Genomic DNA, 64,222 nt, shown 5'->3' with positions numbered 1-64,222 from the left:
CGCTTAATCACAGTATTTAGTGGTTGCTCAGCACCGCTAAATCCTAATAACAACATAACAACATAGCTACCTTCTAAGGATAACAACATACCTTCTAAGGAAATCCTAACAACATACCTTCTAATAAGGAAAAACTTTTCTTTAAGCTTCATAGACAAAGTCACATGCAATGATATGAAATGTTAACAGCAGAGGAGAGTTTGCTATCGGAATAACTTAATTCCTTCGTGGCTCACTGCGTCTACAAAAAAAAAAACATGCTCCAGTCTACTGTGAAGTGATATAGCATTCATGAAGGCATCAGTAACAATGAAATAGCTGATTCTATATGTAATGCAAATCATGAGTACTTACAGGTTTATATCAGCTGAGAATGGTGCAATTAGAACTGGAGCAGTAAAATGCAAGCATTTGATCAATGAGTTCTTACATTTACTAACAATGTCCTATATCACAGTTGATGCATGGGAGGTTCAATACAACTTGTAGAAGACAAGTGATGGGAAATGAGATAGCAAAGAGTTGTGATCATCAAATCCATCAGGCTTTGGAAAAACCTGTACATGACTACCGTTCTCAAAATGTAAAGTTTTCTGGTACAACTTCAAAAGATTTTGCTCGTAGCAAGATCATAATCTATTGCAAGATGTGTGTCACTCAGCATCTCTCAGTATCTCTGTGTGTGGTTCATTACTTACATTCTCACCCTTTGTAGATTCTGACAATAGTATGTATTAGACTTCTCAGGCAATTTTTGCTTCAAAATAAATTCAACCTTGTGAGGTTAGGACAAATAATAGCAAGTTGTTCAAGGTGAGTGTTTCACAGTTTGACAGATCAAAGTCAGTTACAAAGATAAGTCTGCTTCAGCAGAAATGTTATCATAGTTACATATATGGTGCAATGAATGCTACCAAGTATAAACTATGCATGCAGTATACTGAAGGTGTCAAAACCACTCATACTCTTTTTTAAAGCAGGTATCCAAAACCATGTGCCTTTTTAAAATCAGCAGAGTATTCAATGCCATTCATTCCCATTTCTTGTATTCTTGTCACTGCCTGCTTTAATTTTTGGAGCTTGCAATACTAAGTGACAATAATAGTGCTAACAACAAACTCTAATATTGATAAAACAATTATAGTAAAACGTTCTTCCCAAAATGGGGGATTCCATGAAACCCGTGATACCCTCTGGATCCACCACACTCTGTAATAGGCAATTTCCTCAATGATGTGAACAATATCTGATTGACAAACACTTGGTTCAACATACACACAATCATTAATTTCTTCTAATAGTAATTCATGTTAGTGTAAAGAAATGTACACAACAACAAATTTATCTGTATAGATACAATTGTGCCTTTAACTGTCATTTATAGAAGAATAATCTTCTGATAAAGTGTTGTGATTGTCATCATACAAAACTTGTGTCCAGGGGCTGATCCAGACTTATGGAAAGGGAGGGGGGAGTCAAAATGAACTCTGAGACATTGCTACATTGTCTGGTTTGGCAAGACCAAAAAAAAAAATGTCACAGCCAGCTGACAATAGCTGCCCACCGCACTAACTACATATTTATCGCTGATAAAGTACATAAAAATCCTTACATAGCTCGCTACACACTGCTCTAATACTACTGTGACTACTTTATTAGAGCATCTCGATCTTAGTAAACAAAACTTTTTGTAGGGGGGTCAAGAACCCCATTTGACGCTCCCTCCAAGTATCCGCCCCTGCTTGTGTCGACTCTCATCTTCCAGAATTTTTTCTTCCTGATGGTGACACTCAACACGAATAAAACAACAACAGCTTGCACAATCCCTACAATGGCTGCTGGTAATATCAAGTGTGCTTCCTAGTTTATCAGAGAACTCGTACGTAACAAGCAGAACAACAACAATGAAAATCGGTAGCAGCACTGATGTTATAAAGTTGAACAATGAACATATCTCGCTTATAAGAATTTCTAGACATCACTACTCTATGAGAGCTAATTCTCCGCAGTGATACGACTCCCAACATGACACTTGTTCCTGATATTGTCAAGGCCACAAATGTGAGCCCATGAAATTTAAATATTTAGAAGCATGGTTACCAAGGGATGCGAGCCCTAAGATGAACTGTTGTGTGATAATGTCTTGGCAGAAGATGTAGACTCAAATCTTCTAAATTTAGATTCATCATATTATTATTCTTATATTTGTTACTGTGCAGAAATCAAAAAGATTGTTGTACACAGGTGTGATCATAATGAATGTTATCATAATGAATGTTCAGGTTAGTACAAAACTCATCTAAGGTAGGGGAGTGAATTATAAAGGGGGGGAGTGTGTTCCAGAGTCTGATTGTAGAAGGATTTATAAGAATCAATCATATAGTGTCAAGCTGTTTATAATATCATCAAATGACTACAAGGGAGTGATAACAGGTGTCTACGTCTCTTGGGTGTTTGGTTTATTAGCTGCCCTGTGGTTTCCTAAGCACATCAGGTTTCCAATTCCTGTGTTTACAGAGTTATTTGACATGCTACAACTGATAAACACTGGAGTGTTTGCCGTGCTAACATTTATCATTTAAACATTTTGTATATGACTAATGTGTGCACACTATATAATAATTAAGTTCTTTTTGGTGGCTGTACTGGCTAAACTTCTTGTTGTAATGGCGTCAGCGGCTTATATGTGTAAACATCATACAAGTGTTAGCTATCACCTATTATAGGTTTGATGGTAGCCTATATCACGCTTCATAGCAGAGCTTGGTTAAAACTCAATCCTATAACAGTGCCCCCTTGATTATTCAAACCTCTTAATTCAAACACTCGGTTATCTAAACAGTAGTAAAGACTGTTCTATTAGAGTATTTTGTCTAAGATGTATGTTCTAATAGAGTATATTTGTATAAAACAATGGGCTTAACTTTTTGATTATCTGAACATGTCTTGGTCTCATTAAGATGGGCGTTATCATTAAAATGTTGCAGATTGCACCGGACACTAAAGGCACTTTTGGGCTTAACCAATACTGCAAGGAACTGTATGACTGGTTTTGGGTGATAATTGCTTTCACCAGAAAAGCTCAAATCTTCATGATCACTTACATATATATCTCAATAATCATATGACAATGATAATCAGTTGAATACAACAATGAACACTCTGAGAAATTGGTGTAGCTATTTAGAGCAAAAGCAAATAATATCCTGTTCAGTGTGTTGGAAGTGCATACATGTCTATGTACAATCTCTACATTGTGTACTTATAATATGATCTATCCCCTGCATACCGTATATGCCCACTCAGGTCATGATACACCCACAAAGATGATGTGACATCTGATGTGACATCTGTAATGACTGCTACCGCTTCAAATTTAGTAGTCGGTAAGAATTGTTGAGCACTGAATCCCCCACAATTGAACAACCTTCTGTTGGAAAACATTTTCTTCAAATCAACTTCGGTTAAAACTTCAGTGACAAAGTTATGCACGATGACACGAAATGTCAAAAGCAGAGGAGAGTTTGCTATCAGAGCAGCCATTCCTTCATAACTCATTGAGTTCACAAGCAAAATAACATGCTCCAGTCTACCGTGAAGTGATATGGCATTCATGAAGGCTTCAGTAACAACAAAACTAACTGATTCTATGTATAATTGCTGCAAATTATACATACTTAGGTTTACATCTGGTGCAGTTAGAATTGGAGCAGTAAAATGCAAGCATTTTAGTTCCTGACAATTATTTACAATGTCCCGTATCACAGTCGATGCATGCAGGGATTTTCGATACAACCTGCAGTAGGTAAGTGATGGGAAATATGATAGCAACAGTGTGGGGTGATCATCAAATCCGTCAGAGTCAGAATAAGCTAGCATATCACTATCAATCTCACTTGGTTCTAAATGTAATGCTTTCAAATGCACAAATTTCTGGTACAATTTCAAAAGATTTTGCTTGTTAACATCATTATCCTCAAATGGCATTAGATTGCATAAATCTATTGCAAGATGTGTCAACTTCAAGCCGCTCAGTATCTCCCATAATTGCATGTGGTTCTCCACCATTGTTACTTGTATTCCCAATAAGTTCACTCCTTGCAGATTGTGACAACAACTGGCAATAGCGCGTAAACCTTTTAAACTTCTCAGACAATCTTTGCAATGAAATAAATTCAACCTTATCAGGTTAGGACAAAGAATAGCAAGTTGTTCAAGGTGAACACTATGTGTGTCACGATATGACAGATCAAATTCAGTTACAAAGGTGAGTATGCTAGTGTTGCTATCCTTGTGATCAACAGAAATGATATCACAATCATAAATACTGGAAATGTACATGTGGTCAGTCACACTTAAATTTGGATTACACAATCCCATCAAACCAAACTTTTTAACATCTGCACATGAAAGAGGAGATGCTTGACCAAAGTGAAACTGAAACAGAGGAGAAGCAAGGAATAAACCCAAAGGAATGTTTAGTCTATCATAAACTCTGATACAACCAGTGCAGCCAGCTGACAAAGTCTTGTTCCAACTCTGCCATGCTATGCTAAGTAGGCGTGCCTCTCCGCTATCAAGACCAACAATACTCAGATATTGTGGTAGACAGCCCTTACTGGCCCACATAAACAAAAACAAATTCAGTGAAATCCTAAAAGCACGAAAATTTTCAATGACCTCCCCTGCAGGGCATCTGATAGTCACTTCTCTCAGCTCATTTTTAATGACCAATAATCGTATCAAGCCTAAACTCCACTGAACATCCAATTTCTGCAGGTGTTGCATCTGACCCATAACTTTTCCTACCTGCACACGATCCAACTTCGTTGTTGGTAGGATTAGTTCTACCACATCGTTGCAGTATCGTAGCAAATGGTGTAACGTCGGAGGGACGTGATTAGGGAAAGATAACGTTTTGATGAAACTTCCACACGACTTCAACAAATTGCAAACACAATATTCCTCGCGATCTTCATAGTAAGACCATACAAACTCTTTCCACAGTGATGGCACCTCTGTCACATTTCTTATCCTCTGTGAAACGTATCGCAAGGTGGCCTTGCCACGCGTGGTCGGTATCAAGTGAAATATGTAAACCAATAACTCCGTAGGAAGAGCTTCTAGAACACTCTTGTTGTCAAAATCCTTCCGCTCCATAATAGCTAAAATTTGGTATGCTGGGTTGTAGAGCGAGGTTGTAGAGGCATATGAAATAGCGGGAATAGCTCACGTTGACACCATGCATGCGTTTATAGTTCGAGGGCGCGCGCGTAGTACTTGCAGAAGAGAGAAAAATGTACAGGGTCAAGGATCTTGACAGGGTACAACATAAGTACAGGGGTCTAGGCTCATGCACTGAGTGGACAGTACATAAGCCCTGACAAGAGTTTAGGCAAACTGATAGATCTCAGTCCGGGGAGGCTCTCAAGTAGAATTACTGAAAAACCCTGTATGAGCAGGAGATAGTGTTCAGTGCTCAAACAGTGATCTTCTTTGCCACTTTGCAAGCATTGGCTACCTGGGCAATTGTGTCTGACAAAGATGGCCTAAACAACCAATCTCGATGGAAATAAGATTAACAGATAAGCCAGAAAGCTTAAGCTGGATACTGCATCAAAAGTAAGGCACATCAAGTAGAGAAGTGCTGTCAAAGTAAGTGTTAAATGAAGTAGCCAATAAACGCTTGCTAGCTCAGACTGTTTGAAGTGCCCAGACATGATTTAAAGTCTGGGCACTTCAAACAGTCTGAGCTAGCAGGCGTTTAGCTATTGGTTCATTTAATACTTACTTTGATAGCACTACAGGATGGCTTCTCGACTCATCCATTATTTACTCTTGGTAGGGATCATGAAGAACTGCATGAGCTTCCAACAATATCACCCTAAAACCAGCCTCAATTTCTTTTCATGACAGCTTGGCAGCCTGATTGGTTAGGCACAGCCAAGCCCATGCAGTGTCATTGCTTCAGACCATCCCCAAACCCCTCCAAACTGAAGTTTCTAGCTACCCCGAGTTTCTAAGGAATTTTTAAAATTTCTATTTAGCTAGCAGAATTTTTATGCTGATTGACTAACTAACTGATGCACCTCCAGCCAATCATAATTCGACAATGGTTGTCTTTGACATCTCGAAATGTGTCTTTTTACATGCCAACCGCAGTACATACAATACTGACACAAATTATGGCCTCTACCTTTAATTGTCAGTCCTCCTTTGTGTTTCTATATAAATGCAACATGTTGATTCATGATAGTGCATGATACAGCTTCCCTACATGCTGCTGTGTAATTGGCTATGTATGGCTATATTATGCTATTTATGGGTTAAATTTTTTTTGGTGAAGGTTTTCACATAATTAGAACACACAATAGTGCAGTACAGTACCTGAGTACACCAGCAGCGGTATGGAAAGGGTAGAGTGTGGTGGGGAAGAGTGTGGTGGGGAGGAGTGTGGCGGGGAGGAGTGTGGTACGGATAGTTGCACTTGAATTTTGATGCATAAATTATATGCATTGTTAGAATGAGGAAACAATAGCATCCATTTCAACTCTGCTTGTTACTGAAAGTAGTTAGGAAACCAGTAAGTGTTGAGCAGGAAAAGGCTGAAAATTGTAAGAAATAGACTAGTACACTATCAGTGCATGCTGCTTCAGCAGCACTGTAAAGTTTTTAAATAATATAAATTATTTTTATGACACATTCCTGGCATCATTGTGTATTGTAATGCGGTATGTGCTGGTGGGGTACATATAAAAGTGTTGAAACAAGGAAGGTTGCCTATACCTGCATGCAGATATAATTCATGATCATTCATATGATAATTATGTATAGACTGGCTTGAAATTTAATGTCCACTATATACCTGCAGGTATAGGCAACCTTCCCCCAGTATTCCCTACTTCTTTAATTTTTCTTTGATCCCTAATCCAACTGAAAATTCCTCAGTTTTCCTTCTACTTCTAAGCATTTTATAAGCTATTTGAAATGTTAATGTCAACTTTGAGTGGCTTTTATGGTTGATGGTCACCCATGCCAGTCCCTTTTCTCCTGTGTATCAATAATAAATGGTAATAATAAGGGGTAGAGTTTTCTGTCCCACGTTTATTGGTTTCAAAAGATCAAGATATTATAACAGAGCAGTCAATTACTCAAATGGAACAGTCACTGTTATATCTTGGGTCAAAAGCCCCAATTCCATGACCACCCTTTCTAAAGATTCCCCCCACCCCCAGGTCCCTCCCAAAAATGCCAGCAGTTTTTGGCAGGGGGTAGAATTTAAAATGGCCAACAGCAAAATAACTTTTGACTTATGATAGCTAAAATCTTAAATAAAGACACTTTTCTGAACATGTCAACCATCAGGATTATGATTCTGTCATCATTTTGGTGCTATGGTATCATTGAATTAAGCCTTAAAATTCAAGATATGGCTACCATCTAATCATGCCGCAAAAGTAAATTTCCATGTCAAGAATCTTTTGCCTTGAATTACATCATTAAGTTTCATCATCTTGGATATATAGTATTCACTGGTAAATAGTTGTGAGCTGACCGATTAGAAACATGTGTCTGATTGCATGCAAACCCACAATACAACTTTTCCAGCTGGAAAGTACATGGTTGGGACATGTGGATTGAGTGCACAATGAACAAGGGCAGAAAAATGAAGTCTGGCTGGCTCTAGATCTGTATACTCAGAAACGAAAAGTAGCTCTTGGTATGCTGCAGAAATGTGAAACAAGTGGCCTGGATTAGACTGAGCTGCTCACAATGCCCTGGTAAACTGAATGAAATACAAGCAGAATTTAGTTCAAGATGGATGCAAGAAAATTAACAGTGTGTCCAAGACCTCATGCATACTTGCTTGCCTGGGTTGGAATCTTTTCCTTTTGACCCATCCTCACAGTACCTCTGATATATCAAACTCAATGCAGACTTCATCTCAGCTTATGCTGCAGGAGAGGAGAAGTTGACCAATTTGTTTTTTCAAGATTAAATTTTCACTAAAAAAAATTCTCTCCCTGAACGTGTCCCTTTGAGCAAATGCTTGACATTTGACAATGAGCCATGGGATCTCAAAGTGAGAACTTCTGAGATGGAGCACATAGGGAAGTTATTAATTTGGTAGAAGTCAGTCATCTTGTGAATCTCCCAGATAGTTGAGTACTGATGAGTATCTAGCCTTATTTAACTCTAATGGTACGTATAGAAAGACCCAGAAGAGCAAACTCATTAAAAAAACTATCTCTTCAGCCAATAACTCTACATAAACATGGGCATGACCTAGAGAATGGCCACTCCACCACCTGAAGATCGGCAAATGCAAGATAGCATTCCTAACAAGTGGTCAGACTATGTCCACAATGTGACATCTATCATTTTTGCTTGTCATAATAATGCCCATCGTATTATTTGTATGAATGACCCTTATACAGAAATCTCAACCAAAGATGATGAGCAAAGCTTGTGGGTACAAGGTAAAGTACATATCCCCAATATTTACATGAGACTAGATGATTCGTTTCCTTCTGTCAAAGCATTTAAGACAATGCTTTGTGGCATCAGCAACAAAAAGCGATTGCAAATTGATAGGCAGCTACCTGGCTAACCTTGCAAGGAATAAGGATATTGAGGTTATCCACTCTGTTGGAACATGCTGTACAGCTTCATTGTATTACAGGTTGTGATGCTAACTCTAGTTTCTATGGCAGGGGCAAGTCTTCATTGTAGGACAAAGTGCATGGCAAAGAGTGTTGCTGCACAAAAGCTACTTTCAATGTGTGGAGACAGTCTTGATTTTGAGGAGCTTCCACTTATCAACTTGAGCCTCAGCCATAGAGCTACTTTGCTATCCCCATAAATCACATTTTGTAAGAGCTCATCTATGATACCAGGCAATGAAAAAGTCATCCTTTGTCTTTCTCCAAATACAAATTGTCACCAGCACTCAAATTACTTAGCATATCTAGTACTTCGCCCATCATTATAGCATCACCTTCACCAATTTGACATGTCTGGGAACTGGTAAATGCCGCCCTACTCTTCCAACACATTTACCAAGAAGAGATGAGGAAGACAAATGTAAAGAGAGCGATGAAGATGCATTAGATGAGAGGGGACAAGATTCATCTGACTCAGAAACAGAGTGTTCTGATTCTGAATAAATGACATGTTGTAATAATTATTATATGTGACCGGATTTGCGAAAAGGTACCTTTTTCACACACAAAATTTGACCCATTTTCTGAACTTTGAAGCTTCATAACTTTTTGATCATTTCATATAATTGGCTGAAATTTTCCAGGAGTGTAGCTACAGTACCTGACTGCATAGTGATATTAACAGCAAGTTAATCAGTTGAAGGAGTCAAGTGTTATATCATTTTGTTTGCTGGTATGTAAAATGTGTGGAAAAGGTACCTTTTCGCAAATCCGGTCACATATACTAATTACTTACTGTATCTAATACTGCTGGATGGCATCAAATTAATTTGAATTTTAGAGTTTTAGTGATACCATAGCACCAAAATGATGACAGAATCACATGACGTGTCCAGAAAAGTGTCCTTGTTTAAGATTTTAGCAATCATATATCAAAGGTGTTTTGCTGGCAGCCATTTTAAGTTCTACCCCTGGAAAAAAATGCCAGCATTTTGGGAGGGACCTGCAGAGTTGGGATAGTTAATTCAGAAAAGTAACTAGTTACTAGTTACTTTTATCCTAGTTACAGTTACTTCTTAAAAGGTAACTAAGTACTCTAGTTACTATTTACTTTCATAGTATAAATTATGACTTGTTTTTAGCTTTTTTAACATGAATTTTGCTCAGATATGCATCATTAAGGGATGCAATATATATGTGCACTTAAGATTACAATTCTGTGGCTATATTTCAGGTCAGTTTTAATTATTGCTACGTCTGTTACTCAAGCTGAATCATAGAGAACAGTACACAGAATCTGTCTACTTAATGTGGCTGTAGCATATGACACAAAAATTGAAGTGCTCTTGCTTTAAAAGCATTAGTTATAATTACAATGTAACTATTGTAACTTAGTTACTTTTCAGACAATTACTCCTAGTTACAAGTTACTAGTTACAAAGCAAGTAACTAGTTATATTACTAGTTAGTAATCAGTTACGTAACTTAGTTACAAAAGTAACTAATTACCCCCAACTCTGGGGACCTGGGGGCTAAATCTTTTAGAAAAGGACTCCAGAACTCAATTCCATTGTCAAAACATGTTAGCCAGAGGGTGGTCACGGAATCAGCATTTTTGACCCTACTATGAATGTAAAGCACCCAACTATTCTGTTGTAAAGTGTACATGCAATTGATTGATTGATATTTAGGTATCAAAACCACTTGTGTCCTTTGGCATCCAATACCACACACCTTTTTAAAAATAATAAGCAGAACTCCATTCCATGTCACCACCTGCATTAATTTTAAGCAGACTGAATTTGCAATACTAATTAGTTTACTGAAGTGACCAATTATATAGCAAACAAACTCTAATATCTTGATAGAACAATAAAGTATGAAGGCTCTTCCTAAAATGGGGAATTCCATGAAACCCGTAGTACTCTCTGGATCTGCCACGTTCCATAGTAGGCAATTTATAATGGTAACTATCTGATTGACCAACATTTAGTTTAACATACACACAATACACATGATGCAATAATGTAACAATGTTATTCTAATAGTAGCTAGTGTGAAAACTGAAATGTACACAACAACTAATTTATCTGTAAATATTAAATTTCAACTGTCATTTGTAGAAGAATAATCTTCTGATAAAGTGTTGTGATTGTCATCATACAAAAACTTGTGTCGACTCTCATCCTCAACTTCATCAAAAATCTGCCGGGATTTTTTCTTCCTGATGGTGACACTCAACACGAATAAAACAACAGCTTGAACAATCCCTACAATGGCTGCTGGTACCCCAGTAATATCAAGTGTGCTTCCTAGTTTATCAGAGAATTCGAACTCGTACGTAACAAGCAGAACAACAACAATGAAAATCGGTAGCAGCAATGATGTTATAAAGTTGAACATATCTTGCTTATAAGAATTTCTAGACAATACTACTCTACGAGGGCTAATTCTCCACAGTGATATGACTTCTAACATGACACTTGTTCCTGATATTGTCAAGGCCACAAATGTGAGCATATAAGCCACTGACACCATTACAACAACAGGTTTAGCCAGTACAGTGACCAAAAAGAACTTGGTGTGCACAGTCAATAGTTGTATCATTAGCCAAATACAAAGTGTTTGAATGATAAATGTGAGCACAGCAAAAATTCCACTGTTTAGTATGTCAAATAACTCTGTTAACACTGGAACTGGAAACCTGATGTGCTTAGGAAACCACATGGCAGCCAACAAACCAAACACGTAGACATCTGTTATCACTTCCTTGTAGTCGTTTGATGATGATGAATCTAAATTTAGAAGATTTGAGTCTATATCTTCTACCAATAGTATGAATATCACCACACCAGTAAAGAACACAGCCCAGACATAAGAGAAGGCTTCTTTTTGGTAATTATAGATTGTAGCGTAAATTGGAACTAGCAGTTTGAATAGTAGGAAGAACCTGAGGATAAGGGACAGCCATAACACCATCTTGATGGAGGTGATAACATCATCAACCTTCTTGTATAGGGGGTCATTAGGGTTGTATCGTTCAATAAAACTGGTAGCATCATCTCGTTCAGGCTTAGTATATAGTTTTGCATAACGCTGCAACTGTAACATATAAAATTTTAATATATAACATGCTAAAAATGTGCACAGACACAGAAAAACACACAGAAATACATAGACACAGACACACCCACAAAGTAAAGCTTTCAGCTATTGTGCTGGCATGATCACAACTACCCAGTGAACCAGCACTGGTACACCCATGTGCTTTTCAGGTGCTAGGTGTCAAATTCTCTTATTAGAGTACTTCAATTGGTCATGAAAATAGGTTGTAGTCACCTAGGGAGTGGACCTGTTAGGCATGGAATGGCCTCCCAATAGAACAATCAATAGCTCCAATAGTACAGTCTTTGTAATGGGTGTCACTAAAAGGAAAAATGGGAAATTAGGAAACTGGAAATGGGGAAACAGAGTATTATGGGCGGTATTGCTAGCAAGTGAGGACGTAAGTGATGTTGCAAGCTGGACATAAAGCCAAGTGCATGGTCGAAACTTAATATTTCAATCCACTATTCAGCGTTCCACAGTCTTAGAGTGACAATGAGCAAGACTGATTGAAAGCACTAAGTAGCTCTTCAAGTGTTCTCAGTATTGTGCAAACTCGGCCTCGGAATGTGATATCATATTTGTGTACCTCCTACTGTGACGACTACTAGTTGTGATTACCCAGTGTCACAAGTTCTCCTATCACTGCTGCTGACACTAGTATACTATACATATGATGTTGTAGTTATCAAATGATAGCTCATGACATTGTGACATACTTAATGTAGTCTCAGGTGTAGTGGTCGGTGAAGTACTAGTAGAAAAGAGGGAATCTCTTGTACTCTATCATGATCACATGCTTATAACATGTACTATAGCTACTACAAACATTGCAAGGTGTATTACTATAAGTTACCGTAGCCCACTACACAGTCATGATAGCACAGAGCTGAACATATACCTGGTAGTGCATTGGTGGCTTGACATCACCATATCTTTAATAAATAAAACTGAATCAGTTTTCTTGAAACACATTATTTTCTTTTTGAAGGAACTGAGTACCCGGCCAGTAGTTGGCTACTGAGAACTCTACCCACGCTACTACCAGGGTATGCTAATTGCACATGTGTCATATTCATGTAGCTACATAATATCATATTACATATGTGTCCTTACTGACAACTTCTGATGCCTCCACTTGCTAGCAATACTGCCAATATGACAAAAATGCACTATAGAGAAATGCTCCATTTCCCATTTCCAGTTTCCTAATTTCCCATTCCTCCTTTTAGTGATACCCCATGTAATATCATGTGTTGGAATATTTTCCCATTTTGAATCAGGTACACTTCCAATTCCACCACATATGTGGCTCAATATGAGGTATATTTTGTCTTACTTTTGCTTTTATTCCTCCCTGTAACCAGTTACAAAGATTACCGAAAGGTTACAGACATCTTAAACCCTCATCCATCCTTCATAGTCAATCGTACTACTATTCATTGTTAATCTCACTGCTGTTCACTGTCATGATGACACATGTTTTCTCTTGAAGACACTGATTTATGAATTAGCAGTAGTACATAGGTTTTACTATACCCATACAGTACAACAGGCTCATTGTGATGATTACAACAGGTTACAGTAGGTTATAACAGGTTATGGTAAGTTACAATGGGTTACATATCTATTCCACCACTACAAAAGGAATCTAACTATTCACAGCTCTATATCACAGCACTGCATAATTCACTTTATAAACAATCCATGATAGAAACTTGTATGAAGTATTTTAGACATTCATTTTACGTGACTGCCATATTAGAGTATCTAGATCCTTTGCAGCTAAAGTTTGCAGCTAAGAAAGATTGTTAAGCCATGTTCATTGATGCTTAGTTGAAAGCCAATAGCTACATTTAAAAGATATTATTAATAGCTAACCATAAGTTATAGTTGCGTAAATAAATTATTACATTCAATTTTGAATGAAAATGAAATACATCATATCATTTATTGCTTGAATACCGATTCAAGTTGATTGAATTGATTGATGGGATCCACTGTACCACTGCATTACACACAAGGAAAGTATTTGATTGGCTGCCCACACAAGTTGTGTGTGTAATATGTTAGTGATGGGCAACACCTAAAATATAACTTGTGCTATGGTAGTGATGTGTTTCAAATGATACCAGCTCCTTTTATTATTATGCTTGCAAGTTAACTAGTTGTGAAAATGTTAGCAAAAAATTGTATAATCAACCTTATTTGATGCCATCACTCAGATCACTGTGCTAACTGGTATACAATTACATAAGTGACAGTGATGGTGACAATATACAACACAAAATTAATGTCAAAAAAATCTGGCTGTTTATTGATGTAGCTATGGCATGGTAAAACTGACTATCGTACTAACAGCAATCCCATGCACCCATAACAAAGCCATGGTGCTGAATGGTGAGGTGAACATGGCAGTGATTCGAGTTTATATGGGGCATCACATGTCACCTGATTGCAGAAATAACATGGAGTATACTAACTGATACCTACACTACAGCTCATACATGACAATTCAGCACTTCATACCTTGCATACATATAAAGGCAACTAGTATAATAATCATACTTTCAATTGCACCTTTTGAAATGTGAAGAACAGTTGCATAAATAAAACTGTTAGATATGTTTAACTAAAACAAGTAACAAGAATCCATTGCCACAATGCATACATAAGTATTTATCTATTACTGTGTAGAAACTCTACAGAGCATGACACACAGATACAAAGTGATCGCTTAATATTAAATCATCATCTAAAATAAATAACTATACAATAGTTCTGTAAAATCTCGTTCAAAGATTGAGAGATTGTTCCATAATCATACAGTACAATAGTACTGTATAGTAGGGACCACAAAGGAGTAGGCGTGGCCCACAAAATAACATCACGTAAAAACCAACCTCAATTTTCCCAAATGACAATGAGGCAGTATTGGTTAGGTAAAACTAAGCCCAAACAAGCTTTTAGATCAACCCAAAAATGCCTTCAAAAAGTTGCTACAGAAATTTAAATATATTTATTTAACGGAATTTTCTACTGACTGATTGACTGATGCCTTCAGACAACATAATTCAATAAAGGCTATGGGCTTGATTTTTTCACTGTTTGACATCACTTCAGCCTGAGAGGTGCCTTTTGGCATACCGCACTACATACAATGCATTCTTCATGGACGTATCGGTGCCCTACTTTGTGTCCCATTCATCTTTGCTGACAGCGAACAGTGTCGATTTGGAAATAGCACGTGATGGCTTCCCTTCATAACGGAAATTATCCGTATTTTCATAGTGGCTGTTTTGATTGCAGAGGTGCTTTTCAAACAGTTCTTGATTCATACTACTGTGTAACGAGTTGAACATAGCCGACAACAAAGCGTAATGGATACTTCACCTTCAGATGATAATTGATATAGCTGGGGCACGTGGCACCATTTCAGATACAGTATGCATGGGTTCATCAGTCATAATAATTATTTACAAAAAAGTTAATAAACAAACACACAAAAAAAAGAAACTGGAGTTTTCAACTAGAGTAGGGACCATAGCACATCAATAAAAAGTACTGGAGTACTGCACAATATTAAATCACAGTAAAACAATAAGAAGGGTTAATTATGTTCCTACTGTGCTCTTCCTATGGTTTCTTGAGCACAGTAGGGATATAATACTTCTTCTTATTGTTTTACTATGATTTAATATTTAATATCGTGCACTACTCCAGCTTGTTTCAGTACTTTTTATCAATGTGCTATGGTCCCTACCCTAGTTGGAGCCGCGGATTCCAAACTTTTTTGTGTGCTTGTTTAATAGTTGAAGACAAGAAAGAGAAAGGGTAAGTGTTAATCCTGGAATATGGTGTTCTAAAACGTTGAGAGTGATGCCTGGTGGATGTGGACATTGGAGTTAATGATATAGATGGGACAACAATGAGATCATTAATTATCTTGTAAAACATAATTAGCTTGAAGTAGGTACAATGTGAATCAAGAGAAGGCCAATTAAGTGAGTTAATCATAGCAGTAACACTGTTTCTCCAAGAGTACTCACTGGCATTCGTTGTGTAATGTGTTGCAGTATGTTGTACCTTTCTATTGCAGAGATATCTATTGTGAGTGAGGTGCCCATAATTACTGGAGATGTACATTCAAGGATAGGTCTGACATGGCTTTGTAACAGTTGGATTTAATATGCATGTCTTTGGCAGTGTAATGACATCAGAGTATAATTATAGTTTAGCAATTACGTAATTGATCTTTGTAACATGATTATAAGTTGTAAGTGTGATTGATTACTTTTCAATTATTATTCATTATCGAGCTAGTTGTCACTGCTTTACATTGGTGCCGAAACCCGGGACATGGCAACTGATGGACAAGGAATTGCTCTACCGGAACCCCTCCAAGATGCTGACGCTAAATCCTGGTTTGAAGTGTGTGGCGCAGCAAATGGTTGGGATTACGGAAAACGGCTGCTGCGCCTACCAACGCTGTTGAAGGGACGAGCATGGGCAGTATATGACGATGAAGCCCTAGGAGATGACCAGACGGACACTTATGCTCACTTAAAGGCTGCTCTCTTAGCCAAACTAAGCCCGACACGGACGAGCATCGCCTGAGTGCTAGAGAAAGGCTGGCAAGCAGACGACTACGTGAAGGGAGTGAAAGCGTAGATGAGCTAGCGCGAGATTTAGAAAGACTGCTGGACCAAGCTTCACCGGGACTCCAAGGTGACCTCAAAGCAGGGGCGGTGGAGGAGGCCAAAGAGTGAGGGGGCCAGGCCAGCCATAAGTTGAAGACCAAAAAAAGAAAAAAGGTCACAACTTGCTGACAATAGCTGCTCTCCACCAATTACATCTCCTTATTTATAACTACACATACGTAGCTAAGTAATTTGCTACACTGCTTCTCTGAATACTGGCACTGCTCTATTAGAGTATCCAGATCCTGACTGTTCTATTAGAGTATCTCGATCTTTCTTGCAAACAGTGTCCCAAAGAAGTGGGGGGGCCATGGCCCCCCTGGCCACCGGTCCCGTCTCCACCGCCTATGCCTCAAAGACAAGGAGCTAAAATATCACTTGATGAACGCGCTACCAGAGAAGGTATCGTTTCAACTGAAAGTTCTGTCAGCCGAGGGATACATTGAAACGATCGCCAAAGCCACTGAACTGCTGCTAATATACCAGCGCACAGAGTCCAGAGATTCACTTGCGCAGATCAGACAACCTACTACGACTCAAGATGATAGACTGAACAAGCTGGAAGAAGCAGTGCTACAGGTTTCTCAACAACTAACAGCATTGTCAATACCCAGCCGTCGACCTGAACCAGCTAGATGCTTCAAATGTGGACGTTCAGGACATATCTCCAGGAACTGCAGAACAAGGAATATGGAATGTTATAAATGTGGAGGCAGAGGACACATCGCCCGCCAATGCTGGAGTCAGGGAAACGGTAGAGGGGGTGCCCCAATACGCCGAGCTGGGGGCACTCCCGATCCTTAGTAAGTGCTCGCAATTTTGACTGTATACCTACTGTATCACAAAACACTAACATTTTTAAGATTGCATGTGTAATAGGTAAAATTTTTAATAACTCTGTACATGTATTGTTAGACTCTGGAGCTTCATACTCAGTCATTCATGCTTCCCACATCCCACACACTAATCTGCCTTTCACACATGCCACTCTCCTGAATGCAGATGGCAGACAATTGACTCCACTAGGTACACTCACAACCACAGTTGACTTGGGAATCCTCAAGGCTTCCCACTTCATTGTGGCAAAGGAGCTGTCAGTCCCAGCCATATTGGGTTGCGATTTTTTAACTAAGCATGGGGTCATTCTGAACTTTGAACAGGGAGTGTTTCATACCAAACATACACCACAGAATGGAGCAATATTGCTTCAGTGCCCACATTCATGCATGGTAGTCCTAGATGATGAGCACCCACAGGCTGTACCTGCCCCCTGCAGCACCAACAAGCCACCAGACATGCCCACAGATTACCATCCTGTTGTTGCCCAAGTGCTACAAGAACATGCTACACTCTTCAAACAGGACCAGGGGTGCACTACAATCACAGACCATGTCATAGATACAGGGGATTCCCACCCAATCAAAGTACCTCCAAGACCCATCCCTTTTCACTATGCAGAACGTGTCCACCAACAGTTACAGGACATGGCCAAAGAAGGCATCATCAGGCCTAGCAATAGCCCATGGTGTGCTCCGGCTGTGTATGTCCCCAAAAGTAATGGTGAAATCCACATATGTATTGATTTTGTGCAACTGAACAAGGTCACAAAAAAAGATGCTTACCCAGTACCCAGGACTGAGGGTCCTCAGCAAAAGCTTGGTAACAAACGCGTGTTCTCCAAGATAGACTTAAAAAGTGCCTACTGGCAGTTCCCAATGAATGAAGATTCAATTGAGAAAACAGCGTTCTGTCCTGGCCCAGGGTGTGGCTTATGGGAATTCACGGTAATGCCCTATGGTCTGACTGGTGCTACCCAGACCTGCCAACGAGGCTTAGACAAAGTACTCTCCGATTGTAAAGATTGCGTAGACAATTATGTTGATGATTGCATCGTCTTCTCCAACAATATGCAGTCTCACATCCAAGATCTTGGACGAGTTCTTGGTATACTTCAGGCTGCAGGCTTCACACTGCGTGGGTCTAAGTGTTCCTTTGGCCTTAGCTTGGTATCCCACCTTGGCTTCAACTACTCATCCAGTGGTATTACCCCAGCCACAGATAAGACTCAAGCAATCATCAACTGGCCAGTACCAACCTCAGCCAAAGAGGTGCGCTCATTCCTTGGGCTTGCAAATTTTTATCACCGTTTTATACCACAATTTGCAGACATTGCAGCCCCACTTACAGCACTCACAGGCTCCCGGACCCCCTTCAAGTGGGAACAAGCCCAGCAGTCAGCTTTTACTGCCCTCCAACAGACCCTTGTTTCACCCAGAGTACTGGACTATCCAAGACCAGATGATCGCTTTGTCTTGACCACTGATGCTTCCAATATTGGCCTGGGGGCTGTCCTTTCTATTGAACGGCATTCTGTTGTAGAGTTTGCCAGTCAGACTCTCACTGCTACTGAGCAGAAGCACACAACTACAGAAAAAGAGTGTCTAGGTATCTTGTGGGCCATTCGAAAGTTCCGCCATTACCTGATTGGAGCCCACTTCACCCTTGAGACCGATCATAAGCCTTTGGAATGGTTGGAATCTTCTCACAAGAGTCAAGCATGCTCACAGCGTTTAGAGCACTGGTCCCTAGAGCTAAGAGCCTATGACTTTACTGTTGTCCATCGTCCCGGTAGGTGCAATCAGACTGCTGATGCTCTATCACGCCACCCAATTACCTTGGTAGTTTCAAACCCACCGCTAGATCTGCACCAACTCGCAAATGCTCAGTGCAGTGACTCAATTCTACCATCAGTTATAGACCAGCTTAGGTCAAACATACCACCTCCGAATTCTGGTATTTGGACTCGATTTCCTTACAAACGTTATAAGCAACTCTGGTCCCAACTGATACTACAAGACTCTTTGCTATGCAGACGTGTTTACTCCCCCTCCATGGAAACCTCAAAAACTCTGATCATAGTTCCAAAATCACTCCAGAAACAATTCCTCCACATTGTGCATGACCAGTCTGGCCATCAGGGAGCTGAAAGAACTTTGTCTCGCTTAAGTGAATTCTCATACTGGGTAGGCATGGCTAAAGATGTGTTACAGTACTGTAGCCATTGTGTTCCCTGTCAGAAAGCAAAAGCACCATTGCCAAAACCAGTACCTATGCAACCAATAATCGCTACTAGACCCTGGGAAATGGTAGCTGTTGACATCTTGAAAGTCCCACCTTCTTCACGTGGCAACCAATACATTCTTGTTGTCCAAGATTACTTCTCTAAGTGGCCTTTTGCATATGCAATGCCTGACCAAAAGGCTGACAGGATAGTGCGAACATTACAGGACAATGTCTTTACCCTTGTAGGTCCTCCTAGCAAGCTCCACTCCGATCAAGGCAGGAACTTTGAGAGCCACATCCTACGTGACCTATGCCTTGCATTTGGTGTGAAGAAGTCACATACGACACCCTACCACCCTATGGGTGATGGCCTTGTGGAGAGGATGAATCGATCCCTACTTACTCTCTTAAGAACACTTGCAGATAAAGGAAATGACTGGGAGGATCACTTACAACTGTTGCTATTCTTCTACCGCACTGGCCGCCATGCTTCAACAGGAGTCTCTCCGTATGAGGTGCTCTTTGACACCAACCCTCCATCTCCTCACATTCCAATCTTGAGGGAGGTTACTTCTATTGACCCTGCCACTTATAGCTCATCACTCCAACACAAGTTGATAGAGTTGAGGGAGCTAGTGGAAGCAAACATTGTAAGATCAGCTAGTGATCAACAACATTCATACAATTGCAGCCCACGTGAACCGCTCACTATAGGACAACAAGTGCTGCTACAAGACCCCACAGCACAAAAGCTGGATCCTCGTTGGACAGGCCCTTGGACAGTAACCGAGATCAAGAGTTCTTTAACTGTTGCTATTAAGAGGGGAAACACCACAAGAGTGGTGCATGTCAATCGTGTTCGTCCCTTGCTTGAAATGAAAGACAGCAGTGGTGGTCAGATAACAACCTGGAGCCCTCCACTGTTTGAACAATTGGATGTTGAGGATTTTCACAGCAGACCCACATCTCCTGTTGTGTCACACAATGCTTCTCCTGTCGTGACCCACAGCGGACGTGTTGTGAAACCTGTAGTGCGCTATGGTCAAGTTGATGATTGAACTGTTTCTTATGTAATCTTGTTCTCTTCTATTATTCTGTTTCTAAGGGGGGAAGTGTGTAATGACGTCAGAGTATAATTATAGTCAGTAATTACGTAATTGATCTTTGTAACATGATTATAAGTTGTAAGTGTGATTGATTACTTTTCAATTATTATTCATTATCGAGCTAGTTGTCACTGCTTTACAGCAATAGTTGATATTTCTTCTAATAAAAGCTTGAGCAGCATTGGCCTTGGTGTAGATGTCATGAATGTGATTTTTCCAGGTGAGATGTTCATTGAAAATTACTCCTAAATACTTTGTATTAGAAACCTTCTGTATTAGGTGACTAGATATGTAATAACTACATTTGATGGTGTGGTGTTTGTTAGAAATTGTGAGATGTATACATTTGGATGGGTTCAATTCCATTTGCCAGGTTTGTAGAGAGATTAGGTCATGTTGAAGAAGGACACAGTCTTCAGGAGTGCAGATGGTAAAGTAGATTAGGATGTGCTCTGCATATAGTCTAATAGTGTAATGTAGATCTTGTATAATGTTGTTGATAAAGATAAGGAATAATAAGGGGGTTAGCACTGTCCCTTGGGGCACTCCTGAGAGTACAGGAGAGGTTTGCTGCTGCTGTAACTGTACTATCTGAGTTCATCCACATAAAAAGCTTTTAATCCAATCTAATTAACATCCATTAATTCCATAGTGTGATAGTTTAAGATAGTCTTTCATGGGGAACTGTGTCAAAGGCTTTAGAAAAGTCTAGAAACAATGCATCAAGTTGATCTCCAGAATTCAGTGCTTCAGCAAAATCGTTAACTACACCCAATAACTGAGTTTCACATGACTGTTTAGAATGAAAGCCGTGTTGGTTATCACATTGTATTCGTTAAAGGTAGGTCATTTCTGGGTCTTTTGATGGTGGTTGTTTGATGGGTCCTTTCTGGGTCCTTTTTGTGAATTGTAACAATATTGGCTTTCTTCCACCTGCTGAATAGAAGCTTGAAAAATAAAAGTAAGTAGAGGAGCCATAAGGCTGGCAGTGTCTTTTAGTAACAGGTGTCTATGTCTCTTGGTTATTTTCCAGTGCCCTGTGGTTTCCTAAGCATATCAGGTTCCAGTTCCAATGTTAAAAGAATTATTTGATATAGCTAAGTATAGAATACATCAATACGGGTGTTTGCCCATTTACGTATTTTATGGATGTTCTGCTTGATAGAACTCATGGTGCATGCCATGCTCTATTTGGTGGCTGTACCAGTTGAACCTGTTGTTGTAACGGTGTCAGCAGCTTACATGTTCATGTTGGTTGTTTTGGCAAACACCAGGAACAGCATTATGTAGAGTACAGATATCTGGAAACTTTTATAAGTGAGATGTGTTTAACTTTAATACACATCATTACTGATGCATAATTTCAGTGTTGCTGTTAACTAGGAGCACACTCAGAGCCGCCCAGAGAAATTAAGGGGCCCAGGGCAAAGAGTTAAAGTGGGGCCCTTCACCCAAGTTAAGGTGAAGACCAAAAAAAAAAAAAAAAGGTCACAACCTGCTGGCAATGACAATGACTACCCCCGGCATATCTCCTTATCTATAAGCTTGCTACACTGCTCCTCTGAAGAATACTGTGACTGCTCTACTAGAGTATTTAGATCTGACTGCTCTATTAGAGTATATCGATCTTTTAAGCAGGTATTCAGGGGGCCCCTTTCAGGCTGGGGCCCGGGACAAAATGCCCCAGTTGCCCCCCCCCCCCCCCCCCCCCCTCCTGTGGGCGGCCCTGAGCACACTTGATCTTACTGGAGTACTGGCAACCATGTAGGTTAGGGTACACAGTAAAAACAAACTAGTGAACGTCACTACTAAATGTAGTGAACATCACTACTAATGTCTGCCACAATACTCGCTATTTTTGTGTAGTGACGTTCACTACTAATTTTATAGTGAACGTCACTACATTGACCACCAAGTAGTGATGTTTACTGCAAAAAGTAGTGACGTTCACTACAAAAAGTAGTGAACGTCACTACTTAAAAGTAGTAAATTTTTACAGTGTAGGGGTAACCCTAACCCTATGGTATTTTCAATCAGAATTGCTTCCAAATTCAAACAAGCTATATAGATTTGATCATTTCCTCAGATGTCATGTACCATACTCTGTATACTGGAGTGTATTTCACACATTGTACAGTGATTCCTAGCCATGTGCCTGGTCCTTTCCTAGATCTCCACCACAGTCAGAACCAGACTTGCTTCTCATACTCACGATAAATAATGCAAACTTTAAAACTCACAGTGGTGAATGATGGGTAATGGAAAATCATGTAAAAAGATATAATTACTATTTTTGAAGACAATTAAATCAAAGGTAAAAGTGCTTTGATCTTTTTCTAAATAATTATATCTCTTGAGTAAGAATTTATTAAACAATTTAAAAAATCAAAAAGCAGAAGAAATAATTATTTATAAGCATTTTATAAGCTACATGAAATTGTTGATGGGAACTTTCGAGTGGTGGTCATAGCTAAAAAGGAGAAACAACAATTTAAAAGGGTCTGGATTATTTTGGTTAATTGACTTGCATAGTATGACCCATTATGCTCCCAATCTCCTCAGTCACTTCTGTGTAATAATAAGTAGTGAAAATAAGGGGCATAGGATCCTCTTCCCTACGTTTATTGGTCAATGATTTATTTCAAATCAAGATACTCTAATAGAGCAGTCAACTCCAATAGAACAGTCAACCACTCTAATAGAACAGTCACTAGCTGATCCATCCATCAACCAATTAACGATTAAATCTAACGCGAGTCACGTGCCGGAAACCACATCAAAGACCGCACATTAAGTAGTCTACAACGAAGCCTACAAGATTTGTTCGAGGGTTTGTTTGAGGTTAAAGCTTGAAGTACAACTGACTTGCACGAGATGGCTGCGGGAATGTCTCCAGTAGTCGTGCGTATCTCATATGGAGACGGCTCCAACTCCGAATCTGATGCAACGTATGCCAAACTCAGAGACGCCATCATTGAGGTAGTACCACATGCACAGGTTTCTTTGGATAAAAGCTCTATAGACTTAGGTAAGAGATAATCACTTGTATTGGGAATATAGCAGCTGCCCAGTAAATATATGTACCTTTTCCTAGGATCGAGGAATTACTTTGTGGTGCATGTGAATAATGAACAGATTGAAGGGGATCTTCCTGACATCCGAGCTAACATCAATAAAGTGAGTAGCTAAACATACATGCTGCTCAGTATATAACCTGCATACATGGCCATACAAGTGTGAATTGACATGCTGCTTGGGGACCATGCATGGACATAGTGGTGCTAACTAAAATATAGCTATACTATACTTATAACTTAAATTATTTATTATTATGGCAGATTGTGAATATAGCCAGACGAGCATCAGGTGGAGATACATTTAGGAGATCTCAAAGATCATCAATGTTTTGCTGTATTCTATAATAGGAAATACGGGGACCAATAATTGACTGATGTTATGAACATGCAGTTTTTTAGGCTAGCTATATACTGTATGTATTTTTGGTAATCTTGAACTGTAGGATGCACAGAATCTGTGTTTTAATGCAGTGCTATGCTTAGCCATGCATTGATGAAAATCACATGTTGAAACTTGTTATAAGGATATATGTATTCATTCCGCATGCCAGATATAATGGTACTTAAATAGTGAAGATGTAATGTAACTATTAATGTGCTAATTGTATGCAATTGCATATAGTATTGGTAGCAGTTATTGGTCTTGTAAAATAGTACAATTGTACAGGATAGATCATATGTGGCTGCATGGATTTGTGAAAGGAGGTCTTAGGTTTCAAATCACATACAAATCTGAATTTTCTCCCTATGAGTTTATGTGCATTATACTGTCCAAATTTTGAGGCAATGGTTTTTTTTCAATCTGAAGAGTTGAAGTCGGTAAATTGAATATGTGTGGTTAAGACCCCTTTTTGCAATCCAGTCACATATCTGCCACTATTGAGGTGACTATGTTTAAACTGTTCTAACACACGAGTTGGCAGCTTTAGAGACACTTTTATTTACATGGCTATGAATTCTGCTGAACTAATAATTATAGATGCTGTTACTGTATGGAGAAGCCTTTCCTAGCTTTGGGTTCAACTCAGAAGGTTACCCTTATGGCTATATAGTCATAGTGGCTGAGTCATGGTTGTCATTGCTGCCATGCACCAAGTGATCTCACATATATACAAGTGTTGTGCTACTGTCTCCTTGAAAAGGGTTGCTTGTTGTTATAAAGGTATAAATTTATCAGGTGGTGTTGTTGTAGCAGGTGAAAAATCAGCTGATGTTTGTTATTCAAAATACATGCATGACCTCTATAGTATGAGTCCAGCTGACAATGTTGAAGCCCTTGAAATAAATAAGTGAGAACATGAAATATCAAGCCTTTTCCTGAGAACCTTCTCTGGGTATATAGCTATCACTGCTTGTAGCATGGTAAACATGTTGTCATGCATATGCTTAATCAGATTTCCTACCTTACTAAGCTCAGCCTTCAGTTGAATTACTTTACTTCACCCCTCATTGATTTTAACTCTACATTTAGAGCCAATTTCATAAGCTTTGAAGTAAATTATACAAATGTAATTGTAAGCTCAGCTGCTAATCCATGCAACTATCCTTTCCTCACCCCAGTTTCCCTCACCAGGAGTATAGGTGACTTGCTTGCTGCATTTAACAACAGTGGAATGACCAAAATATTCCCTCAATGACTGCAATTTCTATCCCTGCTTAGTCACTAAAACAATTATGCAAACACACTTGGGATCGTAAAACATGTATGTTAGTTTCATAACTTGTCACTCTCAGAGATATCTCGAAGAAGTTCAGTACCAACAAGTGTCATGCAGTCTAGCCCACAGGTAACCAACAATATCTGATGTCCTTTCTGTTAGCAGACCAATACTGAAGCTCTACTTGAGTAGCTAGCAGTATAAGCCAACTACAGAAATCAGGCTTGTGCTCCTCATTGAAGAAAGGTGCCACACATAAATTCTGACGATGTAAAGATAACATTTAATGATTGGCCACTGATCTTAAAGAGAACACCAGATAATGAACACCTGAAGAATCAATGATGTACAGTAGCTGGATAGTTACTTGAGAGGAAGAGTACCGCAAGAATGGAACTGTTGTCAGGATAAGATATCCTACTACTAAGACACTGGGGAAAGACTAGGTTTAGATGGGCAAATGGATCAGTTCTTGAGGTAATTATTATACCTCTACGTTAAGGTATATGCTAGAAACCACCGGAAGCAACTGGGTGTGATATTGTATCAAAATCAGAAGCTTCATCCAGTTGTAGATCTATTTCTAATGCTGAAACCATACAACTATGCTATCACAGATTTGGAAACTCTGGCTGTGAGCAGAGTTACATACTTCTGTTATTGTGTTTATGGCCATGATACTACCATAATGATGGATTATGGTGCAGTTAAGAGTATTCTAGGAGCACCAAACCTCACTAAAAGGCACGCGAGATGGAGGAGTGATGCCTATGATAAACTCTTGACGTACTTAATCACTGCTGTTAGAAGAACTTACATGCTGACTGTCTCTCAACTTCCTGATGAAGTTATATATACCTTTGGAGTTCCCCAAAGCATTACTATCAGATGGGGGCTGATGAAAGGCATTAACCTCCGAGAATTATATAAACACTACTACAAACCAACTCCAATTAACAGAGCAGTTAAGAAGTTTAACAGAAGTCTTAAGATGATGCTCAGAGTCTTAAGATGATGTTCAGGAAAAGTGAACCTGGGCTTGCTGTGAGACCAATATCTCAGTGGTGTTTTATGATCACAGTTCAACAAGTGAAAATCATCAGTCAGATTTGATATTTGGCTTTGATAGTCATCCTCCAATAATGGCAGCCTTCTAACATCAGTGACTACAGAGAGTCCCTTTCATCAGCAAGACATTTAGTTGACAGCAAATTAGCAAGGAAGCTTGAAGGCAGTTCAAGTACCAACATGACAAGTTTAGTATCATTGGACTACTTTAGAATATCCTCACAGTTCATTCTTCCAATGCACTTTCATTTGAATTTCTATTTTCATAAATTATTCCTTTAAAGCAAAATTCTCTACATCCTAGTCTATAATATACCTTGACAGAGACTAGTACACACATTATCCACTGACAAAACTTTCTTATCAAATAACAGCTAAAACTTACAGAACTCAGACACGCATTTAGCCAAACAGTCAACATCTTAACGAAAGAAAACTACTTGGCACTAGCAATTCCTTTATCGCTTCCCCTTATGACACCATCATCTTCATTTTAGAGAAAATTATTAATCACCAAGCTACCTAATACATTGTGTATCTATCTGACTGCAAAATATGTCTGATCAAACTATAGTCTACAAATATATTCTGCACAATGAAAAGTCTACTATATGGATGCCCTATCAGAGTATAATATTATATTTGACTGCTCTATTAGAGTATTTTTATTTCAAGAGGGCTCTTGTGTTCCTTCTGTAAATTTTTTCCTTAGTTGAATGTAAACCTTATGCTTCTTGCTGTTACTTTTGTGATTCCAAACTTATTAGTGTGTTTAATAGTTTCCTGCTTATAACAAGTTAAATTTCAAATGGGGGGTTGCTGAAACCCCCTCCCTACACCACTGGCTACATCAGTAGCTTCATAGACATAGGTTGGATATACAGTGGAACCCCTCTATTATGGACATTTTGGCACCCAGAATTTTTAGCCATTTTTTGCTGTAATATGGTAAAAAATAAAGTATTAACCATACCTGTTGATATTATATTATACACAATTTCTATGCAATGTATTATGATCTATATATTCCATACATACACATGCATGTGCTCACACAGGTCAAAATATGAATACGCCCACAAAGATGATGTGACATTCTATGACTGCTAACAATAAGATTAGCATTTGTAAAGAATTTCTCAGCACCACTAAATCCTAACAACATAACTACCTTCTAAGGAAAACCTTTTCTTTAAACTTCATAGACAAATTAAAGTCACGTGCAATGATATGAAATGTTAAAAGCAGAGGAGTTTGCTATCTCCTATCAGAATAACTATTAATTCCTTCGTAGCTCACTGAGTCCATAAAAAAACACGCTCCAGTCTACTGTGAAGTGATATGGCATTCATGAAGGCATTAGTAACAACGAAAACAGCTGATTATATATATATATATAAAATGCAAATCATGAATACTTACAGGTTTATACCAGCTGAGAATGGTGCAATTAGAACTGGAGCAGTAAAACGCAAGCATTTGATTGATGAGCTCTTACAATTTCCTATATCACAGTTGATGCATGGGATGTTCAATACAATTTGTAGTAGACAAGTGATGGGAAATGAGATAACAGATAATCAAATCCATCGGGGTTTGGAAAAACCTGTACATGACTATTTACCATTCTCAAAATGTAATTCTTGCAAATGTAAAGCTTTCTGGTACAACTTCAAAAGATTTTGCTTGTAGCAAGATCATAAATTAATGATAAATCTGTTTGCAAAATGTGTCACTCAGCATTTCCCATAACTGCATGTGGTCTATTACTTACATTCTCACCCTTTGTAGATTCTGACAATAGCATGTATTAGACTTCTCAGGCAATTTTTGCTTCAAAATAAATCTTTTTTTTATAACAATTAAAAATTTATGTACTGTGTGGGAAGAATGTTATTATACAGTCCATGCTGATAACTTGACATCATGCATTAAGTTTCAGGAATACAAAACACCTTATATTCTTGTCACTGCCGGCTTTAATTTTTTGAGCTTGCAATAAGTGACAATAATAGTGCTAACAACAAACTCTAATATTGATAAAACAATAATAGTATGAAGGCTCTTCCCAAAATGGGGGATTCCATGAAACCAGTGATACCCTCTGGATCCACCACACTCTATAATAGGCAATTTCCTCATTGATGTGAACAATATCTGATTGACAAACACTTGGTTCAACATACACACAATCATTAATTTCTTCTAATAGTAATTCATGTTAGTGTAAAGAAATGTACACAACAACAAATTTATCTGTATAGATACAATTGTGCCTTTAACTGTCATTTATAGAAGAATAATCCTCTGATAAAGTGTTGTGATCGTCATCATATAAAAACTTGTGTCGACTCTCATCCTCAACTTCATCAAAAATCTGCCGGAATTTTTTCTTCCTGATGGCGACACTCAACACGAATAAAACAACAGCTTGCACAATCCCTACAATGGCTGCCGGTACCCCAGTAATATCAAATGTGCTTCCTAGTTTATCAGAGAACTCGTACGTAACAAGCAGAACAGCAACAATGAAAATTGGTAGCAGCAATGATGTTATAAAGTTGAACATATCTCGCTTATAAGAATTTCTAGACATCACTACTCTGTGAGGGCTAATTCTACGCAGTGATATGACTTCCAACATAACACTTGTTCCTGATATTGTCAAGGCCACAAAAGTGAGCATATAAGCCGCTGACACCATTACAACAACAGGTTTAGCCAGTACAGCCACCAAAAAGAACATGACGTGCACAGTCAATAGTTGTATCAAACAGAACATTAACCATATACAAAGTGTTTGAATGATAAATGTTAGCACAGCAAATACTCCAGTGTTTATCAGTTGTAGTATGTCAAATAACTCTGTTAACACTGGAACTGGAAACCTGATGTGCTTAGGAAACCACAGGGCAGCCAACAAACCAAACACCCAAGAGACGTAGACACCTGTTATCACTTCTTTGTAGTCATTTGATGATGATGAATCTAAATTTAGAAGATTTGAATCTATATCTTCTGCCAAGACTAGTACGAATATCAGCACACCAGTAAAGAACACAGCCCAGACATAACAGAAGGCCTCTTTTTGATGTTTATAGATTGTAGTATAAATTGGAACTAACAGTTTGAACTGTAGGAAGAACATGAAGATAAGGGACAGCCATAACACCGTCTTGATGGAGGTGATAACATCATCAACCTTCTTGTATAGGGGGTCATGAGGGTTGTATCGTTCAATAAAACTGGTAGTCTTGCAGTCATCATCTCTTTCTGGCTTAGTATGCAGTTTCGCATAGCACTGCAACTGTAACAAATAAAATTTTATGTATAACATGCTAAAAAATGTGCAGACACAACAAACACACACAAAGACACAGAAAAATTTTCTGCTGGTGTGGTCATGCCTACCCAGTGAACCAACACCGGGACACCTGCGTGCAGGTGCTGAGTCGGCTCAAGCAAATTCTCTTGGGCTAGCAACCCACAGGACAGGAGGCTGTTTCATGCCTCACAGGTGAAGGTGTGAGCACCCGAAGTCCTTTCACCTGCTATGCCAATTCCAACACATACACACGTTTTAAAGCTACATGTGTAGCCATCATCATTACACAATGTAAATGCTAACTGCTATTGTAAATACTAACTGCTATAACATATACTAAACTGATCACACACAAATACCCTTTAAAATTACAAATTTCGTCTTATTTTCTTCATATTTTTCTTCTTCTTTTTGCTTCACTTAGAAAAATCGCTATAACTCGTGCATGCTATAGTCTATTTTCTTCAAATTTGGAGGGCTGTAAGAACGTAATGTAGCACATTTACAGTCCAAATTTTGTACACTTTGGATAAAGAACAAGGGAGCTTTACGCAGTTTTCAAGAAATGTAATAGCAATTTTTTGTCACGGCCACAGGGTAAACCACTTGAAGGAATTACTTGAAAATCAGTCTGTAGCTACATGGAGTAACCATCGTAGTGCAAACCTTTTGTGGTTTGAAAGAAATTGCACCAACAGTCATGGAGTTATAACAAAAATGCCAACCATATGTAAAAAAAGCGCACAATCGAGTTTTGTTAATAAAAAAGTAAAACCTGCCAAAATCTTACTTCAAGACCGTAAATTGTGATAGACGTGTCTGAGAATTAGCATGTACAGTTAGTCAACCAGTATATTAATATCTAATCAAAAACAGCCAAGCTGTAAAAAAAGGTGCGGCCCCTAAAAGGCCATGGTGAAAAAAGATGTGAAATCCAAGGTGGCGGCCAAGAAATGGCTGTGATGGTAGGTTAATGGTAAAAATTTTAATAACGACAATTCATGTGAATTTGTGTTTCAGCACCAAATTCACCTGAATTGTTGTTATTAAAATTTTCTTGATATATGATAGATGACCAAGGAAAGCCAGTGGGATGGACAACATGTACTATAGTACAGCATGATTGAATTGATGAGATGTTTAAGGAAAAATATAAGGAAAATGTCAGAGGAAGCACCAATTTACCAAGCAGGGGCAGTCCAAATTAATGCAATTTACATGCTGTTGTAGCTTAGCCATTTCTTGACTGATGTTTGGAGTCAGTATTCCCTCATGGTAGAATTACGAGGACAGAAAAGATCATTGCAGTAATGGCAAAATCGTCCTGGCAAAATACGTGGAATAGACCTACAGTTATGGAGCAGAGACAAGAACATGTCATGGGTCCTCGTACAAAGTATTTTCTGGTCTAGGCACTGATAGGGGATAGTATGACAATTTGAAGGTTGCATAATGATTATAGGTGAACAAATTTCACACAATAGTTACTAGTATGTAATGATAAATCCATCATGGGACAAATCCCCCCTCCCTCCACTTTCAAGCTGCAACTCTTTAAAGGCTAGATAAATGGTACTATACAAAGAACAGAACTGAGAGAAGTATTTGCACTAGCTTTATTCAGGGAATAGAGTGAGAAACAGGAATCCTCTCCACAGTCCACTCTCCAGGTGATTACAAAATAATTTCTCGTGCTGTGATATGGAGCCATGAATGTTGTCTGGACTTTTGTAATAAAAGTTACACAGTAGAGCTGGAAGCATACCTGACTCAAAAAGACAACATAGTGTTACAATGACTATATTATCAGAGCTAGTTAATTCACTTTATTCTTGTGTAAAACAATGTGTGAAGTATTTTACACTGAACAACATGACTGTTCTATTAGAGTATCTGGATCCAAAGTGGACTGTGGAACTTGATTAATAGCTGATTATAGTTGTGTAAGTAAAATATTGTGTACATGAAATCGTTGCCTATGAGTAAAACAATCAGCAAATCAGGTTGGAGAAAATAAATACTAAAAGCCAAGATTGCAAAAAAAATCACCATGTGACCTTATAGTAACAATCAAGTGTTGCAGTCAAGAATCATTCCAACTGGTAATTGTGTTTTCTAGTAAGGAATTCAGTTCAGGTGTGGGTAGACAATTCAGCAACAAAGCAACAATAACTATTTGATTAGAGTTTTAACTATGGTCACTGACTGTTCTATTAGAGTATATCAACCTAAGTTCTTGTAGGTTTCCACAGATAAAAAGCTTCACTTTATAACAGGAGGCAAATTTACTATAGCCCAATATGTGTTTCTGAAATCTAGCTTCTTCACTAAGCCAATGTCCACATATTTCTGAAATTTCACATTCTCAGAAAAGGATGCAAGCAGTGGACCAGAAACATAACTACCAAATGGAGTAAAGTACTGATAGTTTTGCATAGAATGTGAAGGACTTTAAGTCGGACAACATACACAGTACCCACTCCTACATGTTACATACTTTTTAAATTTATTCCTTATCCTAGAGGCATGACATCAAAGATTATTTTACATAAATATCCACTAAACAACTCTATATAACTGTATATTGTGTTTTCACACAAACTTGCTATAATAGAATAACATATTCATGTTATGACACATGTGAAAAGGAAAAAACTAAAGAAAAAAGTTGAACTGTGAGGACTACAAATACTGAGTTGAGTTTGCTCAAGTTCACTATGCAGACTACTGAACATGAAGGGCATTTAAGTGCTGTAAATATACTGTCCTGTTCAGATAAGGTAGCATGGTATGGAAAACCAGCTTCTTTGAGCACCGATGTGTATCTCAATAAACAATAGACACTTACAGTACAATCAAGAGTTTGTATGGGATAAATATTTGTATTTGTATAGTATTTGTGTCATACAAATATTATGAACTATTGGTACCATAAACAGCTGCAATATACGAACACGGTAGTCTCACATAGATTTGGGATGGGGGTGGGGAAAAGTTCCCGCTCCCACACAAAAGAAAAAAAAGTTGGTCTGATCTATGCGAGACTATGAACACATTATAACCAGAGCACATATATGCTGCGCAAGCATATGTAACAAATATATACACAAAAAAGTTAGAAATTTTCATCTAGAGTAGGAACCATAGCACATCAATAAAAAGTACTGAAACAAGCTGGAGTAGTGCATGATATTAAATCACAGTAAAACAATAAGAAGTGTTATATTCCTACTGTACTCAAGATACCATAATGGAAATGCACAGTAGGGATTTAACAGTTCTTATTGTTTTGCTGTGATTTACTATCGCGCACTACTCCAGCTTGTTTCAGTATCGATGTGCTATGGTCCCTACTCCAGTTGAAAATTCTGTGTACTAGTTTGTTAACATTTTTTGTAAAGTAGACTGGTGAACCCATGCATACCGCATCAAAAGAAAGAAATGGCGCCACTCACCCCAGCTATCAATTATCGTCTGAAAAGTGGTGAAGTATCCATTACGCTTTGTTGCCAGCTATGTTCAACCTGTTACATAGCATTACAAATCAAGAACTGTATGAAAGCACCTTTGCAATCAAAGTTGCCACAATGAAAAATAGGGACAATTTCTGTTACGAAGGGAAGCCATCACATATATACTACCGCCAAATCGACACTTTTCGCTGCGAGCAAAGATGAATGGGACGCAAAGGAGGACACTGGTAAGTCCATGAAGAATGCATTGTACGTACTGCGGTATGCCAAAAGGCACCTCTCGGGCCGAAGTGACGTCAAACAGTGAAAAAATCAAGCCCGTAGACTTAGCCATTATCTAGTTACGCTTGTCTGAAGGCATCAGTGAGTCAGGCAGTAGAAAATTCTGTTTAATAATTAAAAAAAAAATTCTGTAGCAACTTGAAAGCACTTCAGGTCTTGTAGTTATACCTAACCAATACTGCTTCATCATCGTCAGGGAAAAATGAGGCTGGTTTTTGGGTGATGTTTTCCATTGGCCACACCCATACCGTTGTGGTCCCTACTATACAGTTGTATGATTCAAATCAGAACACTGTGTGCTTACACTGCCAAGCATTGGAATTTTGAAAGATCTTTGTAACTTCAGACAGCATGTGACAGACAAGCACTCGAGCAATCGAGTTGATTGATGGCATGTCGAGGGCAAAGGCCCAAAATACAGTATAAAAAATGTCATACAGCTGTCAAATACAAAAAAAAATAATAATAGAAAATTTAAGAACAGCTGGAACCATAGAACAAACAATAAACAACATTCATTTGGTGAGATTGCTGGACCACTCACAAAGGTCAATTCACACAAACTATACCACACATATGCACAACTTGCATGAACTTATAAGGCAACAAGTTTACAAAGCTTGATTGACCACACCAGGTGCAAATAGCAATATTACAAGCAGCTGAAACAACACACCCACTCAACAAAGGCTCTATCAACTTACATATGCTGTCAACCTGTTCAGAATTGCTTTAGCTGCGCCTAGTTCAGGAGGTGGACACAGACATTGCAGGTTTATGTACAGGCTGCCCTGGTAGACATCCACTATCCCAAGAGTAAAATGCTTTACTGAGTTAGGCTCCACAACCAGGTACACACTGGAGCTGGCCCAGATGTAGCTGAAGGTGGCGTTAGACAAATGGCTGAAGTTAGAACTACCACCATCGCTGCAGTTTAACGCATACTGGTAGCGTACAGTGACATAGTCTGTCCTGTGTTCTGATGTGGGGTAAAACGCGTCTGATATGTCAGGTAGTACCCTAAGAGATCCGTTCAAAATAGCTTCTTCTGCATCATAGAAATCACGAATACAAGTCAACTGACTTACAACAAGTGGTACCAGTGAAAACAACAAGACCAACAGTAAGGGCATCTCAATAATACACTCCATCTATTCAGCGTTGCATTTGGTAACATTTCCGCGCTTCATCGATGTACACTTCTGCACTTCTAACGCGCAGGTGCACAAGAAAAACGGTTAGGTGCATATTCGATTGTGGTATTCTATTTTTGAAAGTGAACCGCACTGAAACTATAGCCTGGGGTTAGTATATCTATGCTGAAACTGAAACTTAGATTTTGGAAGAGATCAGTAGAGGGGATCCAATGCTATGGGTTGTGGGAGCTACGACAACCCAATAGGGTTATGAAGCCCTGTGCATAAAACTGATTTTTCGATACGTCACACCAGTCAGGAAGTACGTGTTTTTTTTTGTAATATCACATGACAGGTCGTACTATGATGTTTGAACTGAACCCGTTCAGTACATAACACCAAGTTTCACATGTCACTGACATATGATTTAAATTGTTGAAATGTATGAACCATGAAGTACATTTCCACATCAAGTGCATGTCAGTCTCATCACCAGATGTATTTGGGTAGGGGGGGAGGCCTCATTTTGCCCCACCGAAGTACTTTTTCCCCACCTGAATACAAAAGAGAAAAAGTGGTCTGGGCATGAGACTTTCCAGTTGTACGAGTGTCTGTTTTATCCATACATATACTGATCGCTAGGCCAGCTGTTGAAATCATGTTACTTATTTTCTGATTTCCAGAACAATTCCTGGTTTGACTCTTCACTACATTTGTTTTGGTACTCCGTATTACTAACCACGGACTTGTGTGGCTGGAGTTTAATTTAGATCTCATGCACACGTTCAGTATGATTGCCATAGTATCTGAAGAACATATACCTAGTTCTCCCCCAAAGGGCCAGTTGTGTTGTTGCAAAAGGCTACTAGCTGATAAGTTCTCTGCACTATTTTGTAAATGGTAGTCGGGCTACAGAGGAACTTCTCTATTATGGACACTTCCGGACCCAGAATTTTTTGGTCTATTTTGTTTGTTTTTCTCAAACTTGTGTTCTATGAAATGGTAGTTGTTTTGCTGAAGTTATGCATGGCCAAATGTAATTTTTTGTTTGGTGACTAGCAAATTAGTTGGATACATTTATGCTGTGTAACTAGATCCTTATGCAGTACCATATTAATTGTGTGTACTTCATGTGAGCATCCTAGCATATCTTACTTCGCCTAAATATCATTTTACAACCGTACTTTTCAGCATCAGCTTTGCTGGTACTTGTACCACGGATCTCGTGTTTGGTCACATTTCTGATTCATGATCTTGCAAGCAACTTGAAAATAAGGTGATGCATGGTATATAGGGCACTTGCAAGCAACTTGAAAATAAGGTGATGCATGGTATATAGTGCACTTGCATCTAGCTTAGCATTTTGAAAAGAAACCCTCAGAGTGCTGAGGAAGACCACATGTGAAGTTGTATGAATACTATTAATGTTCATGTGTTAACCATGTTCAGTGATGACCTTTGGGCTTGATACCTCTACAAGGTTAACTCATAGTGTTTATAACTATAATTGTCACAGTTTAGTAGAGATGAAATAACTATTATGACTATAGTACTCACAAATACTAGACTGTGTGACATAAATCAATAACTATAATTTGTAATAAAAATGCATTCAGTTTTCTGTTTGGATGTATTGGCACTTGGAATACATATAAATGGATAAAACACAAACTTTGAATGTTTCATAGAAGATGCTCCCTTTTTAGCACAGGTCTCTTTTACACAGTGTTAGGGAAATGATGGTCAGATTGCAAAGTACTAACCTGCCTGTACTATTGGTCTGTGCAAAATGTAATTTACAAAATGTCAGGTAATTTGTAGCAATAAAAATGTTAAGTTGATAAGTCATTCAAGCAAACAGCTCATATAATTGCAACTGAGCTAATAAATATGTATGCAAACTTTTGTGTGTATGATTTGGATGTACAGGCTCATACCTCTACATGTCATGTACTTCACAAAGTATATATAGATACCATGTCTTGCTTAGCCAGACTGATTTGTTTGATTATACCCACAAATCTGGGAGGGAAAAACCCAATGAAATTTTTTTTTTTATTGAAAGTAACAGTACCTGTATGGCTGGTTACATTAATGCATGCATTTTAATGTGTGACGGTGAAACAAACATTGAAGGCAACAAAACACCTATTAAAGAACTTTAAGTGAAGTATCAAAATGAAAACAGTGCTATATTGGCATACATAATGGTCCATGCACCATGATGTTATGGAGGTAGTTATAGAACTTTTTTTTTCTCCTTTCTCCAACTTTTCAAACACACCTGAAGTAGTTAAAGTCTAAGTAGCTAAAGTCTTTGAGCAGGCTGTAGGACCAGGTGTCCTACAGACCTTCAGCACTTGTGCTGTAAAGCATTAATAAATAAATAATAAAAAATAAATAAAAAAAACTCTGTGTGGGCAAAATTCTTAAGAAAGCTCTAAAAAATCACTCCAGAGGATTTCTCCATGGTGCATTTGATTGTTATCCAGAACAAAGTCAGGCTATTTGGTAAGTTTCACACATGTTTTTGTTCAACCGGCTCTTGAACCAGCTTGAGCTCAAAGTTCAGTTAAAGCATTGTCTTGTTTGTGCTATACGATAAATATAGCACTCAAAGAGTGGTCTTGAGACCAAATATAGCACTAAACTTTTCCTTGTGCTATATTTTTCTATTGCCCACTCCGTTACTTTTTTGTTGTATATCACTCGCGTCAGTATTCTAACTAATACTTAAAAGTCAAGCTGGTTTTTGATGAATTATCGTCATGTAGCAATGCAAATACATATCACCAGTCCCAAGATATTTTGCGATATAGCAGTTTGGCTACAGAGACTAGTTGCCTAAAACTTTATCCAACAACACAACCCCATGGTGGCTCCCTTGGAGACGAAGCTCTGCATGACTCACTCATGTGCACAGGTATGATGAAAGTAGCTTGTCTTAGATTTCACCAGGATGTAATTAACCCCACACAGGAAGTACACATAATAGCAGCTTCAATTGTTTGTTAAAATATTAATATTTTTTTTGAAACTGAGACAAATTTAGTGTATTCATGATGTAATTTCTTAATATAGCAATGATGTAATCCACTTGTGTAGTTTGCCAACAATGATGTATACCTACTATAATTATTAACCATAAAAGTGTAATCATCTACAGCGTCTGACTGGCTCCTCTGAAGCTATTACCCCTCAGGGCAATTCCGTACAAATTGTAAATACAATAAATATTGATGAGTAATGCTCAAGCATATGTGCTTATGTTCAGGAAAACCGATATGGTTATTTTCAATGTTGTGTGTTTGTGAAAGTGAGTTTTTCAGTATAGTACTAGTGATTCCTGTAATTTTGTTTTGTCCACAAATTTTAGTGGGATTAGAAAATTTATACTATTAACTCACTATGTGGTAGAATTAAACAGAAGGATAAAGATCTTGGTTTGTGCATGTAAATGTCTAGTATCTAACCAGGAAATGATTGACATGTAATGCTTTATCTGATGATAAAGTTATCTGTACACTTTGATTAGTCAGTTTGAAATTGAGCAGTTCATGACCGACTTGTATAGTTATTATACATGTAGCCTGCATTATGTTATCATGTGTCTGTACTAGTGCTGAAATGAATAGCAATTTTTACTATTCAAATAGTTGTTAACAAAACGACCGAATATTCGATTATTCTTTAAGCTTATACTTCTATTGAATAAGTACTGAAATCTTTTGTTATGAAGAAAGGTAAAGCCTAAGAGCTATTGCTATCTTTTCTAAAATGGAATTTTTACGGCATAGATACATCACTTCATTCACAATCTTAAGTTTCAAGGCTGGCTTTTCCATCTGAATACAGTGTACAGAGTGCTAACGATTATTTGAATATTGTGGTAATGAATCAAATGGTGTCATACCGACTGAATAGTCAAGTAGCTGAATAATCGTTTCAGCACTAATGCAAATGTCTAGTATCTAACCAGGAAATGATTAGCATGTAGTGCTATCAGCATGATAAGGTTATCTGATTAGCCAGTTTGAAATTGAGCAGTTCATGACCGACTTGTATAGTTATACATGTAGCCTGCATTTTGATTAAGTACTGAAACACTGAACCAGCTTGATGTATATATGTGTTCTTACTTTATGTGATTCCCAGTCGGGTTATGAAGTCCTGTGCATAAAACTGATTTTCGATACATCACACCAGTCAGGAAGTACACCAGTCAGGAAGTACGTTTTTTGTTGTTGTTGTTGTTGTTTTTGTAATATCACATGACAAGTTGTACTATGATGTTTGAACTGAACCCATACATAACACCAAGTTTCACATGCCACTGACATACGATTTAAATTGTTGAAATGTATGAACCATGAAATACATTTCCACATCAAGTGCATGTCAGTCTCATCACCGGATGTATTTGGGTGGGGGGAAGGCCTCATTTTGCCCCACCGAAGTACTTTTTCCCCACCTGAATACAAAAAGGGAAAAAGTGGTCTGGGCACGAGACTTTCCAGTTGTACGAGTGTCTGTTTTATCCATACATATACTGATCGCTAGGCCAGCTGTTGAAATCATGTTACTTATTTTCTGATTTCCAGAACAATTCCTAGTTTGACTCTACACTACATTTGCTTTTTTTGATGGTTTGGTGGTACTCCCTGTTACTAACCACGGACTTGCGTGGCTGGAGTTTAATTTAGATCTTGTGCACATGTTCAGTATGCAGCTTTGAGCAGACCATTGCTTAAAATTTCATCAAACAGTGTTAAAATTAATAGTGCCAGACTATGTGATTACCATAGTATCTGAAGAACATATACATAAAGGGCTAGTTGTGTTGTTGCAAAAGGCTACTAGTTGAAGTAACTCTCATTGCACTATTTTGTAAATGGTAGTCGGGCTACAGAGGAACTTCTCTATTATGGACACTTCCGGACCCAGACTTTTTTGGCCCATTTTGTTTGTTTTTCTCAAAATTGTGTTCTATGAAATGATAGTTGTTTTGCTGAAGTTAAGTTTGGCCAAATGTAATATTCTGTTTGGTGACAAACAAATTAGTTGGATACTTTTATGCTGTGTAAAACCAGATCCTTATACAGTACCATATTAATTGTGTATGCTTCATGTGAGCATCCTAGCATATCTTTACTTTGCCTAAATATCATTTTACAACCATACTTTTCAGCATCAGCTTTGCTGGTACTTGTACCACGGATCTCATGTTTGGTCACATTTCTGATTCATGGTCTTGCAAGCAACTTGAAAATAAGATAATGCATGGTATATAATGTGCTTGCAGCTGGCTTAGCATTTTGAAAAGAAACCCTCAGAGTGCCATGGAAGACCACATGTGAAGTTGTATGAATACTGTTAATGTTCATGTGTTAACCATGTTCAGTGATGACCTTTGGGCTTGATACCTCTACAAGGTTAACTCGTAATTTTTATTAGTGGAGATGAAATGACTATTACAACTATAGTACTCACAAATACTAGACTGTGTGACATAAATCGATATCTATAATTTGTAATACATGTCATGTACTTCACAAAGTATATATAGATACCAGTCTCGCTTAGCCAGACTGATTTGTTTGATTATACCCACAAATCTGGGAGGAAAAAACCCAATTAAAATTTTTTATACAAGTTTAACAGCAGGTTAAACAGGGTTAAAATGGCAGGTCAACAGCGCTAGGCTAAGAGGAGGTACGAGACAAATTAAGCGCTACTGAAAATAATTTGCAGTAATTGCATGGTTAAATCGCGAAAATCAATCCGTAGACAAGATTTGATGAACTGCAAAGCTACTTGGACACTTGTGCAGTTGATTTTCACTGGTTTTCTCCTCCCAACTTGCTGCTTGGCTTTATTTTGTACGGTTAGTTATTCATCACGTGACGGTTCCTCCAATAGGCTGTGTATATCGAAACTGAACCACTGGGGTTGAATGGGGTAGATTGCACCATTGAATTAAGCATAAGAAAAGAGTTCGATCGCCACGTATTTTTCGTCGATAACCCCACAAAATAGCTTCCCTGTACAAAACATATGCGCTCAGGTGTGTGCGTGTCGTACCTCCTCTGGGTGCTTCCAACATAGCACATTCCCTTGTGAGGTATCCATTTGGTTGCTATGGCAGCATTCAACATTACACATTCCTTAAAGTATTTGTAGACAGGGTTTAGACCCCAGAGGAGGTGTCGGGTTGCTAAGGTAAACACATTCCTAGACAGGATATAAATGGACTTGCCAGCATCTCTCACTTTATTGTGTTACTTGGCAGGTACAAGAAATTTCAAGAATTTGTGTCTCTCCCCTATCCCACCTCCCTCTAAAGACTCCCTTAGCTCTAGGGGCATGTCACTCCCTTAGGCCAGCTAAGGTGGCATGGGAAGTCATTACCTCTTTTTTTTTTCCATTACAGCATCTGCACTGGTATCCCTGTTTATGATTTCTGTGGTATCACGTGACCTGTCAAGAGGTATGACATCAATGCAGTTTATATTGAAAGCCAATCAGCGAAGTTATGTAATTAAACAGATCTCCAACCCTATGGCAATAACACCAAAACTTCCCATATACCCATCATACTTACAACTGTTATGGGGACCGATAGCCAGTTAATTGAATGTAACAGTACCTGTATGGCTGGTTACATTAATGCATGCATTTTAATGTGTGACTGTGAAGCCAAAATTGAAGGCAACAAAACACCTATTAAAGAACTTTGAGTGAAGTATCAAAATGAAAACAGTACTATATTGGCATACACAATGGTCCATGCACCATGATGCTATGGAGGTAGTTATAGAACTCTGTGTGGGCAAAATTCTGAAGAAAGCTCTAAAAAATCATTCCAGAGGATTTTCCATAGTGCATCTGATTGTTATCCAGAACAAAGTCAGGCTATTTGGTAAGTTTCACACATGTTCTTGTTCAACCGGCTCTTGAACCAGCTTGAGCTCAAAGTTCAGTTAAAGCATTGCCTTGTTTGTGCTATACAATAAATATAGCACTCAAAGAGTGGTCTTGAGACCAAATATGGCACTAAACTTTTCCTTATACTATATTTGTCTCTCGCCCACTCCTTTGCATGCTACATTTTTTTGCATATCACTCGCGTCAGTATTCTAACTAATACTTAAAAGTCAAGCTGGTTTTTGATGAATTATCGTCATGTAGCAATGTAAATACATATCACCAGTCCCAAGATATTTTGTGATATAGCAGTCTGGCTACAGAGACTAGTTGCCTAAAACTTTATCCAACAACACAACCCCACGGTGGCTCCCTTGGAGACGAAGCTCTGCTGACTCATTCTGTGCACAGGTATGATGAAAGTAGCTTGTCTTAGATTTCACCAGGATGTAATTAACCCCAAACAGGAAGTAAACATAATAGCAGCTTCAATTGTTTATTAAAATATTAACTGAGACAAATTTAGTGTATTCATGATGTAATTTCTTAATATAGCTATGATGTAATCCAGTTGTGTAGTTTGCCAACAATGATGTATACCTACTATACCATAAAAGTGTAATCATCTACAGCGTCTGACTGGCTCCTCTGAAGCTAGTACCCCTCAGGGCAATTCCGTACAAATTGTAAATACAGTAAATATTGATGAGTAATGTTCAAGCATATGTGCTTATGTTCAGGAAAACCGATATGGTTATTTTCAATGTTGTGTCTTTGTGAAAGTGAATTATTCAGTGATTCTTGTAAATTTTTTTGTCCACAAATTTTAGTGGGATTAGAAAATTTATACCATTAACTCGCTATGTAGTGTAAATAGTAGAATTAAACAGAAGGATAAGATCTTGGTTTGTGCATGTAAATGTCTAGTATCTAACCAGGAAATGATTGACATGTAATGCTTTATCTGATGATAAAGTTATCTGTACACTTTGATTAGCCAGTTTGAGATTGAGCAGTTCATGACCGACTTGTATAGTTATTATACATGTAGCCTGCATTATGTTATCATGTGTCTGTACTAGTGCTGAAATGAATAGCAATTTTTAGTATTCAAATAGTTGTTAACAAAACGACCGAATATTCGATTATTCTTTAAGCTTATACTTCTATTGAATAAGTACTGAAATCTTTTGTTATGAAGAAAGGTAAAGCCTAAGAGCTATTGCTATCTTTTCTAAAATGGAATTTTTACAGCATAGATACATCACTTCATTCACAATCTTAAGTTTCAAGGCTGGCTTTTCCATCTGAATACAGTGTACAAAGTGCTAACGATTATTTGAATATTGTGGTAATGAATCGAATGGTGTCATACCGACTGAATAGTCAAGTAGCTGAATAATCGTTTCAGCACTAATGCAAATGTCTAGTATCTAACCAGGAAATGATTAGCATGTAGTGCTATCTGCATGTTAAGGTTATCTGATTAGCCAGTTTGAAATTGAGCAGTTCATGACCGACTTGTATAGTTATACATGTAGCCTGCATTTTGATTAAGTACTGAAACACTGAACCAGCTTGATGTATATATGTGTTCTTGCTTTATGTGATTCCCAATCAGGTTATGAAGTCCTGTGTATAAAACTGATTTTTGATACATCACACCAGTCAGGAAGTACACCAGTCAGGAAGTACGTTTTTTGTTGTTGTTGTTTTTTTATAATATCACATGACAAGTCGTACTATGATGTTTGAACTGAACCCTTACATAACACCAAGTTTCACATGTCACTGACATATGATTTAAATTGTTGAAATGTATGAACCATGAAGTACATTTCCACATCAAGTGCATGTCAGTCTCATGACCGGATGTATTTGGGTGGGGGGGAGGCCTCATTTTGCCCCACCGAAGTACTTTTTCCCCACCTGAATACAAAAAGGGAAAAAGTGGTCTGGGCACGAGACTTTCCAGTTGTACGAGTGTCTGTTTTATCCATACATATACTGATCGCTAGGCCAGCTGTTGAAATCATGGTGCTTATTTTCTGATTCCAGAATAATTCCTAGTTTGACTCTTCACTACATTTGCTTTTTTTGATGGTTTGGTGGTACTCCCTGTTACTAACCACGGACTTGCGTGGCTGGAGTTTAATTTAGATCTTGTGCACATGTTCAGTATGCAGCTTTGAGCAGACCATTGCTTAAAATTTCATCAAACAGTGTTAAAATTAATAGTGCCAGACTATGTGATTGCCATAGTATCTGAAGAACATATACATAAAGGACTAGTTGTGTTGTTGCAAAAGGTTACTAGTTGAAGTAACTCTCATTGCACTATTTTGTAAATGGTAGTCGGGCTACAGAGGAACTTCTCTATTATGGACACTTCCGGACCCAGAATTTTTTGGTCTATTTTGTTTGTTTTTCTCAAAATTGTGTTCTATGAAATGGTAGTTGTTTTGCTGAAGTAATGCATAGCCACATGTAATTTTTTGTTTGGTGACAAACAAATTAGTTGGATACTTTTATGCTGTGTAAAACCAGATCCTTATACAGTACCATATTAATTGTGTATGCTTCATGTGAGCATCCTAGCATATCTTTACTTTACCTAAATATCATTTTACAACTGTACTTTTCAGCATCAGCTTTGCTGGTACTTGTACCACGGATCTCGTGTTTGGTCACATTTCTGATTCATGGTCTTGCAAGCAACTTGAAAATAAGATAATGCATGGTATATAATGTGCTTGCAGCTGGCTTAGCATTTTGAAAAGAAACCCTCAGAGTGCTGTGGAAGACCACATGTGAAGTTGTATGAATACTGTTAATGTTCATGTGTTAACCATGTTCAGTGATGACCTTTGGGCTTGATACCTCTACAAGGTTAACTCATAATTTTTATAACTATAATTGTCACAGTTTAGTAGAGATGAAATGACTATAGTACTCACAGATACTAGACTGTGTGACATAAATCGATATCTATAATTTGTAATAAAAATGCATTCAGTTTCTGTTTGGCTGTATTGGCACTTAGAAAACATATAAATGGATAAAACACAAACTTTGAATGTTTCATAGAAGATGCTCCCTTTTTAGCACAGGTCTCTTTTACACAGTGTTAGGGAAATGATGGTCAGATTGCAAAGTACTAACCTGCCTGTACTATTGGTCTGTGCAAAAAAATTTACAAAATGTCAGGTATGATGAAAGTAGCTTGTCTTAGATTTCACCAGGATGTAATTAACCCCAAACAGGAAGTAAACATAATAGCAGCTTCAATTGTGTATTAAAATATTAACTGAGACAAATTTAGTATTCATGATGTAATTTCTTAATATAGCAATGATGTAATCCAGTTGTGTAGTTTGCCTACAATGACTAAATTTATACTATAATTATTAACCATAAAAGTGTAATCATCTACAGAGTCTGACTGGCTCCTCTGAAGCTAGTACCCCTCAGGGCAATTCCATATAAGTTGTAAATAAAGTAAATATTGATGGGTAATGGTCAAGTGTGTGTGCTTATGTTCAGGAAAACCGATATGGTTATTTTCAATGTAATATTGACGTTGTGTTTGTGAAAGTGAGTTGGTACTAGTTATTCTTGTAATTTTTTTGTCTACAAATTTTGGTAGTATTAGAAAATTCATACCATTAACTCACTATGTGGTATAGATAATAGAATTAGACAGAAGGAGAACTATAGGTAAAGATCTTGGTTTGTGCATGTAAATGTCTAGTATCTAACCAGGAAGTGATTGACATGTATTGCTTTATCTGCATGATAAGGTTATCTGTACACTTTGATTAGCTAGTTTGAAATTGAGCAGTTCATGATCGACTTGTATAGTTATTATACATGTAACCTGCATTTTGTTATCATGTGTCTGTGCCAATTGAGATATAGGCTATTCTGAATCATGCATTTTATGCTAACTGGAGAGATCAAGAAATCACGAATGCAAGTCAGCTGACTTCGAACAAGTGGTACCAGTGAAAATAACAAGACCAGTAAGGGCAGTTTCATAATACATTCCATCTAGTTGGTAACTAGAACCATCAACATTGCATCTAGTAAAATCTGTTTGCATTCTAACGTGCAGGTGCATAAAGAGAACGGTTAGGTGCATATTCGATTGTGGTATTCTATTTTTGAAAGTGAACTGCACTGAAACTGTGAAACTTAGATTTTGGAAGAGATCAGCAGAGGGGACAATGGGTTGTGGGAGCTATGACAACCCAATCGGGTTATGAAGCAATTGATTTTCGATACGTCACACCATTCAGGAATGATTGATTGATTGATTATAACTTTACAGTACTGCATACAGGTATAGAATAACACATGTACAATCAATGAAATCTTTAGGGTACAGTACTGATGGTCCGCTAGCAAGTACGGTTTTTTTTGTAATATCACATGACAAGTCGTACTATCACTACTATGATGTTTGAACTGACCCTTACATAACACCAAGTTTCACGTGTCACTGACATGATTTAAATTGTTAAAATGTATGAACCATGAAGTACACTTCCGCATCAAGTGCGTGTCAGTCTTGTGACCAGATGTATTGTGGGGGGAAGGCCTCATTTTGCCCCACCAAAGTATTTTTCCCCACCTGAATACAAAAGAGAAATAAGTGGTCTGGGAATGAGACTTTCCAGTTGTACATGTGCTCATCAAGTGTCTGTATACTGATTGTGAGTGATTGCCATAGTATCTGAAGAACAAACACATAGTCCTATTCCTACCCCAAAGGGCTAAAATGGCTAGTTGTGTTGTTGCAAAAGACTACCAGAACTCTCTTAGCATTATTTGTAAATGGTAGTCGGGCTAGAGAGGAGCTTCTCTATTATGGACACTTCTGGACCCAGAATTTTTTGGCCTATTTTGTTTTTCTCGAAATGGTGTTCATTGTTGTTTCGCTCAATGGCCAAATGTAATATTCTGTTTGGTGACAAACAAATTAGTTGGATACTTTTACTCTGTAACCAGATCCTTATGCAGTACCATATTAATTGTGTGTACTTCATGTGAGCATCCTAGCATATCTTTACTTTACCTAAATATCATTTTACAACCATATGTTTCAGCATCAGTTTGTACCATGGATCTTGTGTTTGGTCACATTTCTGATTCATGGTCTTGCAAGCAACTTGAAAATAAGATAATGCATGGTATATAATGTGCTTGCAGCTGGCTTAGCATTTGAAAAGAAACCCTCAGAGTGCCGTGGAAGACCACATGTGAAGTTGTATGAATACTGTTAATGTTCATGTGTTAACCATGTTCAGTGATGACCTTTGGGCTTGATACCTCTACAAGGTTAACTCATAATTTTTATAACTATAATTTTCACAGTTTAGTAGAGATGAAATGACTATTATGACTATAGTACTCACAGATACTAGACTGTGTGACATAAATCGATAACTATAATTTGTAATAAAAATGTCATTCAGTTTCTGTTTGGATGTATTGGCACTTAGAATACATATAAATGGATAAAACACAAACTTTGAATGTTTCATAGAAGATGTTCACTTTTCAGCACAGATCTCTTTTACAATTTGATTTCAGTGTTAGGGAAATGATGGTTATATTGCAAAGTACTAACTTGCCTGTACTATTGTTCTGTGCAAAATGTAATTTACAAAATGTCAGGTAATTTGTAGCAATAAAAATGTCAACTTGATGAGTCATTCAAGCAAACAGCTCGTATAGTTGCTACTGAGCTAATAATTATGTATGCAAACTTTTGTGTGTATGATTTGGATGCACAGGCTCATACTTCTACATGGCATGTATGGGCAATTGGAAACAGTGGAAATAGAAACCTGAAATGGAAAGTGGAAATGGAAATGGTCAAAGCGTCATAGAAATGTACCCTAGAGTAAAACCCTTGTTTAGTGGCCACCTCTTAAAGACCACCTCTGTACAAAGACCATATTGTAATTAGATCTCAAAGATGGCTAAGGACCACTTTGTGGTCACCTTTGATAAAGACCACCTCTTTACATGGTAATATTTGGTAAGCTTCAAACATGTATTTCATGACTCATATCAATGTCATCTCTACTTCACTCAAGTCATATACCATCATCACTTAGTTTGTACCAGCATAGATAAGGCCACTCCTAAAAAATTCATTGTTTCCCATTTCCCGCCCGCATGCAAATTCTTTTCCTGCATGGTCATTCATTATTGCCGTCAATATTCATTATTTATCCTGTGATTGCATTGGCAGCATAGCAGTAACTAGTTTAACATTCAGAAAGCCCTTTTAGCTAGCTTTTCACTGTTAAAGTTCTTGGTTTAAATATTTCTACTGTATTCTTATCTGCAAGTTAGTTATGAATTTCAAAAATTAGTGGAAATACTATAATGAATTTAATGAACCGCCAGCATGTATTTTTAAGGTCAATGAAATGGGAAACAATGAATTTTGTTGGAGTGGCCTAATACTATGGTACCAGAATGTGTTCTACACAAAATATTCCATGCAAGTGAAATGTAGCTAGTACACTACTACTTATTGTATCAATGAAGAGCCTAGTCTTTTAGCTGTTTTGATAAAGCAGTCTGGCATAGGATGTTTGGAACCTAGTTATCATTGCAATGCAATGTGAAGAGGTGGTCTTTGTAAAGAGGTGACCATGAAGTGGTCAGTATACCTGATCTAATTACAATGTGGTCTTTGTATAGAGGTAGTCTTTATAAGAAGGTGGTCTTTAAGAGGTGGCCACTAAACAAGGGTTTTACTCTAGGGTACATTTATATGATGATTTGACCATTTCCGTTTTCCACTTTCCGTTTCAGTTTCCATTTCCACTGTTTCCAATTGCCCTTCATGTACTTCACAAGATACCAGTCTCGCTTAGCCAGACTGATTTGTTTGATTATACCTGCTCCAAACAAAAGTCTGGAAGGGAAGAACCCAATTGACAATTAGCGACAGAAAGTAACAGCACCTGTATGGCCAGTTACATTAATGCATGTGTTTCTTAAGACATTTTAATGTATGACTGTGAAGCCAAAATTTAAGGCAGCAAAATACCTATTAAGGGAACTTTAAGTGAAGAAAAAAACACTTGGCATACACAATGGCCTATGCACCATGATGCTATGGAGGTACATAGCTATAGAACTCTGTGTGGGCAAAATTCTGAAGAAAGCTCTAAAAGAATCAATCCAGAGGATTTCTCCATGGTGCATCTGATTGTTATCCAGAACAAAGTCAGGCTATTTGGTAAGTTTCACACATGTTCTTGTTCAACCGGCTCTTGAACCAGCTTGAGCTCAAAGTTCAGTTAAAGCATTGCCTTGTTTGTGCTATACAATAAATATAGCACTCAAAGAGTGGTCTTGAGACCAAATATAGCACTCAACTTTTCCTTGTGCTATATTTTTCTATTACCCACTCCTTTGCATTTTTTTTTTGTATATCACTCGCGTCAGTATTCTAAAAGTCAAGCTGGTTTTTGATGAACTATCATCATGTAGCAATGCAAATACATCATATCACCAGTCCCAAGATATTTTGTGATATAGCAGTCTGGCTACAGAGACTAGTTGCTTAAAACTTTATCCAACAATACAACCCCATGGTGGCTCCCTTGGAGACGAAGCTCTGCATGACTCACTCATGTGCACAGGTATGATGGAATTAGCTTGTCTTAGATTTCACCAGGATGTAATTAATCCCACACAGGAAGTACACATAATAGCAGCTAAAATATAAATATATTTTTTAACTGAGACAAATTAAACTAAGACAAATTTAGTATTCATGATGTAATTTCTTAATATAGCAATGATGTAATCCACTTGTGTAGTTTGCCAACAATGGTGTATACCTTCTATAATTATTAACCATAAAAGTGTAATCATCTACAGCATCTGACTGGCTCCTCTGAAGCTATAGTACCCCTCAGGGCAATTCCGTACAAGTTGTAAATATAGTAAATATTGATGGGTAATAGTCAAGGAAAACCGATATGGTTATTTTCAATGTAATATTGACGTTGTGTCTTTGTGAAAGTGAAGTATTCAGTGATTCTTGTAAATTTTTTTGTCCACAAATTTTAGTGGGATTAGAAAATTTATACCATTAACTCACTATGTAGTGTAAATAGTAGAATTAAACAGAAGGATAAAGATCTTGGTTTGTGCATGTAAATGTCTAGTATCTAACCAGGAAATGATTGACATGTAATGCTTTATCTGATGATAAAGTTATCTGTACACTTTGATTAGCCAGTTTGAGATTGAGCAGTTCATGACCGACTTGTATAGTTATTATACATGTAGCCTGCATTATGTTATCATGTGTCTGTGCCAATTGGGATATAGGCTATTCTGAATCCTATCCGATTTTGGCTGGATTCATGCATTTTATGCTAATTGGAGAGATTAAGTATACAAGTCTTCACTTCACAATTTGTCTCTGAAATTTTGAGTTGAGTAGGGCATTTTTTCACAGCTATGCTGGGAGCTCAAAAGACAATAAACTAATGCAATGTATTTGAGACAAGCTGCAGACATGACATCATCTTCCTGTATTGTGTGTGTATACTAATTGGTGACCTCATTGTGTGATAAACTGTCATATGGGTTGTCAACAGGAAATCTGCAATATTTGAATTTGAAAAATTAGCGATTTTTGCACAGTCATGCACCCACAGTTACGAATGTAGTAATGCATCTGTCCATGTGTGTATCATAACTTTTAACTGAAACACATTTGCACACTATTATTTGGGCAGACTCCAGGCATACACAACATACTTTATATGTATGAATCTAAATCCATTTAGAGATGGTCCCCTGCATGCATATAACAAGGTACAGTACATATATACACACATCCATGCATTATAAGGTTGTATACATATACACGACTGTATGTTAACATGCTTATAATATGGTTCATGCAGACTGAGATTAGAAAGTGGGACTTTTTTTCTAGTGCACATGCACTTTCTAAATGGGAAAATTTTAGCCTTCATGTATTAGATTGTATCATGTTTGTGAAGCAAAGATAACACTCGTAAAGTTTGTTAAGAATTGTAATGGACTTTATCCACAATGACGTCACGAGCACAAGATGGCTGCATTATATGGGGTACTAATGTACAGGCGCCTATGGAGAAATTGATTTGATTGGATCAATCATAGGGAAGGAGATATCGAGACAACAGGTATATATGGGTACAAGACAACACAATAAACGATTTGTATTGCATGGTCGACATAATACCCATACCTGTTGGCTACTGGTCGGTATCTTTCTTGACGAGTGAAATATGATCGATCAAAACAATTTCTCCATAGGCGCCTGTACATTAGTACCCCTAATAATGCGGCCATCTTGTGCTCGTGACGTCATTGTGGATAAAGTCCATAGACATCTATAGCTATATATATAGCTATATAGGTTCTCTGCTATAGTTTTTAGGTGCATACATGCATATGCACATGATGTTAATTTTAGTGACAGATGACGATAGTGTGGCCATATGTATTAGTATATATTATCTATGGTGAGATGAGTACACAGTCATATAGTGCACAATAGAATGGGCAATAGATTACATGTGGAGTTATAAACAATTACATCACAGACCGCCTTTGGCATGCTGCCGACAACTCACCGATTAGTTGATGACTAGAAGCACAAGACCCAATGTGAAGAGAGTCAACCATGCAAGTCCAAAAAAGTTATACACATCACATTTGCATGATGCCTTCCAAGAGAAAGGTTCAAACCCTGCAAATGGATGATGTCACGTGCCACCTTAATTATCAGTATTACGTAGCTTGAATCGGATGATATAAATGAGAGAAATTTTAGCTCGCTTTTATTGAAGTGAAGATCAATAGTTGTAAACATGGACGAAAAAGCGAATGAATTGAATCACGCAAGCGATTTGCGTGAGAAGCGGGCTGTGTCAGAGAGTGTCGAAGAAATGTCCATTATCGACCAGGATAGCGAATTGTTAGCAGCGTACGTTTTCACAAACATTGTTTACGTTCTTCGTTTTTTTAGCCCAGCAAAGAAGGCCGATAATGGGTCCGAAAGTGAAGATGACTCGAAGAAAAGCAAGCCAAGAGCAGCTGGACCTTTGGAAATAGTAATCCTACGCACTGTTACACCATTATCGTGCTCTCAAACTAGAAACGGAACACAAAAGCTTTGTACAATTCGTGCATGGAGCACATACATATTACGCTTACAGCGCTTAACATTGCTTGTACGAGTTTTTCTTGTTTAAACAGGCCTTTAGGATTTAGTGCAGGGCGTTGTACACCTGGTGATTTGTAATTAGGTGGCTTCATACTTGACTTTAGCCCCTAGGGGAATTGGTGTTTAGTGCTGTTAATACATTAATACTATGAGTGGTCTCCATTTGTAACTACTAATCACTTTTTGTTTTCTGTATGTATGTATGTTTGTCAGTTTTGTTCTTGTATTTACCTTGCCGTGCCCACACAGATCTTTTACTACGATCTGATTGTGGTCGCACGAGACCGAGGTCACACATACTGTAAGCTAACTCTACTTATTGTGTTTTCTCATTTATAATAATGATGGTTCTCTCTGGAAGTATAAATTTACTATATACAGTAAAACCTCGTTAATAGGGCCACCTTTGGGACCCACAATAAATGGCCCTATTAGTGAGGTGGCTTTATTAATGAAAACCTCATTAATCCAGTCGTAAACAAATTGGCCTTATTATCAAGGTTTTCAACAAATCAACTCCTCGCTATAGTTGCTGTAACAGCTATATATGTGTCGTACAGGTTTCATCATAATGTACAGATAGGATTATCCATTACCTGAGGCATAATGGCTGCTAAAACATGAAGCACATTGCCAAGGTAGTGATACCTTGACTGTCTGCTCAGCTGGTCCCTTTATTGAGGAAATATTGTGTTAGTTTTACCAATTTAGTCCTGCAGTAAGTGGCCACTTACTGCAGGACTAAACTGGTAAATTAAGTGGCCCTATTAACAAAAATAAATCAATGGAATAGTATGGAAGATACATCTGGACTTTCAGGACCTGGCCACTACAACAAGGTGGCCTTATGAATGAGGTGGTCACTAAGTGAGGTTTCTCTGTACCAGTTTCTGTTTTACCAGTATCAAATTATTTACAGAAGCAATAGTGATAATAGACCACCAAGTAAACTTTGAATTGTCACCTATGCTGCCTGACTCACAAACTGTGTAACCTTTTCTGTGCTGTGTGTACATTGCTTGGCTAAAGGTTAAAAACAGAGCCTAGAAATATTCTCTACCAAACTTAATTAACAGGTTTTGTTTTTGTATTAACCGCAAATTGTCTGGATTTGTGTTAAATCATAACAGACATGATAATAATTAACATCCTGTTTTGATAAGTGTAATTCAATCAACAGAAACATTAGTGAATAGCATGTGATGTGTATAAGCACATTCATTCAGTGGGGGTATTAATTAGTCTCTGTTTTTAGTTTCGATTTGCCACATGGCTGGACTGGTTGCTGATGGCTATTGGGACAATTGCTGCTATAGCCCATGGAGTAACACTCCCTCTCCTAATGGTGGTCTTTGGTGAAAACACTGATGCTTTCTCAAATGAGTTTATCACTCGTCAACTTTCCGGGGTCCATAATCTCTCAGTGGAGAACATCAACTGTACAGCACTTTATACAATATGTCAGAATGAGACACAAGATTGTCGATTTTTCTTTGATAATTCCTTGTGTACTACTGGAGATGACCTCATTGATGATGTTAATATATTAGTCATCTACTATTGTGCTTTGGGAGTAGTGGCATTTATTGGTGGATGGATGCATGTGACATTTTTTTCACATGCCTGTGAACGACAGCTTCTGACTATTCGCAAAAGATTCTTTCGATCTGTTTTGAGGCAGGAGATTGGATGGTTTGATGTCAACAGTGTGGGAGAGCTCAACTCCAGACTAAGCGAGTGAGTCTTTATGCATTACTTTAATGTTGATAATTTAATTCTTTCTATTCTGTAGTGATATGGACAAGGTTCATACTGGAATTGGGGACAGGCTATCAACTTTCATCCAATGGACAACTAGCTTTTTTGGTGGTGTTGTTGTTGGATTTATTTACGACTGGAGATTGACATTGGTAATGTTGGCTGCAACTCCATTGATGGTGGCATCATCTGCATTCTTAGTTAGCGTGAGTTTTTAGATAGAGCCGTAGTATGAAGATAGGAATCTAGTGACTACAGAAAATTTTTAGTGCTATTTGTGTATGTTTTTAGGGATGGAGTGTTAAGAGTTTAGTTGTACTGTTAATGTGTTGTGTGTTAGATGTTGGCCAAGTTCAGTAGTGAAGGACTGAAGGAGTATGCCAGTGCTGGAGCTGTGGCTGAAGAGGTGCTCTCTTCTATCCGAACTGTGGTATCATTTGGTGGACAACAGAAAGAGATTGGTCGGTATGTGACATTTGAGTGTGTGCATGCACACATACCACGCACGCACGCACGCACGCACACACACACACACACACACACACACACACATGCACACATGTTTTATGACTCAGTTGCTGCATGTAGGTACAATGCACGCTTGAAAGATGCCAGGAAGATCGGAGTAAAGAAAGGTATTTCAACTGGACTGGGAATAGCTCTCACCTCATTCTTCATCTTCTTCATTCACGCAGTAGGATTTTGGTAAGCTCCAACACCTCCCCTAACTATCTTACCGTCCTGTATCATCCCATCTCTACAGGTTTGGAGCCTACCTCATTCAGTATGAAGATGCTACGAGTGGAGAAGTACTGACTGTAAGTTTGTATGGCTGTGTCTAAGACTTTATATACTAGTTAAAGCACTGCCGTGCGTACGATATGGAATTAAAAGCACGAGGGCATGGGCAAGAGACTAACATAGTACGAGGCAAAGCTGAGTGCTATATTAGGCTCAAGACCATGCCTAAGTGCTTTTATTGTACAAGCGTAGTGGTGCTTTAACTGGTTTAAAGTGCTGTCTTGTTGTCTTGTTTGGAGCGTTCATTTCATGAACTTGAACTGCGTCGGTGTTGGATTTACAGAGTCTTGCTAGTAAGCACCCTTAAGACACTTACAGCCCACTTCTAAACGCTGAAGACGAACAATGGAAATGCAAAAACTTTCTCTTAATAATTTCACTGATGTTCTTTATGCCACTTTATAGAACTTTACGTGGGAAAGATCAAAGGAAAAAGTGTACTTTGAATTTCATAAAGTACACTTTAGAGCAAGCAGTGCTTGCTATCACATTCCCTGTACAGCCTGCAGCATTACCACACACACCAGGGTAAGGAATAAGTGCTGTATAATTGCTTTAAATGATTTATGGAACTTTCTAGTCGTGTAGCTTCACCATACACTAGGACTCGTAATTAATATGTGTTGCACGAATTATTAGCAACCTGAATGCACACAAACTAGTTTAACAAAGTAACTCACGCATAGTTCACCATAGTTTGGCATAGTAGACGTTCATTGCGTATTTTGGCAGATTTTGGTCACAACCCACAATCAATTCTATGTCACTGACACATGGTGAAGTACGTGATACCTCCAGGACTTGTCCGTTTACATTAACAAACATAACAGCAACATTACCTTCTCCCACCCATCATCAAAGCATTTAAGTATGTCTATAAAAGCAATCCAGTGGTAGAACTCGTATTGGCTGGGGTGACTGTCCACTCAGTACGGCGAGGGCTATCAGCCTTCACCAGCTTGGGTGATTAGTTGTACTGGCGTGAGCGCCGTGGGCTATTAGATGTTATGTACATGATCTTTCTTTTTCATAAATATTTCCAATCAGTGCATAACTGTTCTTTATTGTGACGCAAATGGAAAATATAGCACACTTGAATGTGTTACGGAAAATAAAGCACACTTTTTGCTTTGATCTCTCCCACGCAAAGTAAGTAGTAGTAACTAATCTAACCTGTAACTGCAAACAGTAAAACCAGCTTAGCTGTCATCTCTCGTGCAACCTTGCTGAATAACTTCTCCCTGGTGTATGAAAATAAGTAATATGGTTGGGATAAAGGGATGGATAAAATGCTGACTTTGGAATGCTATAGACCTTTGATAATCTGGTTGTCCTGTGGTGACATGAGACTTCAAGGTCATGCATGCATCAGTGGAGGTACAGTGTTTTGCATGTTGGTTGTCAGTCGTACAAAAATTCTGAATGGGACTCACGTGAAAACCAACCAATGATAAGCAACCAGACTTTTTCAAAGTCTTACGAAGAATCTGATTGGCTGTTTTTCACGTGATATCACCAGTGAAAGGAATTGTAACGACAATCATCTTGCAATCTACTGTCTACTGTAGGACAAACCCTGGTAATGGAATTATGTAAGATCCTTAGCATTGCTAAAATATATTCTAAAGGAATGGATTCTTCTAGTGTGGATGACTGTTTGTGGTACTACTGCAAGTAATGGTTGCTGTTGTTTGTATCGTGTATAGGTGTTTGTGGCACTGCTGGTCGGAGCCTTCTCACTGGGACAGGCAGCTCCTGGTCTGCAGGACTTCTCAGTTGCTTTGGGTGCTGCTGGATTCATCTATGACACTGTTGATAGGGTAAGGTTGTAATCTGGGACACTGTTTATAACTCCAGGTGGGCTGATTGACATTTCACTTCAGTTGAATTCTATTACATTTTGGCCTTCAGTGATTGTGTATAGTGGTTCTAATCATCCGAGTATTTAAAAACAGTATGCAAGATACCAGGAAACCAGAAACATTTTAAAGTATTTAGACAGAATTGCTTTCTGTTTCTTTGGTATTTATAGCTCTATATTTATTGGTGTATTTTGATGCGTCTGTCATGTTTGTGTAGGTGCCGTTGATAGATTCACAGTCATCAGAAGGCCTCAAGCCAGAGAAGTTCGATAGTGAAATTGTGTTTGACAACATTCACTTCACCTACCCAGCCAGACCGGATGTTGAAGTGAGCGAACAATGATGTACATGTTGATCATACACCTTCTGTGTTTGATGGTCCACAGGTGTTGAAGGGACTCGATGTGAGAATCAGTCCTGGACAAACTCTGGCACTAGTTGGACCAAGTGGTTGTGGGAAGAGTACCATCACTCAGTTACTACAAAGATTCTATGATCCTGATCAAGGGAAGGTGTGTGGTTGTAGATAAGTTAGTAGTGTAGTCCTCAACATTGTATTTGCTTGAGCTAATTGAAGCAATCTTTTTATGTTTTTCTACTCATCTTTGTGAGTGTACTTGTCCGTTTGTCCATATCTTTAGTGTGTCAGATGTTAGCATGTTGTACTGTCCATTCTTTTATTGCAGGTAACTGTTGGTGGATATGATGTTAAAGAACTGAACTTACGTTGGTTACGTTCCAACATTGGAGTAGTTAGTCAGGAGCCAGTGTTGTTTGCTACTACAATAGCAGAGAACATTCGTTATGGTAGAGATGATGTTACAGAAGAAGAAATAATTGCAGCAACCGAAGCTGCAAATGCTCACTCGTTCATCAGTCAACTTCCTGATGGATATAACACTTTAGTAGGAGAGATGGGTACTCAACTATCAGGAGGACAGAAACAACGTATAGCCATTGCTCGTGCCATAGTGAGAGACCCAAAGATATTAATACTGGATGAGGCAACATCAGCACTTGATGCTGAGAGTGAATCCTTAGTACAAGCTGCTCTGGATCAGGTATGTAAACCTGCTTAACTGGTTACTGGTACAGAGTATTACCTGTTTAACTGGTTATTTGTTATGTGTTCAACTGGGATTGGATTGTTCATCTTGGTGTGTGTGTGCGTACGTGCATGTGTGCATGGGGTAAGCATACGGATTACCTGCTTGACTAGCTGCTTGTCTAAAGCAAGTGTTCGAAACTTCTCGTGTAATTATATCCCTTCCCTGCTGTGATAATGAGTTTTATCTCTAATTTTTTGTTACTAACTTGGCTGTTCTAGTATGGAAAAACACTTTCTTTCAGTGAACCTTGTGTATTGTGGACACTTCATCATAAGGGTATTGAATTATGATATTTTATGTGTGTGCTAACTAAAAAATAGTAACCAAGTGTTAGGATTATGTGGGTATCATCCTTTTTTTATTTGTTTCATTAAACGTTTGATTTGAAAGCACAGGTTCTTATGTGGTGCACTATGTTGTCGTACAGGCTAGCCACGGTCGTACCACAATCATCATAGCCCACAGATTATCTACCATACAAGGAGCTGATGTTATTGCAGCAATTGTTAATGGCAAGCTAGCAGAATCTGGTAACCATCAAACTCTATTGATGAAGAAGGGAGTGTACTTTGATCTTGTACAAGCTCAGGTAAGGAGCTAGTCACTCACATACACTAGATGTTGTTATTGTGTTGTGATGGGTGTAGTCTTATGGTGGAGAAGGTGAAGTGTTCACTGAAGATGAAATTGTGACTGGTGAGTGTGTGCGTGCGTGTTTGTGTGAGTGTATACTGTATACAGGACCAGACTGGTTGGCAGTGGTTCAAAGAGACCAGTACCTCTAAAAACCGACCAGTACATTCTAAAATCTGCCCAGTACAAATCTTACATTTATCACTGATGTACATGCAATATACTCTAGTACAACACACAGCATATTAGTTCATGTTAACTTAGGCCACCACTTAGGAATTCCTGGGCAGAACCCTGTGTATACAGTGTCATGTTTGATTATCACAGGAATTCTGGCTAAATACCAAAGACAAGCATCTTCGAAAGGTAGTGCATCAACACCAACTGTTTCCAAGTCATTTGCTAAACAGTTTTCACGCCAACAGTCAAACCAACCAATAGAAGAAGATGAGGAGGTATTGTAGTTTGTGGGCATGTATAGGGCCTATTGGCCATTTAAAGATTTGTTCTTTACTTTGATCGTGTTATGTGTTTTGGCTTGATGTTAAGCAGCTCTGTTAGACTGTACAATATTGTTACCTCATAACTTATGTAGTTGGTGTTGTGTACATTAGGTACATAGGTGCAATGTTAGACTTGTTATAGACATGGAGCTAAGTCCTAGAGGTTTCACCATGGAAAGCATTGTGATTGACTGTAGTACATTCACAGCCCATTTTGTTTTTGTTTTTTTACACTTCTTAACTTTGATGCAAGTCTGGCAACTAAGTCTTTGGCAAATGTTTTTTGTAACTTAAAGGGTCTCCTACCAAAGGGGTTGTGTGCTATGCAATATTTTGCCTGCCTGTCTCTCCACAGCTTGGTAATGAACACGATAAAGCCCTCCCTGATCCTTCACTATGGCGTGTGGTCAGGGCTAGTGCTCCAGAGTGGTACCTGATCTTGACTGGTGTAATAGCATCGGCAATTGATGGAGGTACCTTCCCTATCGTCTCTGTGTTCATGGGAAGACTTTTTGAGGTGTGTAGTTTGCATGTATCTGTGTGTACATGTCCGTTTATTTATAGTGTGTCTATGTGTCAGCTATGGTTATTCATGATTTATATTTATATAGTAAACTACAGACACACAATGTTACCATATCAAATCTTAGGTGTATGCTGACCCACGTACTGCTGAAGAGGAGGGAAGATTATGGTCTTTGTTGTTTATTGCACTCGCTGGTGTGGCAGGACTTGTTGGTTTTCTTCGTACGTTTTGTTTTTCTGTGTCTGGTGAGGCCCTCACTGCTCGACTAAGGAGCATATCCTTTAAAGCCATCATGAGACAGGTACAGTAATATTTTTATTGAAAACTTATGGTTTTTATGTTAATAGCTGACTAGCTTCATTTTATTTGACATTGTTCTTGTAGGATATTGGATGGTTTGATCAGGAGCAGAACTCAACCGGAGCCCTTACAACCAGGTTGTCACGTGATGCCAGCCAAGTACAAGGAGTAAGTTGTGTAGTAATAGCAGTTTTAGTATGAAATGTTTGTTGTAACATAAGACACACCTACACTGAGGTGATGATGGTTTTCCAAAGTAAAAGGAAGCCAAAACCAACTCACTCTGGTAGATTTTCACACTGGCACCTTTTGTGACAGCTTATCTCACATGTTAGATGAATGTGTAATTCTTGCTCAAAATAAAAGTGTTGACTGTCTGGCTGCCTTACCAGTTTTATTGCAAGCTTCTATGTGATTTACAGCAGTCGAAGGCCTGCATGTAGGGAAACTTGAGCTACATTCCATTGCAAACCACAGATCAAAATAGAGTGCCTGCCTTGCGTCAGTTGTTACTATTAAGTCACGGGAGTCAAATCCTGGCAGTATTGTTTGTTTATTCTATCGTACTACATATTTAGTAAATAGTTTACTTTTTTCAGTATTGTAGTATTGTAGTATTGCTTTAATGAGAGACACACTACACTACACTACACTACACTACACTACCCTACCCTACACTACACTACACTACCCTACCCTACCCTACCCTACCCTACCCTACCCTACACTACACTACCCTACCCTACCCTACACTACACTACACTACACTACCCTACCCTACCCTACACTACACTACACTACACCACACCACATTACACCACACCACACCACACTAAACTACACCACACCACACCACACTACACCACACCACACTACACTACATGCACAACATACAGGGAAATTATGTTTCTCTGTATTGTATTTACTAGGCCACAGGGACACGTCTCGGTGCAGTGACCCAAATCATCTCTGGCCTACTGACAGGAATCATCGTAGCCTTCATCTATGGCTGGTTGACTACACTATTAATTCTCTTGGCAGTACCAGTGATGATGGTAACAACTACCATCCAAAGTAAATTGGTCTTTGGAATTGCAGGAAACAGCAAAAAAGCTTATGAAAAGGCTGGAAGTGTAAGTGTATAAATAGCTACTCCATCTACATCAATCTACACCAACATGTTGAATATATGAGAACAGCAGTAAATGTGACTTCACACGAATGTAGCTCCATGTTCCTTTATCTGAATGGGGTAAAAGACATGGAGTTGTAATGCCCTCAGCTAGTTAAATTAATTTTAAAAATTATATATGACCTACATGTATGAGCGGCTTTGGGCTTCAGAAAAAAAAGGGCGATATCTATGCAAAACAATGTTCATTCACAAAGATGTTTGTGTTACTTTCTGTAGATTGCATTTGAGTCAGTATCCAACATACGTACAGTAGTGGCATTAGGTCTGGAAGATAATTTCTCATCCAAATACAATGATAGTCTGTATGAGCCTTACAAGTGAGTAGTGTGTATTTGTAGTGTAGTGTGTCTGTCTGTCACTAAACAAGAATTTGCATTGTAAGGTTGTTGTGTTTTGTGCTTTATTAGGAAGGCTCTGAAAGGCAGTCACATTCTTGGAATTGGCAATGGCTTCACCGATGGATTTATTTATTTTTTGTATGCCATCGTATTCCGTTTTGGAACTTTTCTGATCACTCTAGATGAAGACCACTCTCTTCATCAGGAATTTGATGACGTCTACACGTAAGTAATGTGTCATTTGTTATTTAGTTTTAGAGATTAGGGTGATATATCAATACTTTGCTGTATCACAATACGCAAGAGAGTGATACAGGTATTTGTACTACTTTAATATATCAATACATCATGTATTGCAATATTGGGTGTGTCACCTTGAACATTACATGTTTGGCATAAATATTGAAATACAGATGCTGGTTATCAAAGTTTACTGAAGTTATTATTCTGTTTGTCTCTGACTTGCATATAGTAGTGATTGTTACATTGTAAAAGTGTCAACATATCTTTGTTTTACTGCTTTGTTGTTTACAGGGTGTTCTTTGCAGTGTTCTTTGGAATACTGTCGGCAGCACAAGCCAGTGCTTTCATTCCCAACTATGCTAAGGCCAGACTGTCTGCCAAGAGGATATTTGCATTGGAAGATCTAGTACCAGCCATTGATAGCTACTCTGAAGAAGGAGATAAGCCAGTGAGTACTGCCATCCATACATATAGGGTTGTAACTGATGGTCAACATAACAACACAGCAATTTTTTTGTGCATATTGTAATGTAGTACAACGTATCTATATTGTCTCTACTAGGAGAATATTGATGGTCAGGTATCACTGGAGAAGGTGGAGTTCAAGTATGCCACTAGACCTGATGTACCAGTACTACAAGGACTCAGTCTATCAGTGAAGTCAGGACAGACATTAGCTCTTGTGGGTCCCAGTGGATGTGGCAAGAGTACAGTAGTGTCACTATTGGAACGATTCTATGATCCTGTGAAAGGAAGTGTGGTAAGTGAAAGAGAGTTTTGAAGTAATGATAAGGTGTTTTAAAAATATACTTAATTTCTGTTATAGCAACTAGATGGAATGGACACAAAGCAGTTGAACATTCGGTGGCTTCGTTATCAGATGGGACTAGTATCACAAGAGCCAACATTATTTGATTGCAGTATTGCTGATAACATCCGATATGGAGATAACTTCCGTGAAGTGAGTGATGAAGAAGTGGAAGAAGCTGCAAAGTCTGCCAACATACATAACTTCATCACTTCACTACCACAAGTGAGTACCAGAATGTGTACACCAAATGAACCGACTCAATTCAATATACATATTTTTTATCATTTTATTAAATTGCTGTACAGTTAGTACAAAATACTCTAACTAAACAGCCACCTAAAGGTCACCTTTTCATTTATCTGTCACTTAGGTAGAATTTTGCCAGTGACAGTTAGATAGAAATATGATCATTTGCCTGTCTTAGTGTTTTAAAATGATTCTGCATACTAAGTGTTACTGCTACTGGTATTGTAGGGTTACTCTACCAATGTGGGATCTCGTGGTACTCAATTATCAGGAGGACAGAAACAACGTATAGCGATTGCTCGTGCTTTAGTGAGGAAACCCAAGATATTGTTACTGGATGAGGCAACATCAGCTTTGGACACTGAGAGTGAAAAGGTATGTGGACAATGATGAAGTATGTTAGAGTGTAGTGAGCTTGTTGATTGTTAGGTGGTTCAAGAGGCACTGGATAAGGCTAGGGAGGGTCGTACCAGTGTAGTAATAGCTCACAGGTTATCCACCATCCACAATGCTGACCTGATTGTAGTGATCAAGGATGGTAAAGCCATTGAAGCAGGAACTCATTTTGAACTGATGTCCCAGAAGGGAGTCTACTATAAACTGAACGAAGCACAAATGTTGTTCACAGAGTGAACACATTTTACAGCTGTTATATACTAGATAGGTGATTATTAGCATGACATGATTTATCAGTTGTATATGATCGATTTCGTCCCATTATATTACATCATCATAATATTACATTAACTCGCGTTATTTTGTTATGCAGTTCACATGGTGTTAGTGGTTTACCCTGGCCTTATACGTACACATCTGTAGTTACCAGCTACCAATGGGTATCCAAGTTGTTACATTTGGGAAGCCAGTGCATGATGGGGACAGATTCCATGTATACAGCAGTACCTTTCCAAAATTAATGTAATGGGAACCAAGTATTAAACATCGGTGCTGTTAGCATGCATCTGGCAAGTATGCTGATGTAAGCATAGTTAGCATACAGGGAAGTTAAACAACAGAACTGCATGATATGCTCACTGTGGTGGTAGTAGTACCACACAAAAACCACTAAGCTGTGAAAAAAGGTGCGGCCTTCAATAGTACTCTACATGTTATTTGTCCTATCATTCTAGTGTTAGGACAACACCAAGCCAAGCCAGTTTCTAATATAACATGAAACACCAAGCCACGAAACATGAAACACCAAGCCAGTTTCTAATATACTCATAACTGAACTGAAACACCAAACCAGTTTCTAATATGAAACACCAAGCCAGTTTATAACATGAAACACCAAGCCAGTTTCTAATATACTCGTAACTGAACTGGTATATACCAGGCTTGTTGTAATTACCCAATGAAAGTAATCAGTACTATTACAATTACTTTTTGAAGCCAATCTAATGATTACAATTACAATTACTTCAGTATGTAAAATAATGATTAATAATTACAATTACTTTTCAATTATTACTGTACATGTGGGGTTAGAGCTGGGTGATATACTGGTATTGTTAATAATCGGTGATATTTAAGTTATACTGGTTTTGATACCACCTGCTTTTTTTAATACCGCCATACCATCTGGGCACTATGTGGGTTTGTTTCATCCCATATTTAGAAGGTAACCAGACATGTGACAATCAATGTTTGTAGGCAGGTGCTGATGTAGTCAGCTAACCAAACTATATGTAAACAAGTTTGTTAGTGGTAGTTTGTACCTGAGGCTTGCTGAGCTACCATGGGTATTTGGTGCTTTTGTTGTGGTAAATGGCAGTTACTTTAATACCAATAGCTTTTACATTAATACTGTGATACTTCTTATGGAAGGTATACCGTTCGTTATTTTTCAATACCGCCCAGCACTAATTGGGGTACAACAATAACTTACTTACAGTTCTCCAGCATTAATCTTAAGGTACGTCTATTAACTCTTCAAACTTTTTTGGTAATAGTCTACATATATTTTGGTCTGAGAACATTGCCACTATGGTTGAATACACACTCAAATGGTGCAAATGTTGCTGCTATTCTTTGCTATTGTACTTAAAATGGGGTA

At 38.2% G+C, this 64,222-nt stretch overlaps 3 protein-coding genes across 4 annotated transcripts; 2 read left to right on the top strand and 1 right to left on the bottom strand.

Moving 5' to 3' along the window:
• Positions 1-23,389: 23,389 nt before the first annotated feature.
• LOC136238605 (uncharacterized) lies at positions 23,390-24,227 on the top strand. Of its 2 annotated transcripts, none has more exons than XM_066029166.1 (3): positions 23,390-23,665; positions 23,732-23,814; positions 23,989-24,227. In XM_066029166.1, the coding sequence occupies exons 1-3, from the start codon at positions 23,512-23,514 to the stop codon at positions 24,079-24,081; spliced, it is 330 nt and encodes a 109-aa protein (XP_065885238.1). In that variant the 5' UTR covers positions 23,390-23,511; the 3' UTR covers positions 24,082-24,227. The 2 variants fall into 2 exon arrangements, with proteins under 2 accessions (XP_065885238.1, XP_065885239.1); XM_066029167.1 differs by having other exon boundaries at positions 23,393-23,665; positions 23,976-24,227.
• A 4,389-nt stretch (positions 24,228-28,616) lies between these two features.
• LOC136239505 (uncharacterized) lies at positions 28,617-34,758 on the bottom strand. The gene is made up of 2 exons (XM_066030250.1): positions 34,225-34,758; positions 28,617-29,747 (listed from the first exon to the last, which is right to left on the bottom strand). Exons 1-2 carry the CDS (start codon positions 34,669-34,671, stop codon positions 28,719-28,721), a joined length of 1,476 nt encoding a protein of 491 aa, XP_065886322.1. The 5' UTR covers positions 34,672-34,758; the 3' UTR covers positions 28,617-28,718.
• A 16,679-nt stretch (positions 34,759-51,437) lies between these two features.
• LOC136239504 (ATP-dependent translocase ABCB1-like) lies at positions 51,438-62,916 on the top strand. Its single transcript, XM_066030249.1, has 25 exons — positions 51,438-51,592; positions 51,644-51,728; positions 53,097-53,578; positions 53,634-53,805; positions 53,940-54,064; positions 54,188-54,304; positions 54,363-54,417; positions 56,107-56,220; positions 56,480-56,590; positions 56,649-56,774; positions 56,949-57,323; positions 57,799-57,960; positions 58,019-58,067; positions 58,332-58,459; positions 58,863-59,024; positions 59,158-59,334; positions 59,418-59,501; positions 60,263-60,466; positions 60,745-60,845; positions 60,936-61,091; positions 61,401-61,557; positions 61,672-61,869; positions 61,936-62,142; positions 62,395-62,541; positions 62,596-62,916. Exons 1-25 carry the CDS (start codon positions 51,486-51,488, stop codon positions 62,797-62,799), a joined length of 4,005 nt encoding a protein of 1,334 aa, XP_065886321.1. The 5' UTR covers positions 51,438-51,485; the 3' UTR covers positions 62,800-62,916.
• Positions 62,917-64,222: the final 1,306 nt, after the last annotated feature.

This window comes from Dysidea avara, chromosome 11, assembly GCF_963678975.1.
Source record: "Dysidea avara chromosome 11, odDysAvar1.4, whole genome shotgun sequence".
In the NCBI taxonomy this organism is placed as follows: domain Eukaryota; kingdom Metazoa; phylum Porifera; class Demospongiae; order Dictyoceratida; family Dysideidae; genus Dysidea; species Dysidea avara.
Note: the sequence above shows the minus strand (reverse complement) of the source record. Positions and strands in the feature narration are given on the sequence as shown.

What these genes read in the sequence shown, in the direction of transcription:
- LOC136238605 (XM_066029166.1), top strand. Translation starts at nt 23,512, where the DNA reads ATGGCTGCGGGAATGTCTCCAGTAGTCGTGCGTATCTCATATGGAGAC. An exon ending in TAAAAGCTCTATAGACTTAG is followed by an intron (nt 23,666 to 23,731) that starts GTAAGAGATAAT and finishes ACCTTTTCCTAG; the next exon opens with GATCGAGGAATTACTTTGTG. An exon ending in TCCGAGCTAACATCAATAAA is followed by an intron (nt 23,815 to 23,988) that starts GTGAGTAGCTAA and finishes TTGTGAATATAG; the next exon opens with CCAGACGAGCATCAGGTGGA.
- LOC136239505 (XM_066030250.1), bottom strand. Translation starts at nt 34,671, where the DNA reads ATGGAGTGTATTATTGAGATGCCCTTACTGTTGGTCTTGTTGTTTTCA. An exon ending in TGAACAGGTTGACAGCATAT is followed by an intron (nt 29,748 to 34,224) that starts GTAAGTTGATAG and finishes TATTTGTTACAG; the next exon opens with TTGCAGTGCTATGCGAAACT.
- LOC136239504 (XM_066030249.1), top strand. Translation starts at nt 51,486, where the DNA reads ATGGACGAAAAAGCGAATGAATTGAATCACGCAAGCGATTTGCGTGAG. An exon ending in CAACAGAAAGAGATTGGTCG is followed by an intron (nt 54,065 to 54,187) that starts GTATGTGACATT and finishes TGCTGCATGTAG; the next exon opens with GTACAATGCACGCTTGAAAG. An exon ending in ATCCTGTGAAAGGAAGTGTG is followed by an intron (nt 61,870 to 61,935) that starts GTAAGTGAAAGA and finishes TTTCTGTTATAG; the next exon opens with CAACTAGATGGAATGGACAC.